The sequence below is a fragment of the Phascolarctos cinereus genome, unplaced genomic scaffold, assembly GCF_003287225.1.
Source record: "Phascolarctos cinereus isolate Bilbo 61053 unplaced genomic scaffold, phaCin_HiC Scaffold_5;HRSCAF=322, whole genome shotgun sequence".
In the NCBI taxonomy this organism is placed as follows: domain Eukaryota; kingdom Metazoa; phylum Chordata; class Mammalia; order Diprotodontia; family Phascolarctidae; genus Phascolarctos; species Phascolarctos cinereus.
This window is the reverse complement of record NW_027555958.1, coordinates 182,061,271-182,133,359: the sequence shown is the minus strand read 5'-3', so window position 1 is coordinate 182,133,359 and position 72,089 is coordinate 182,061,271. Positions and strand designations below refer to the sequence as shown.

General features: G+C 39.5%; 1 protein-coding gene and 1 pseudogene across 1 annotated transcript; one reads left to right on the top strand and one right to left on the bottom strand.

Moving 5' to 3' along the window:
- Positions 1-8,147: 8,147 nt before the first annotated feature.
- On the bottom strand, positions 8,148-8,974 carry LOC110196576 (protein C1orf43 homolog; annotated as a pseudogene).
- Positions 8,975-43,038: 34,064 nt separating this feature from the next.
- On the top strand, positions 43,039-70,607 carry MRAP2 (melanocortin 2 receptor accessory protein 2). Its single transcript, XM_020969924.2, has 3 exons — positions 43,039-43,166; positions 56,604-56,703; positions 70,120-70,607. The coding sequence occupies exons 1-3, from the start codon at positions 43,040-43,042 to the stop codon at positions 70,514-70,516; spliced, it is 624 nt and encodes a 207-aa protein (XP_020825583.1). The 5' UTR covers position 43,039; the 3' UTR covers positions 70,517-70,607.
- The last annotated feature ends 1,482 nt before the right edge of the window (positions 70,608-72,089 follow it).

Here is a 72,089-nt window from a genome sequence, read left to right as displayed (position 1 = left end):
TAAAGATCTCAGGCTCTTTGTTACCTTATGACCCTGTTTCTCTCTCTCTATAGAGTGTGATATAGGGAGGCTATGGTTAGAAAATGGTTTCAATGGTCAATACTATATCATATACAGATTATATCTAAACTTGTCATCGTTTATCACTATGCAAGTATAAGACACTTCATTGACAACCGTGTACCTATGATTCTGTCCTTGTCCAAATAGCCAACCGATTGGTTTGTCACATATGGTAAAAAGATCACAGATCTGGAGCTAAAAGGGACCTTTGAGACTGTCTAGGCCAACCCTTTCATTTTACAGAAGAGGAAACTGAGGTCTGGGGAGGAAAAATGACTTGTTTAAAGTCATACAGGTAGGACGCAACAGAGGCGGTATTTAATTTCTGATCATGTGATTCCAGAGTTAGGCCTCTTTCCCCTGCACCCACATCGAGCTCTCAGCCTCCTGGCTGGTCACTTATGGTCTTGTGGGTCCATTATGGTAGTTTTCAGAGGAGGCAGGGGCAATCATCTGCTGTATACTTGGTCTGGCTTAGTCTTCATCCACGTACAGTCCTTCCTGTGATCCCTGACCCTTCTCTTCCCATTGCACATGGGGTGTCTATCACCTCATCTTCCTGTTTTGTTGTAGATCAGTGTTCTGATGAGACTTTAGGTCAATGTGGGCAGCATCACTGTGGGCAATGGAGATCAAGATTTTGTTGTTGTTTGTATCTTTACGAATACCTCCTCAATGGTCAAAATTGTATGGGATGTGGTTGAAACTAGTCCAAGCGACTATATGGCAAATGAATCTTGGCCTCTGGTGCTATTAACAGTGACTCAGGATCCTGAGGCATGTTTCTTGTTGATAAACGAATGGATATGACTTTTAGCCCAAAACACTACCATTAGGAAGCGACTTGACTGAACAAAGACAGGGAAAGTATCTAGGACTCAGGAAGTGATTGTCTTGTTATATTCATCTCTGATCAGGCCACATCTGGAATTTTGTGTCTAATTATGGGTGACATTTTAAGAAGGCTAATGATAAATTGAAGAGCAGTCAGAAGGGTTTGACTATGGTAGTCTAGCTAGTGTCTGGTTTTGAAGGCTTAGAATCTCTTTTTTGTTTTTGCTTTTATATTTTATTTTTTCAATGAACAAAAATCTATTTTCTCTCCTCTCTATCATCATCTTCCTCCCATTGGAAAAAGAAAGAAGAAAAAGAAATTTATTGTTAGTACATGTGCAGAATCAAGAAAAACAAATTCACTCAGTGGCCAAGTCAAAAAATACATGTAATTATGCACCCTGAGTCTATTGCCTCTCTGTCAAGAGGTGACTAGTACATTTCATTGTCAGTTCTCTGGAATCGTGGTTGGTCATTGAGATGATTTGCATCCTTAAGTCTTCAAATTATTTGTCGTATTATTTCCTTATTATTGTATAAAATTTTCTCCTGGATCTACTCACTTCATTATGCAGCAATTCATTTAAGTTATCTAATTATCTTTGAAACGGTCCCTTTCATCATTTATGATAAGATGTCCCTGCTCTAGATATGGTCCTTTCTCCTGCCTGGCATTCCTTCATATTCTATACCAGACCTATAGTCAGGTCAGTATGGTGGTTCAGGTCGGGATTAGAATGAAATGAGACACTAACTTAACAATAGTGAGGATAAAGCACTGGTTTAGATGAATGCAACTCCCCGCACCCCACATTTGCCATTGTGATATAACCAGGCAGAAGAGTGTGTCAAGCTTGAGGAGCCCTGACTGCCCTGAGTTTTTTTTTTTCACATAGGCAACCAGGAAGCTACATGGACCATTTGAGCCTACCTTAGACCAACAATGTCTTAAAAAAGTTTCATTGGCTTGTTAGGAAAACTAACCATATTTTGCCCGGTATAGATGGTACTCTTGGCATATATCCCTTTTCTGGATCTTCTATGCCTAGAACTTTCCATGTCAGAAACTTCCAGCTTCCTGGATGATCAGGCAAGTGCCTGTCTCTCCCTACAAAACTCATGGCTCTCATCCACACCATTGAGTGTGTACATGGAATGACAAAAGTCCTAGCTGTCAACCATTGACTTGAGCAAAAGCTTGGTATAACAGTGGGCCAAGTCTAGGGATTATTTTGTGGATTTACTCCTTTTTTCATGGTCTGAAGACCAACTTGCCCAGTGCTTTAGTGATATCCCTGGCAGTACCCCTTCCCTGACTTTTTCTGACTCACTTTTGAGCTATCAGCTTGTACTCCTTTTTAGGAGATGATTGTTGTACAAACAAGTAAAATAAGCAAATATACAACAAAGACAGCACTGAAACAAATAAATAGAATACAGCATGCTAGGGTGGAGTGGGAGATTGTAGAAAGAACCTTGAACTTGGAATCAGAGCCCCTGATTTTAAGTTCCAGCTGACACACTCACAAGTTGTATTACTATGCATGTGTAATTTTAACTTCTCTGAGTCTCTGTTTCCTCATTTATTAGTCACTTAAAAGAACTGAAAGGTGTTTAGCTTGGAGAAAAGAGGGCACTAGAGTTGTATTCACATATTTCAGGGACTGTTAAGTGTAATGGTGATTAAATTTCTTCTGCTTGGCCCCAGAGAACAGAACTAGAAAAAATGATGGAAGTTGCAGAGCACTTTGATTTTAGCTTGATAGAAAGGAAAAATTTCCTCACAATTACAATTAGTTAACTTCCTCACTTCCTTACAATTAGCCATGTAAAAGTGAAATGACTGGTCTCAGGAATTAGTAGGTTCTGTTACTCCAGGTGTTCAAGCTAAGGCTTGTTAGAGATGTTATAGAGGAGATTCTCATTTAGGCATTATTTGGACTAGACCATCACTGAGGTGCCTTTCAATTTTGATATTTTGTGTGAATTGCCTGAATTAGATTTAAAGGTCCTTGAGGGCAGGGACTGTCTTTTGCCTCCTTTTGTTTCTCCAGCACACAGTAGGTATTTAATTAATTTTTATTGATTGATTGAAAAGTAGGACTCAAGAAATTTAGCTTATATTTCCAGTCCTTCTATTAAGTTGCTATCCACAAATAGAGTAAAAATAACTACAGATCAATGTGTGGCTGTCATTCACTTTTAAAAATGTAAACTCTGTGAAGACAGGGGATAATGTAATTTATTTTACATAATGTACCTTGGACATTGCAGGTGCATTGTAAGTAACCAATTCACATTGTAATGATGAATTTAACCACAAAGTTGTATTGCTAACCACTATCCTGATCCTATTTCCCAAAAAGAACAGGTTCTGGGAAGTCTCACACTCACACTAGTGTTTGTGAGCCTCACTACAGCTCTCTGTGGATCTCAGGGAGAGGGCAAACTTTACTTCCCAACACTGCCTCTTTCTATGTTACCAAAATTGTCTTGTTAGTTTAAAGAATGTGGTCATTGTGAATTTACCCAATCAAAAATGGATTTTGAACCACCATTTATTGGTAACAATGCTTCCTACATCAATCTGCTATATTATACTGAGTCCTAGTTGTATGATCATGACATAATGGAGTCTGCCACCCAAGCAAACAAATAGAAATGACAGAACACTGTATACAATGTTTTACTTTTTTGTCATGGAATCAATAATAGTAGTACCATGAAAAATAGCAGACCTTTTGTGTGGCTACATACCTGCAGCTACTCCTGTATTTGGTACACTTCCAACCAATAAATAAGCATACCTCAAATTAGGGAGTTTTCAGACACAATTCACAATGATTAGGCTGGATTAAAGGAAAGGGAGCCATGGGCAGTTTGAGGTGGGGTTAAAAGATTTGAAAAGCCTCTGGGGTGAGATAGTAAATCAATTAGGAAGGTATTAAGGGATAGCCTTGCCTTGATGAAGGCTCTATTGAGATTGCGACATAAATTTGCTGTGGTCCCAATCCTAATGGTTTTGTGACTTTCTACAGCTTAGTTAAACATCATGTAAGTAGGAGTGAAGGCAACAGATGGTCAGAGTAATCCAAGGCTAAGACTTGGCAGGGCAAGATGGGCAATGGGATAAGGGGGACAAGGGACTTGAGAGAAGAGGACAGCAAAGAGTTGAACTGATTCACCAAGAGGTCAAGAAGAAGAAGGGAGAATGTAGATAGTGTACAAGGGTGATCACCTGGGAAAGAACTGAGGGGCTAACAGATTAGAAGTCATAGTGAGGACTAAGAACAGGCTTAGTAATTACAAGGCAGAGAAGGAGGTAAAAGGATAACATATTATGATGAGATAAGGGATTTTCGGAGTTCATGAATATGGAAGTACTGCATTTAGATAATGGCAAGCTCAAGGGCGGAATGACCATTTCTTTTTGTACCTGAGGTGGGGTAGAGGAGTAGATCATTGGAAATAAACAACAAACAAGCTGAGGAACTAGGAGGTTAGGGTGTTTGAGGAAACATCAATATTGATATAGAAATATTCCTACTTATTAGATTTATTATAAAAGCAATTTTTATGTTTAAAAATATTTTCTTTAGATACTCATCATATATGCTTAGCAATTGGAACACTAACTCTTAGGTTAGCCTGTCCAGTGAAATCAGAAGGCTCTAATTTATTAGACATGGAATGTCACTGGTATAGCACCAGGTTGAGTAATCAACTCAGCCATTTGACACATTCTCTCTCAAATAGGCTACAATGCCATTTAATTTTATTAAATAATATTGCTCTAGGAAAATGGAACTTTCATGAGTTGGCCCCAGGCAAATATCATTATTCTAATTCCATATCCAGTATGATTAATCTAGTACGCTCTAATTCCGTATCTTATGGTTTGCAACTAGTTGAATTCAAACATAATATAGAACACTTGATAAGTATTTGTACTGTCCTTAGGATTTGTATCTTATATATAGGACAACCTTATAACAAGATCTTGTGAGGCCAGCATTAACTACCCTCCTTTGGGTCATGTCCAAGAGAAATCTGTCTCTCTATTGAATACCAATTTGTAGAGGCTGATTTCCACTTTTTTTTTTTAGCAAGTTCCGCTTCGTTGTTTCTGTACTGGTTACTATAATTTTTTACTAATGTGAGTATAAGAAGAGCTATAAAGATACAGCTTGTTATAAATGTAGCTCTTTGTTACATGCCTATTCTAGGATACAACATGCTCGTATGTATATATAACACTTATTTTAAATAAAAAACACCAGGAATGAAAAACATACAAATAGAAACAAAGTGAAAGGTTCAGTTTAAGCTACTTCCAGAGCATCAGATGTCTTCAGTGTTCGAGTCAACAAAATCTCCCCAAGGCAGAAGATAACAAATTTTCTCCACATATCCAATGGCTCAGTGTTTCCAATTTTTGATGCCTGCTAAGCTCTAGTCCAGGGCATCTGGGAAGTACTGACTTGTTACCTTTCAAAGCCGGTGCTTTTCCATTCAGTGTTGGGAGTCATATCTGGTATGAGAATAATAACAATAATAATAATAATAGCTAGCATTTACATAATGCTTTAAGTTCTGTGAAGCACTTTAAAATATGATCTCATTTGATCCTTGTGCTAGCCCTGGGAAGTATGTAGTATTATTATCCCCATTTTAGAGAAAAGGAAACTGAGGCAGAGTTAAGTGACTTACCTAGGGCCACATGATTGGAAAGTGTCTGGATTTGAAGTCACTGCTTTTACTCTGCAAGTAAGAGAAGTAGAGGAAAAATTGAGAAGAGAAATGAGAATGATGCAAGAAAATAATGAAACATGAGCCGACAGCTTGGTGAAAGAGTCCCAAAAAATACTGAAGAAAATAATATCTTTAAAAATAGACTAGATCAAATGGCAAAAGAAGTCCAAAAAGCCAATGAGGAGAAGAATGCCTTAAAAAGCAGAATTGTCCAAATGGAAAAGGAGGCCCAAAAGCTCACTGAAGAAATAATTCCTTAAAAATTAGAATGGAGTAAATGGAAGCTAATGATTCTATGAGAAATCAAGAAATTATAAAACAAAACCAAAAGAATGAAAAATAGGTGACAATGCAAATTATCTCACTGGGAAAAGCAACTGACCTGTAAAATAGATTCAGGAGAGATAATTTAAACATTACTGGACTACCTGAAAGCCATGATCAAAAAAAGAGCCTAGACATCATCTTTCAAGAAATTTATCAAAGAAAATTGCCCTGATATTCTAGAACCAGACAGTAGAATAGAAATTGAAAGAATTCACTTTTCACCTCCTAAAAGAGATCCCACAATGAAAACTCCCAGGAATATTATAGCCAAATTCAGGTCAAGAAGAAAATATTGCAAGCAGCCAGAACAAAACAATTCAAGTATTGTGGAACCACAATCAGGATAGCACAAGATATAGCAGCTTCTACATTAAAGGGTTGGATATTCCAGAGATCAAAGGAGGTAGAATCACCTACCCAACAAAGCTGAGTTTAATCCATGAGGGGAAAAAAATGGCATTCAGTGAGATAGAGGAATCTGGTTCAAAATACTGAGTGGCGGCATGCATTCTTGAGAAAAGACTAGAGCTAAATAGAAAATTTGACTTTCAAATACAAAACTCAAGAGTAGCAAGAAAAGGTAAATGGGAAACAGAAATCATAAGGGACTTATTAAAGTTAAACTGTTTATATTACTACATGGAAAGATAATATTTGTAACTCATAAGACCCATTCTCATTATTAGGATAGCTAGAAGGAGTATATATAGACAGAGGGCACAGGTGTCAATTGAATATGAAGAGAAAGTATCTAAAAATAAAATTAAGGGGTGATAGAGGAATGTACTGAGAGAAAGAGAAAGGGAGAGGTAGAATGGGGTAAATTGTCTCAAAAAAAGAGGCAAGAAAAAACTTTTACAGTGGAGGGGAAGGGGGGGAGGTGAGAGGGAATGAGTGAACCTTACTCTCATTAGAATTGGCTTTAAGAGGGAATAACATACACACTCAATTGGATATAGAAATCTATCTTATCCTACAGGAAAATAGGGGGGAAGGGGATAAAAGAAAGGGGGGGTGATAGAAGGGAGGGCAGATTGGGGGAGGGGGTAATCAAAAGCAAACACTTTTGAGGAACGACAGGGTAAAAGGAGAGAATAGAATAAATGGGGGGGTGGAATATGATGGAGGGAAACACAGTTAGTCTTTCACAACATGACTATTATGGAAGTGTTTTTCATGATTACACATATATAACCTATATTGAATTGCTTACCTTCTCAATGAAGGGTGATATGGGGAGGGAGGAAGGGAGAGAATTTGGAACTCAAAGTTTTAAAAAATGAATGTTAAAAATTGTTTTTTACATGTAACTGAGAAAAATACCAAATAAAAAAACAAAACAACCCCCCCCCCAGTTTGTTGATATCTTTGGGGTTGGGAAAGTATAGTTACACTCTTCTTGATTCCTGCCAAAACTAACGCCTTCCTTGAGCAGCTTACTCTCCAAGTCTATCTTGGTCACCACTAAGGACATTGCTTATTTTCTGCCTCTCTCCTTTCAGAGGTAAAAATGTGTATATTTAGAAGCTCTAAATATACTTTCTTCAGGTATGAAGTATGAGTTGGTAGTATTTTCTTTTGAACATGTCAAGCACAAATCTCACACTTTTTAGAAAAATTGGCTGCCATATTGGTCAGTAAAATCTTTCTTTTTTTTTTTATTATTTTTACAGCCGTTTTTATTAAATAACCATTTTATTAAGTCAGACCAGTGCAGTGACTTACTGAGGGAATATGGAATTAGTAGCTCTATCACTGACAGTTTCCCTCAGTTACATCTTGATCTATATAGTATGTGAAGAGAAGAGCAAGGCAGTGCACTGAACACAACACAAATCTCAACACCCTATTTCCCTTCTGCCTTTTTTACTCCACGACTTTAAATGACATGTCTGTGGGCTAGATCCTCATCCATGTGGGTAAGATAGAGGCTCTGTAGTGTCCATTTCTAGCATCATAACCCCTCCCCCACTCCTTAATCTGTGTAGGATAAAACTGACTTTGGGAGAGGGCAAAAAATAACCTCAATCAAAAACAAGTTGAGATAAGGACGAAATGACACAGACAGAGTTAAAATATGTGGATTCAACTTCATAAAAAAGTTATTGGAGAGGGAAAGAGGGCCTCATGGAGCACACATTTCAAGAATTCTGGGCATAATGCTATCAATGCTATCCAGTGCCACTGTGTCTGGATTCTCCTATTGGAGCCATGTTGGCTATGGCCATCCCCAAATTCAGTCGGAGGGTGCTCTCTAGTGTGTTGTAGTTACCCTTAAAACTCTTCAGCTCTAGGAAGTACTTGGCTCTTTTCCTCTTCTGGCTGGAGGGTAGATAGGTGTCCTGGATAGTTGTTGGGGAGGAAGCTTCAGGAGACTGTGTTAGATCCTTAGCTGCCGATTGGTGCTGCCACTGGGAGCTCCCACCACGGGCTTTGACAGTGGCAGCCAGTTCACTCAGTGCTTCCTGGTAGTGTAGATATTCAGTCTGGCCAAGGATGCCGGTTCCATATCAAGCTGTCTCAAGCCATCTAGCAGGGTATCAGTGAGAGCTTTGCCCTTCAAGGATGTACTTGTATTTCGAAGCTCCAGCAGATAGGAGCAGAAGTTCTTGCCCATCAGAGAATGAGTATGCCAGCCTTCTGAATGGAATGGGATCTCAGAGGTGCGAATGACATCCAATGCTTTCATCCTGTACAGGTAGTTGTAGCAATGTTGATTTCCTGGTGTCTCCAGCTGCAAAAGTTTGGCATCATCCTCTTCAAGAAGATGGGGTTCATACTTTACATCTTGGACCATCCTTGGGTAGTAGGATGTCAACCTCTTCCTTCAGATCCTTGGGAGCATTGTGTTCCACAGGGGTAATGGCCTCTTCAAGACTATAGCAAAATGCATGATCTGCCTCTTCACAAAAATGAACAGCAGCACAAATACCAAGCTCCCGTAGGCCTTCACCAGCATGACCTTCACCCTGGACAACCAGTTACTGCTGGACTCCATGGCCTCCTTCCAGCTTCATTAGCTCGGACTCTGTAGTAGCGATGGCCCTAGGGGTTCTTGGTGCTCCCTGGCCATTTCCTTATAGGGGAAGTCAAAGCCAGGCCCTGTTGGAAAACATGGTGGCTAGGGGGAGCATGGGAAACTGGGGTAAAGGATGAGAATAAAATCTATTTCTTAGCAGTTCTGGATTTTCCTCTTAACTTTGAAACAATTCTGTAGGCTTCACTGAGTGTTTTGTTTAGCTTCCACTATATCTATCCAACAGTTTCCCGTCCCTGCCATTTTACTTTAGTCACATACATGTATATGAATGTAATGGGGATCTGGTGTATGTCTAAACCATTTAATATGACATCTTTCACATTCATGATGCCATTAGGTGGTCTAGGTATGTGCTGAGTCCCCATTACAGATGACTTAAATGATCCCTTCCCAGAAGAACACAGAGACAGCCCCATCCAATATTCCAAGAAGGCCATTAATTTCATGCAGTAAGTTCCTTGAATTTGCCCTTGCAGACTTAGAGTCTGATCTTCATTCGAAAGACTATGCCAGGTTTTGTCTTCCCTCTTAACATTCATCTCACTTCATCTTCATTCCATCCCTCTCTGCCTAGGAAGTTTTTAAACCATCTTGCTAAGTCTCATTTTCCTTAGAGGCTCTAGCAACCAATTTGCAGACATCCTTTTCAATCCTTACCTCTTTAGGGATGCTGGAGAGTTCTACTGTGCAGGTAATCGACAGTACCAATGCTGTTTTGTCTTCATTGTCTTATACACTCTAGATAACACTGTGCAGTTTCCCAACCTGTAAAATTCCTTCAATAATTTCATTGCAGTATTAAATGCCACTGAAATTAACAGTCCTTGACCAGAAAATCTCACTAGTGCATATCAATTTTCTGAAATAGCATAACTATTTGAGTATAGCCCAGTCCCAATCACAATGTGTCACACAATGTAATAATGATCAATAATAGCTACCATTTATATAGCACTTTAAGATTTGCAAAGCACTTTACAAATTAATCCTCACAACAACCCTAGTATGTAGATGCTGTTATTATCCCCATTTCACAGATGAGGAAACTGAGAAAGCCAGGTTAAATGATTTATCTAGGATCGCACAGTTAATATGCAACTGAGGCTGGATTTGAACTCAGGTCTTCCTGACTCTAGTCCTTTGCTCTATTCACTGCTCTACTTAGCTGCATATATGCATGTGGCATAAAAGACATCATGTACACCACATAAATGCTTGACATTTCATAGGACTCATAGTGAAGCAATAATTGATCTGTTCTGGAAGGGTTCCAATGGGAAATTATGAGAGAGAGAGAGAGAGAGAGAGAGAGAGAGAGAGAGAGAGAGAGAGAGAGAGAGAGAGAGAGAGAGAGAGAGATCTGTCATTTATAACCTATAGAAAATAAACAAAACAACTTTGGGGTACTAACCCAACACTCAAATAGGCTTTCTCTATCTCTGTGTCTCTCACATATAGATCCACGAATAAACAAATCCACAATTTTTTTAAGAAAAGAAAAAAATTCTGAAAATAAACTCCCACAGATTATTGGTTCTTCAGGTTTATGGACTATCTCATTTTTCCTGTTATTTCTGGATTCACAATATTTTTATTGATTCTGCCGCTACCCACAAGAAACCACTGCTTCCTCTTCTACCCAGTTACTGTTAACAAACCACTTAACCATTACATCACAGTAAAGAAAATAAACAGTTTACTTAAGTAGTGAGCATTACGATATCAAGAAAATCCATCAGTGTCCAAACCTTCTCAGCTCTCATGCTATTTAAACAAATAACTTTTTTTCTTATGAGTCCAGCGTAGTCCCAGTCCTGCAACATTTTCTTAATTCCATAAAACTAGGAAAGCTGGAATCTTTGTGGTAACAAGTTTTCCATTACCACAGAAACTTCACTTAGCACAAGAAAGTTTGCCCCCATTGTCAAGTAGGTGGGATATATCCAGAGGCAGCATGGCATAGTAGATAACATGATGGACTTGGAGTCAGGAGAACCTTGGTTTGAATCCTCTCTCAGACACCAGCTGGGTGACCTAGAATAAGTTATTTGACCTCTCTGAGACTCAGTTTCCTCATATGTAAAATGAAGACAATACTGTTCCTGCTGGGTTTTTGGGAGAATAAGATGAAATGATGTATGTAAAGTGCTTTATAGACCTTAAAGTGCTATCAAGGTGAAGACTCTTGCGATTATTCTCAATTGAAATCTTGGGCATACTCATGGGCACCACAGACCCTAGAGACCTGAAGCATTTTGGAGTTGCCCCCAAAATCACTGAATGTGTCATCACCCAGAACTGGAGAGTCAGGGTGAGTAAAGGATACGGAAGAGGTCAATGTAACAATTCTCTCACCTGGGGGTTCTCAAGTAACATTGGCACTTGGTCACATGCATCTACTGTCTTTCCAGAGTCTTTCAAAAATTCCTACACAAGCATATATGCATGCCTCTTGCAAAAGGCAGAAGCTGTGAATGACCTTTTATCTGTGATTCGAAGTTGACATCTACCAAGGTGGAAATTTTCCCCCTCCTGTGTTTTCTTGTACCCTCATCCCTAGCCTCCTGAGCCCTTCCATTTCATTGAATCTGGAACATGCACTCTGTTGTTGACAAACTCTCTTTCATCCTAAATGTCTTCACGCTTTTTCTCTTTTCCATTTCACACCCAAACTCCCAGAGAGTGGTATCCATGGTACTTCCATTTTCTCATCTCCCACTCATTTCTCAACCCTTGCAATCTATTCCACAAGCATTTGCCTCTCCAAGGTTACCAACAATATTCCAACCGCTAAGTGCAATGGCTTTTTCTCTCTCCTCATTCTTCTTGGATTCTTTGCTGTTTCTAACATTGTTAAAAACCAGTTCCTCTTCTTAGATATTCTTTCCTCCTTTGGTTTCTGTTATTCTGTTTTGGGTCTCCTACCTGCTGACTGCTCTTTCTTAGCCTTCTTGTTCTGTGTCCTACACAGGTATCGTGTCTTCCCTTCTTCCCCAACCTTCTGTCCTGAACTCTTTCCACAATCTGTCTCTGATGATTTGGTCAGTTCCCCTGGATTCAATTATCCTCTTTATGCAGATGATTCCCAGATATGTAGATCTAGTCCTGATTTCTCTTTTGAACTCAGCGTTCATTTTCAACTGCCTGCTAGTGTCTCAACATGACCAAAATTAAATTCATTATATTCCCTTCCAAACAATCCCTCCTCTCAAAGTCCCTCATTCTGATGAAGCATCAGCATCTTTCTATTGCTAAAGTTTGCAACCTTGGAGTCATACTTGACTCTTGCACATGCTTTGCCTCTGTGTTCTCCTATATTCTAATCGTTGCCAAGTTTTTTTTTTGTGATACTAGTTGTATTCTACCTCTCCCATCCATCCCCTTCTCTCCATTCAACAGGCACATTACCTCGATGCAAGTCTTTATCACTTCTCACTTGATCTACTGTAATAGCCTCCTAATTGTTCTATTTCCAATTAATTTCAGTATCAGTTCATCCTACACATAACTACCAAATTAATATTTTGAAAAGACAACTCTCAACATGTCACCCCCCCCATACAAAACCTTTCTGTGACTCCCTATTGTTTCTAGGATAAGTGCAAACTGCTTGGCATGCTGTTTGAACCCTTTCCAATCTGATTCCCAGCCATCTTTCCAGACATTCCTTATTATTCCTCTTTACACATTATTTGTTTTAGTCAAACTGTTTGACTAAATATTCCAGGAACTCATCATGCCACCTCCTATCTCCATGCCTTTGTATAGGTGATCACCCTGCTTCCTTCAGTTCTCAGTTTAGATGCCACCTCCTATATGAAGAATTTGCTGTTATTTCCACTCATTAATGTTCTTTCTGGAGCAGCAACATGGTGCAGTGGATAGAACTCCAGGCCTAGAGTCAAGAAGACCTGAGTTCAAATCCAGCCTGACACTTACTAGCTGTGTAGCCCTGGGCAAGTCATTTAACCCTGTTTGCCTCAGTTTCTGATCTGTAAACTGAGCTGGAGAAGGAAATGGCAAATCACTCTACTATTTTAAGAAAACCCCAAATGGGGTCACAAAGAATTGTACATGATGAATCGACTGTTTCTTTCTGCCCTAAAATTACTTTGAATTTACTTATTTGTGTATCTCTCCTTTACTTACCCATTGCATCTCTCCAGTAGAATAAATCACCTGAGGACCAAGACCATCTCATTGTTAGTTTGGTCTCCCTAACATTTAGCATAGTGCCTAGCACAGAGCAGACATTTAAATAATATTTGTTCTGCTGAATTGAAATGTGATCAAGGAAGAAATGACATTGTAATTGTAAGTTCTATACACATACGACTCAATATTTAAAAGGAAAGAGATGGAGATGAGACAATAGGGTGTAAACACATGCTGAAAATGCCATTTATAAAAGCTTTTATCCTAAGTGGGACTTTGAGAACTTCCTCAAGATTAATCTAAAATAGTCTCTTCAAAAATAAATGGTTTGGTAAGACACAGACACGCTCACAAAAGATAAAATAGAATATCAATTGCATGAAATTGAAAAGGCTTTGTACTATCAAAGTTAGTGTAACTAACATTAGAAGGGAATATCTGCTAAGATTCTGATTTCCAAAATAGATGACTGAAAGTCATTCCCTGAGGGATAAACGTCCAAAGGATATATAAATAAACAGTTCTCAAAAGAAGGATTGCAAATTTTTAATAGCAAACTTTTAATTGCAAACATTTAATAATGAAAAGTTTCTCCAGGTCACCACTAATAAGAAAAATGCAAATCAAAACAACTCTAAGATATTTCCCTCATATGAAAAAAATTGGTGAAAATGACTAAAGAGGCAAATATTCATCTATAATATCTTATATAATAAATAGTTGTTATTGGAAGGGTTGTGGAAAGATGGACACATTAATGTACTGTTGGAACTGTGAACTGATTCAAACATTCTAGAAAGCTATTTGGAATTATGGGACAAAAATGACTAAAATGCTTATGCCCTTTGACCAAATGATTTCACTACTAGGCATGTGCTCTAAGGATGTAAAGGATAGAAAGGTCTAATATATACCAAAATATTCATAGTAACACTTTTTATAATAAAAAAGAATTGGAAAAAAAGTAGATGTCCACTGACTGGGGGATGGCTTAAACTGATTGTGGCAAGTGAACATAATGGTATATTACTACACCATAGGAAACAATCAACATGAAGACTGTAGGGAGACATGAGAAGACAGATGAACTGATGCAAAATAAAGAACAATAATATATAGAATGACTACAACCATGTAAATGGAAAGAGCAGCAACAACAAAATTAAAACTGAAAGGCATATAATCATAATGAAGAGATTAGAGGCTATACTTCCCTCTCTTATTTGCAGAGGTGGTGGACTGTGGATATATGAAGGTCATTGGCCATCCCTGACATTCCCATAAAGTACTACACATACTTTTGGGCATATTTGGTGAATTGGCAAGTTTTGCCTAACTGTCTTCTTTTTCTTTTTTATTCTTTATTTTAAGGGATTGTTTTCTGTATGGGGGTGGGATATGTTGGGAAACAAAGGTGGTATAAATTTGAAAGATACCAATACAAATTTAAAGAAAAAAGAAAATGAATATTTTGAGGAGTTGTCTAGTATTGGGTTATTGATTGAAGGAACTGAGAGTGTAAGACCAGAGCTGCACAATCTATTCTAATCAAACAGGAATATAAAAAAGAAGTCATTGGTATATAATGTCCACAATTTATATCAAGGAAAGACAGAGTATGCTTCTTTGACTTCCTGCAAATCACATTGCAATGCTGGGAGTAGAAAGAGAAAGATGAAAGTGAAGGACAGAATAGGCTACATTGTTTTATGGAGAAGGAACTATGGCAGAGTGGAAAGGACATTGGGTTTGGACTAGGAAGACTTTGCTACTGATCAGCTTTGTGACCTTGGGTGAGTCATTTAAATTTCTTTGAGTTCCTTAATCTGTAAAATGGGATTGATAGTGTTTGTACTACCCATCTAGGTGTGCAAGGCATATTTGATTAGAATGTGCACCCAGGGAACTTTATTTATTTTTGTTTTTTAAAAGGTGAATGTTTATTAAATATTCAATTATAAAACTTTTTTATTCATTAAACAAGATTAAAGAAAGCAGAGATTAACCAAGTCAAATTTTTAAAAATTAACTGAGATTTACTTAAACAAAAATAACACAAAAATATCCATTGAGGGAAGGCATTTAAGTGTGCCTTGCCACCCTGTGTACAGGGCTGCGTGTGAGACTAACTACTCACAAGGTTCCTATGAACACACACACACACACACACATACACACACACACACACATTTACATAAATGCCAGCTTGTTTGTTTTTTTTCCTAGCAGGAATGTCCCATTTTTCCATCACTAATTGTCTATCTACCTTGTCTCTTCTATGGGTTGGAGGTGGGGGTGCTGTTGTAGCCTCATCTGACTACCTATTAGTATTTCTGCCTGTAAGGGGGTGTGGGAGAAATAATAGGAGATAAAATGTTAACCCTTAGGTTTTGATGATTTGTTGACAGCTCTGATGAGGCTGACTTGGGAAAGAGGCTAAGCCTAGTGACTAAAATGGGGATTTGGGTCTCTGTTTATCTATGAATTTCAATTTTCTACATAGTTGGCTTTCATGCCCCTCCTTTTAGATTAGATCTAAAGTTGGCCAACCAGGCACACTGCAGAGCTGGGGAAGACAGAAAAAGGGAGACAATAAGGCAGGTTGTTGCTTTGAAAGTGAGTCAGTCCATTACTAAAAAAAATTTAATTTCTTTTCTTTTCTTTTCTTTTCTTTTCTTTTCTTTTCTTTTCTTTTCTTTTCTTTTCTTTTCTTTTCTTTTCTTTTCTTTTCTTTTCTTTTCTTTTCTTTTTTTCTTCCCTCCTTCGGCTCCTATCTTTGACTGAATAGAAGAGACACCTCTGCAAAAGGGGTGAGTGGACAAGCTTTGCACATGTACGCTGCTGGTTGCTCAGCGCAGGAGATGGGGCTTCCCTTCCCTCTCCTGCCTTTCCTACCCCAGGGAATCCGAGTGGTTCTCAAGGTTCAGCAGCTTGGGATTATAGTCTTCCCAGGAAAGATGTCCCCTTCCAACCTTACCTCCTACATCACCGCAGGCGGCAATCTGGCGCTCTGGGGGTTAGAGGTGACCGCTGACCTCCCAATACAAGCTCCTTTCTTGTCTCTGCTCTATCTCTCCATCCCTCCACCTCCAGCCATCCCCCGCCCTCCGCCCTCCATCCTCCCCTCCCTCCACTGCGGCTCGGAAGCGCGCACCTCCCCTGGCCAGGAACAACTTGCTCGCAGCCTGGCAGAGCAGCGGAGGCAGCTGCAGCGGGCGGCCACATCTGGAGAGAGCCAGGCAGGCGAGCAGGTAGGTAGCCAAACGGCTGCCCAGCTTTGACAGCTCCTACCTGCTGCAGGTAGCAAGTGGGCGCGAGGGACCTGCCACCTAGGGGTGGGGGCAGAAATGTCAGGGCACTGGGAGCTCGTGCAGGCGTTTCCGGCTTTGGTAATAGTAGGTTGGCTTTTGTAATGTAATGATGGTTTTTTGACGGGAGCAGAGTGGGCTAGAGTGGAAGGGAGACCAAGTAGACAACCATTCCCCCAGCCCGTGGTTTGCTTTTGTACACGTCAGGCCTTCGGGAAATAGACTGAAGAAGAAACCCTGGGGCTCCTAAGTCCAGGGCGTCGAGTGTCCATGGTTCCCCCACCCACGGAAAGAACTTTTCTTGCCTTCTTCGGCCTTGGCTCCCCAGTAATTGGACTCAGCGGTTCCATAGGACCCCTTGCGTGGCGACCTCTACCCTCAGAAAGTGGAATGGCCCAGGTGGAAAGGCGGGCGCGGGTTCCTCGCCCTCTGCTGCAGGTTCTGGCCAGTGCCCTTCAGGCCAGCGGCTGCAGCTCTTTCAGGACGCCTGCTCGGTGGGAGAGCAAACTTTGGAACTCCCTGGGATTTCCTTGACCTATCGGTGCATGTCTGCTTATTTCATTTTGGGGGGGCTTTGGGAGGGGGCGGAGGTGCTGTCTGCTAGTCATTCCCAAAGATTTTTTTTTAAAACAGGGAGTTGTCATTGCTATTATTATTATTATTTATTCATTTTTTTTTCCTTTTTGTGGAGGGAGGTAAAGAGAGCAGTCTCTGAAGGCTCAATTAGGGAACTTAGCATTCAGTCATCGAGTCCAACCCCTGATTTTTTTTACGGATGAGGAAGCCGAAGCTTCCTCGAGGGGGGCGCGGTGTGTGTGTATGTGATGGTAATGATGGTGGTGGTGGTTGTAGTGACTAGCACAAGCTAATGGAATATGAGCAGCACGGCTGGATCTGAAATCCAGGACTCTTTCCACTACCCTGCAGGGGCAATGTGACTACTTCCTGGAATAAGGAGGAAATCCGTTGAATTTGGGGTTTTCTCCTTGGAGGCATCTTTTCCATTTCTTTTTAGTCTTCTTGGGGTGTGGGGGTGGGGGACGGACAATACTATGGATGAAATTTTAAAAAACTAAACAGAGCAAAATAAAACAACAAGGCAGCCTGTGATACAAGTATGAGTATTTTTGAAATTGTAGAGCTTCTTATTTTTCCAAATCTATGATGGCAGCTAATCAATGGGCATATATTAGGCATCTACTGTGTACCAGGCACTGTGCTAAGCACTTTACAAAAATTTCATTTTATACTCACAACAACCCTGGGAGGTAGTTATTATTAGTCCCACTTTACAGATGAGGAAACTGAGGCAGACTTGCCCTAAGTTAAGTGACTTGCCACTAGTATGAGGTCATTTTTGAATTCAGATCGTTCTGACTCCAAGTCCAAGGCTCTAGCCACTGAAGCCACTTACTTCTATTTTTCCAAAACTTTTTTGGTGGCTCCCTTTTGCCAGATGTGGTCATAGAGAGTCAGACAGGACTGAAACCATTCAACAACAAAAACAAATTGCCTTGAACAAAAATACAAATATGATATTTAATGCCTCCTGGAAGGGAGCAAAGGACCCAGGTTTGATTACTGGTTCCTTCTCTTACTACCCTCATGACTGTGTAAATCACTTCACTTCTCTGGCTTTTACTTTACTTACCTGTAAAATGGGTGAGGATTTGACTATGACCTCTAAAATCCCTTTCAGCTCTAAGTCCATGATATTTATTTTACTTCAAGAAACATATCGGCCGTATGACCTTAAACAAATGGTTTACCTATTAACGTGTACTAGACTACTCTCTAAGACTATGAATTACAGAAAAGGTACTGATCTGCAATTAGTAGTGGAAATTCTTCACCAGAACCTCCACACACAGTTGAAATCCTAGGTCAAGTCAAAAGAAAAAACAAAACAAAACAAAACAAAAAAATATGAAGGTGGGAGTTTCAGATTTGGGAAAAGCACCAAAGACCTCCTGACTACCAGGCCAATGCTATCTCCACTAAACTATTTCTCTCAATATGATTAATCTTATATTATTATTATGTCCTATGTAATAATATGTAATATGGTATGCTAATCTAATATAGCACACAATATATATTATATTAGTACATAATAATGTGGTATGCTAATATTATGTTATATACTAGCTTATAAATTAGTATATCCCCTAGCTTGAAATTTGGGGATGGAAAACAAATTTTCTTTTCCTCTTCTTTTCAATCACACTTGAAGTGTCACTTTATCTAAAAAGCTGTACACTTTTTTTTGGTGAGTGATACAGCTAGATCTTTGAAAACTAGTAGTTTATTCACAATGTTTCTAAAATGAATTATTAGGGAAGAAGCATTCCTCAGGTGAAAGAAATAATCAGTAAGTCAGAAAAAAAATTCTGAAGAAGCAGAGGGGAATCAAAATCAAGTCAAGAAGTTGGAAGAACTTAACACAAAAGATCCCAGATTTAAAGCTGGAAGGAATGTTGTAGATCACCTAATTCAACCCCCTTATATTATTGAGGAATCTGAGGCTCTGAGAAGTGAGTTGTGACTTGTCCAAAGTCACAGAGTTGCCATTTGAACTGGAGTCTTCTTATTCTAGTGTCCATGGTCTGTCCACTGTATTATTCATCAAAAGAAGAAGAAGAAGAAGAACAAGAAGAACAAGAAGAAGAAGAAGAAGGAGAACAAGAAGAAGAAGAAGAAGAAGAAGGAGAAGAAGAAGGAGGAGGAGGAGGAGGAGGAGAAGAAGAAGGAGGAGAAGAAGAAGAACAAGAAGAAGAAGGAGGAGAAGGAGAAGAACAAGAAGAAGAAGGAGGAGGAGGAGGAAAAGAAGAAGAAGAAGAAGAAGAAGAAGAAGAAGAAAAGAAGAAGAAGAAGAAGAAGAAGAAGAAGAAGAAGAAGAAGAAGAAGAAGAAGAAGAAGAAGAAGAAACTCTTTCCAGTGTCATCCAAACGGAACCAGACTCTAACTTGGGGGTGGCAGAAGCCGAAGAAAGCAGGCGAAGAAACTCTTTCCAGTGTCATCCAAACGGAACCAGACTCTAACTTGGGGGTGGCAGAAGCCGAAGAAAGCAGGCGAAGAAACTCTTTCCAGTGTCATCCAAACGGAACCAGACTCTAACTTGGGGGTGGCAGAAGCCGAAGAGAGCAGGCTGGAGACAGAAGAGTCAGGAATCAAACAGAAGTTTAATTTTGAAGTGAGGAAAAAGGATTGCAAGCAAAGACCCTGGTGCTGGAGCCCTGCCCCTAGTGGGGGGCACCTGCTTTCCTGTGACAATATCTCAGTACTTATACCAAGGGCCCATGAAGTGAGCTGTAGCCCTGACCATGAGGGGTAATAGCAACAATGTGACAAGTTTGATTCACAGCAGGAGTTCATGACCAGAACATGGACACAAGAGGTGCTTGTCCAAGCTCAGACAACATCTGGGGCTGGTCAAAGCAATACTCTATATTATTTTGGCAGAAGGTGAGATCATCCAGTGGGTGAGTGCAAAGGATTGTTGTTATGCCAAGCTCAGGGCACAGCTTGCTAGCTGGGCCTTATCCCTGGAAAACAGGGTGTCTCCTAATATCTTGATATTTATCTCTTTCGGCCAAAGAGAGGTATTCTGAAAGAACCCCTACCCTTCTGCCCAATAAAGGAGAGGCAGGTGTAAACCAAGATACGCAAAGCCAGTTGGGTCAGAATGAGCATTTTTATATCAGGACAGTTCTTTGAGGTGACCTACTGGGGAAGTGTGACCCAGGTATCATTGCTAGCCATTGTTTGCCTGAAAGCAGAAATGAGAGGGCGGCCAAGGATGTAGAGGGAGAAAATGCCAACACACTCTTGAATCACGGCTTTGGTGGTTGGGAACACAACAAAAGGGAAGAGGGAAAAAAAACAACCTAGCACAGTATATACAGCCCTCATCCAAAATCTTGGGATAGCTATCTCATCTGGATGTCAGCTGCTTCTGGGTCTGTACTAGATGAACCTTGAGGTCCCTGGAGGGTTCTGCCATCCACTTAAGAGCAAGGACTTTCTTCAGATGATCCCAGAGTCCACACACACAAATTTGACAGCTAGGGGAGTAGTCAGAAGAACCTGATAGGGGCACCTAGAAACAATGACTAATTGCCAGTTGTCAGATAAGACACATGGCTTTCTTGAGCTGTACAATTGTGAGAAAACTCCTTGCATCAATCTTTGGATCTGAGTTTCTGGTTAGCATAACATAGGTCCTTCGTTAAGGATCTCTAAAGAGTACATAGAGAAGGTCCAGTTTCCCAACCGTGCAGATAAATGCAATAAAGTTTTTCATAAATTCATTATCATAATTACATTAAGTCAGGTTACATTAAATACTTGGAGGGCTCACAATGGACTAGGTCTGATAAGGGAAATTTACATGTCACCAAGGTAACCAAGAAAACTTACACATAAACCATGCAAAGCAATACAATAATTATCACGAATGTTAACTGACATCGAGCCTCCTTGTATCCTAGTAACCCATTCTCAATACCCGTTTAATCAGCACATTTTGAGTCCCAGGTGTCTCATGTAGTTATCTGGTCCCTAGATATCTTTTCTTGGACAATAGGCTTATTCTCAGGATGGCTCTAAAGGGGCTCTGCTTCTCTGGTTCCAAAACTGTAGTTTCCTAGATAATTCTGCTGGTAAAAAGACAATACAACTTAGTAAATTTGGTTCTCTAATCTTAAAACTTCAGAGAATTTCAGTCCATATACCATTTGCTGTTTCTATCCTTAGCCTGAATTTCCATGATAAATAAATTTGGAAGCTAATCATATACACATATATATAGCTCTTAGAGAAAACAGTCTAATCCTGTTGCTTTCTCAAAATTTACTATTCCATTTATTTAGAAAACTTTTTATATCACATCTTTGTCTTATAACTTTGTCTAATCATTAGAAGGTTATTATCCCTATTTTATAATTTGACCACAAATACAGGTCAAAATTGTAAGATGTTTGTATTTGCATCCTATTATAGTAACTCAGAGATGTTCCAGCATCAATCTATTGTTTAATAGATTTAATGTTGTACTTACAAAAGGTCTTGATGATAGAAATTTGCTATAAAAGGAAAAGGAGGGATATAGTTATAAAAATGTCATATATCATAACAGAGGGAAAAAACCCTGCCTTATCTCTGTTTGATTCCAGGCATGAGTCATATCTGACAGTCAATCATGTAGTCACTGGGTGTTAAAAGCAAGGCTCAGGATTAATCAGGTGGGGAAATTTCCTTTTCAGAAAGGAAAAGTACAATGGGGACATAGAGTCAGAAGGCTCCTACCTGAACTGTGCCAGTCATCCCCAAGACTTTTCCCAGGTACAGACATCCATCTTTACCAGTTTCCAGACTTCAGGAATTGCTATTTTCTACTATTGGCTTCATGACAAATCAGAAGACTATCCCTATAATCAAAAGTCAAGCAACAGAAAATTATAGTGCCAGGAGTTTTTACCTTAAATAGCAAAATTTCACTAAACACAACTTAGGGCTTCAATAGCTTTCCTGATGTTTCCCTAACAGTTAACATTTCATTTATTCTTTCCTTATAAATCAAAACTACCCATATTCCGGGGTTTCAGACATACAGCAAATACCTGATAGTTGACTCATCATATCTTTAAACCATCATATACATTTTCATAGTAGTCAAGAATTTGAAATGAAAATTTGCTATTATGTATCACTATTATCTGCTTCATAACAAAATACACTGTATCAAATATTTAACAATTTTCAAATATCTATTTTTATTGCATCCTTTTAAAAGCCCACTTTGTGTGTAATATCATCCGGATTAAAAAGTTGTTTTGTCTAACAGTATTTCTATTACAGTGGTTTTGCAACTGTCAGAGTATAAGAGAATTTAGAAATACAATAATGCAAACAACATCATGTAACTTCAGATGACATCAATTGCATTTCCAAATTATCCCTTGTAAAAATCACTGATCTTATTAACTTTGGCATTTTAAACCCATTTTAGAGTTATCAGGCATAGAAAAATTGCACTCAATTAAAGAAATAAAAATAATAATAATAATAATAATAATAATAATATAGTGCTCTGCATATGCCAGTCACTGTGTTAAACACTTTACAATCATTATATCATTTGATCCTCACAACAACCCTGGAGGGTGGGTACCATTATTATGTTTCTCTTTACAGATCAATAAATTGGGGCAAACAGAGATAATATAACTTGTCTAAGATTACACAGCTAATAAATTTTTGCAACTGGAACATAATTCAAGTTTCCTTACATTTTTCCAACACTTTTTTCAACACCTTTATTTGGGAATCTGATCTGAGATGAGATGGAATAATAGGGAGAGAGGTCTCTGAACTTAGATGATCACAGGAGATCTTTGGTTTAAACAATCTTTTCTCTTTTCAGGGTCGGAAATGTCAAGGAAGGGTTAATGAGAGGTTGCTATAAGGTGCAAACTATTTACCTATTTTTTTTTCTTTCTTCACTCTGGGATTACTTCCAAACTAGCTGCCTTCCTGCATTTCCCTAGAACAATGAAGCTATTAATCTTGCCATTTACTTTTGAAACTTTTAGAATTTAATTCTTATTTTTGCTTAAATCAAATTCTATAGAATGATACCCCAAAACTTATTAAGATATTTCAGAAGGGAGTGAGTTCTTGGAATTATCTGAAGTCTCAGGAGTTCTCTCCTGCAATCTTAAAATGATTAATTTTCAAACTCCTTAATCTGCTAAAATGTTTTTAGTAGACTTTACTTCTGTAATTCTAACATAGCCAAAGCAGAAATCACAGGAAAAAATATCTTGCGGGTTTTTGTCCCCCTTATAACCTAATCTCCTGAGGAAAGCCTAAAGTGGGAGTTAGTCCTGCTTACTGGGACAATTGTGTCAAGTATGGAAGCTCGTTAATCTTTCCCAGTGTTCTAAACTGTCTGGCTACAGCCATTAGAAGTTTGTTTGTTTTTTTTTCTGGCTGTCTGCATTTTGAATCTTTCAAGGTAACAGGATCTACACAGACATTTTACATTTTACAAAGATACACAGACAAAATGACAAGACAGATACAAATAGAACAAAGTATGTAGTTACAGTTTATAGCTGGGCATGCGTTAACCAGTTTAACAGAGGCACAGAGTTAACCAAACACTCTCTTAACCTGTGGAGTGGGAGGAGAGGGAGCAAAGCCAGAACAAAGCAGATAAGAGTCTCCTGGCCTGTGGAGGCCAGAGCCCAAGTAAGGCAGGAGCAGTTGGTTAGGGGAACAGAACATGCAGAAAGGATATTCCTGCTAGAGAGACCTGAGATGAAGTGGGTCACCAGAGAGCCTCCAAGTTTAGCTCACAAAGAATGGTGAGCCTGACCAAGATGGACACTTGGATGATTGGAGCAGGGACAAAGACAGAGTGTTCACTACACAAGGGGGACATTGGACTCCAGAGAAATAAATCTCTGGTGGTGCTTAGTGTGTTCTGGCCTGGTTCCATGTCCAATCCCACCTCTAACTCTAATTAGTGTCAACTGATGTGAACCAGCCTCTAACTTGTGAGTGGCCTAGCCGAACAGAACAGGCCAGAGACAGGAGAGTCAGGAATCAAACAGAAGTTTAATTTCAAAGTGAGGGAAATGGCTTGTAAGCAAGGACACATGTGCTGGAGCCCCTGCCCCTAGCTGGGGGGGACCCACTTCAGTATGATCAAATCTTAACACTTATTCCACTGGCTAGGCAGTGAGCTGTAGTCCTGATAATAAGGGGTAACAGCAACAATGTAATAAGTTTGATTCATAGCAGGGCTTCATGACCAGAACATGGATACAGCAGGTGCTTATCTGAGCTCAGAGAACACCTGGTGCTGGTCAAAGCAATGCAATAATCATATGAAACAATTTTGGGATTTTACTGTGGCTGAGATCATCCAGAGGGTGAGCGCAAAGGATTGTTGTGAGGCCAAGCTCAGGGCACAGCTTGCTTGCTGGGCCTTAGCTCTGGAAGACAGGGTGTCTTCTAGTATCTTGACATCAATTAGAACTATGCAACAAACGTAATGGCCTTTCCAGAGACAGTAAGAATGAACCTTCTGAAGCAGTGAGAAGGTGTGCCACAGTGGGATCAACATGGAATCTGGGGCCAGACCTCGTAAATTCAAATCCCAAGTCTGCTACTTACCACATTTATGACTTTGGACAAGTTACCTAATTAGTTGAGGCCTCCATGTACTCATCTATAACTACAGGGGAGTGGATGAGATGAAACCTACGGCACTTTCCTAGATCCTGTGGTAAGCATCAGCTCTGGTTCTAGGGAACAATAATAATTACAATCAGTAAACATTTATTGAGTATCTGCTATATGTCAGGCATTGTGCTACATGCTGGGGATATAAAAGGAGGCAAAAGAATAAGGATTCACAGATCGGAAGCCCGCTATTGATGACAGGTGGGGGAGGGGAAAGCCCAATGGTAGTTGGTGGCTCCTACACAAATTATGAAAGTGTTTGTGTGTAGCTTTCTGGGATATGTACTCCACAGGGGAGAAAGATTCATCAAACTCAGTGGCTGCCGCTCATTGTGTTTCATTTGATTCCCCTGGAAATGAATGACATCACCAACAGAAACTTGAGATGTATCTCCAGTTACTTTGAAGTTCTAGGTGGGAAATTAAAGGTTTGGGGCATAGTAATAGGTATTCTTGTTGAAACTGATGAATTTGGTTAGTAAAAAGATAATAAAAATGGATATCTGACTGTCTAGATGTGTTGAAGAATAGATTTTTGTTTTTACTGACCATGATTAATGATGGACGCCTGGAAAAAAACACAGTGCTCATATGACTGCCTGAAAGAACATGTTTGGGGGGCACCTAGGTGGTGCAGTGGATAGAGCACTGGCCCTGAAGTCAGGAGGACCTGAGTTCAAATCCAGCCTCAGACCAAAACACTTGACACATACTAGCTGTGTGACCCTGGGCAAATCATTTAACCCCAATTGCCTAAAAATAAAACATCTTAAAGAAGGAATTAAAAAAAAGAACGTTTGGCAGGAAGTGTTTAAGTTAATCAATTAAGTTAATAGCTAGAAATTGAATTTGAAAGCATTTAACCCTGGTAAATCTAGAATCCGGTATACATAAAATCATAAAAAAATTATAGTATTGCCATCTTGAAGAGCCCCCATCCCTGAAGCCCTCATCTCTTGATTGGGAATTCCCTCCCTGGGTCCAGCATTTAGGAAGGATTCCAGATATGTTTCACTTAACTCATACATGGATTCTCTCTCCACATTTCTTATTCCTCTCCTCCCTTGCCTAATTACATTTTCTGACCTCCCTCCTCCCCAGCTCCTTTTCATATATTGTCTTCTCCCTTTAGAATGTAAGTTCCTTGAGGGCAGGGACTGACTTACTGTATTCAGATCTCTAGCACTTAGCAAAGTGCCTGACATATAGTAAGTTCTTAATAAGTACTCTATGTATGTATGCATACTTCTATATATGTATGTATCTTTTTATCTATCTATTTACAGATTATAGGAATATGGGAATAAAAGGGTATGCCTTATTCAAAAGAAGCAGATCCAAGGAACATGGTGGGAAAGTAGCACTACATATTGAGAGAAACAGTTATTTCTCTCATGTATTAATAACTAATTATTGAGTTAGGACAAAGGTTTTTCCCCTTTTCTACTTCTTTATTCAGGCATTAGCCCCTGTAGGTTACTCAGGCAGCCTTTGAAGTGGAGGACTGATACTGAGAAGGAGAGCTCACATCTATTCAAAAGGTAAAGTTGGTGAATTCATGGATTCCAGCCCATTGTGTTTTACTTAGTTAGGTCTGGGAAAACATGGATTCTTCCTTCAGTCAGGTAGATGATATGAATATAGATAAGTCTCTCTGACCAAGACTGAGTGATCAGAGTCACATACCCCAGATCTTCATTAGAATAGGTCCACCTCTCATTATAATATTCATTCTCTTGTTAATTAATAACTAACCAGAGTTGATTTCCACCCACTCTTCCAAGGGCATATAGGTGTTGAATGGGTTCCATGAGGGGTCTTTGGCATTTGAGAGTGCCACTGACCCCCTTTATTAATTATACACTAGCATGATTCATAAAATGATTAATTACCCAGAAATTATGTCTCAAACTTTTTGTTATGTCACAATATTAAGAAAAGCTATAACTGTTTGGAAATCATGAGTTTGAGGATACGCATATTAGAGCATTTGGATGAAGATAAATGAAGAGACAGAAATGATGTTGTTACGCAGAAATAGAAGTATACTACAGGCCATTCATCTGGAGAATGTGGATTAGCCCTCCTGATTACAGATTATTGCAATGGCATAGTGGAAAGATAATAGGCAAAATAGAGGACTTCATAGAACATCTGATACTTCCCTTACTTGCCTTATTTCATCTCTCAAAAGACATTGGGAGCAACCAGGAAAACTATTACGCTAGACTTAATCTTTACCATTAAGAAAGTTTTTGGTAACATATAATAGCACCTTTCAATTTATTCACTCACTGAGCGTTTATTAAGTGCCTATCATATATGAAGGGGTGACTAGTTGACACAGGGGCTGGAGTGCCAAGCCTGGTGACAGGAAGACTCATCTTCCTGAGTTCAAATCTGGCCTCAGACATTTACTAGTTGTGTGATCCTGGGCAAGTGACTTAACCCTGTGTGCCTCAGTTCTTAATCTGTAAAATGAGCTGGAGAAGGAAATAGTAAACCACTCCGGTACCTTTGCCAAGAAAACCCCAAAATGGAGTCACAAAGAGTTGTATAGGACTGAAACAACTCAACAACAACAAATCATATGTGAGGCACATAGTAGGCATTTCATTAAGTGCCCCCTGATGAATGCCTATTCCTTTATTGACTAATTGATCCACATTCCATTTGTAATCATGAATAATTTGTTTAAGTAGGGTAACCATATTTAGTTTTTTAATCATATGCAATATCATTTTTGTTTTTATTTTCTTCTAGGCTTGTACTAGTTTTGATCATGGTCTCATTGTACACAGACAACTGATTCAGCTCCTGTCTGTTAAAATATAATCAATTTCATTTTTGTGATATTATTCAATGCTTGCCATGCCCAGCATCTGCCAATTTTCTTCTGAAAAGAAAATTATTCATGATAATAGGCATGAGGCCTATGTAGTTTGTAAGTCTTCAGATTTTTTTTTTACTTATTTCTTTTTCCTAATCCATGTATACTAAAATTGAACAGGTATAAATGTTTAACTTAAATGATATAAGTAAGGTTTGGAGGAGGCCCAGATTGAGAGCCATTCATGGAAAAAAAAAAGTCCTGGGGTCTTTAGTTGTTGATAAGCTCAAAATGAAAAAAAAAGTGTTGTAGAACAGCTAACGTGTATTTATAGAAATATAGTATTCAGCTTAAAGGGCAGAATTGTTTCACTCTTCTCTCTGTGTGGATAGGATACCACTTGCAGAATTTTATTAATTTTGAGCACAGCCCTTTAGGAAGGATGTTGGCAAACAAAAGGAATTAGACAAATGCAAACAAGATGGTGGAAAATCTGGAAACCATGCTATATGTATTTTTTTTTTAGGCAATTGGGGTTAAGTGACTTGCCCAGGGTCACACAGCTAGTAAGTGTCAAGTGTTTGGTCTGAGGCCAGATTTGAACCAGTCCTCCTGACTTCAGCGCCAGTGTTCTATCCACTGCGCCACCTAGCTGCCCCTAAACCATGCTATATGAAAGGGAAGACAGGACAGAGTATCTAGTATTCATATAACACTTTAAGATTTGCAAAGCTCTGCATGTTTTCTCATTTGACATGATGGCTGTCTTCAAATATTTGAAGGAATGTCATGAAAAGATGGAATAGATGTGTTCTTTGTTGCTTTAGTGGGCAGAACTAGGGTCAATAACTAAAAATTATAGACTGGAAAGCAGATTTTGTCTCTCTGTGGGAGAATTTTTCAACTTTTAGAACTAATATTTAGAATGTGCTGCTTCCAAAAGAGTAAGTGTTATCTTTCTGGAAATCTACAATTGCCTGGCAGATTGATGACAACTAAGGTAATATCTTAGGTCTCTTCCAGTTCTGATATCTCATTTTATCATTCTTAATGAAAAATGTGAGAAAAAAATTGGGGGGGTCTTGATGGTTTTCTCCAAGTACAGAAAATTTTGCACTTTAATGGCAGAATGTACTAACATCCTCACATGATATAACATTTACTCTATTGTAGACAGAAGGCAATTGTGTGCATCTTAGTATAGCTGGAAAGTATGTAAAGGAGCAGCTGGGTATCATCTTATGTTAGATTTAAATCTCTTTGGAACAAAAATTGTTTGATGGGTTGAATTAGGTATGCCTACAGACATTCTATCATTTAATTGGTGTCGAGATTTATGTTGTCACAATCTATACAATTTTTGCTTCTCTAAATATTTGTTAAAATCAAAAGAAACCTCCATGTTCAGAAAATTTTTCTGCTTCAAATTTTATTTCTTTCTGAAGATAAGAGAGGCAGCATGTTGTAGTGATCTCAGAACCGGGAAGATATGGATTCAAACCCTGCCTATGATACATACTGCCTGTGTGACCTTGGGTAAGTTACCTAACATCTTAGGCCTCTGGGCATATTTCTATGAATTACGGAGAAGGTGCTGACTTCCTTATCTGGAAGTTCTCTATATCAATAAAGTAACAGTTCCAGTCTTTGTTCATATCTGAAAAGCAATTTTGCTGTCTTTTAGCATTTCCTTGGCAACAGCTAGCTACCACCTCAAACCACAACAAACAAACAAACAAACAAACAAAAAATATCTGGAAAAGCACATGAAGGGATAGTGATTCTTTCAACTAGTTAATTGGACTGTGGTGCTTTTGGTTGCAAAGAGGAAGAGCAGGAGTTGAGAAAGAGGACATATGTAGCTAGCTGGAAGGTTAGTGGTAATTTTACTACAAGGTTGGCATTTGCTTGCAAATCTTGTGCCAGGAAATAGTTTTGTCTTCTACGAAAGATTGAAAGGAAGCTATGGAGAGAGAATCAAGTAATGGCATAAAGTAATAGAGGCTATGCAGTGTAAATGACTAAGAGGATAGAATGACAATATAGACACTTGGTTTTTAAGGGTTATTTTTAACCTCTGTTGTCTGTTATGAAAATGGCAGCTCGCAGCAATAAGGAAACTGAAATATCAATCTATTTTTAAGTTGAAAATCAAGGCTAGCCCATTTCAGTATTGAAGACATCATTTGCTGGTGTACGTGCCTTGTTTTATGCAGCCATGTATTTCTTATGTACACATTCACTCAGCAAGCATTTATTAAATACTTACTATATGCCAGGCACTGTGCTAAATGACGGGGATGCAAAGAAAGACAAAAGCGGTTCCTGCTCTTAAAGAGCTTACATTCTAATGGGGGAGACAATATGCAAATAACTGTGTATAAACAAGATAAATACCTACTGGTGTCCAATAGGTAGTTGTAGGTGGGAGATTTGAGGTCAGGAGAGAGATTGGGACTGGATAAATAATAAATATTGGAGACAATCTTGGGGAAGATTAAGATTCAGACTAAGACTAAGGAGGGCTTCTTGAAGAAAGTGAGACTTTATTTTTGGAGTCATGCAAAACGTATTCCTACATTAACCACCTTCCTCTCACTCCCCTCAAAACAGCAAGAAAAATAAAGGAAAAAGAAAAACATGCTTCAATCTGAATTCTGAGTTCGTCAGTGCTCTCTCTGGAGGTGGATAGCATTTTATATTGTGAGTCAATTGGATTGTGGTGGATCATTGTAATGATGAGAGTTGCTAAGTCTTTCAAAGTTGATTATCCTCACAATTTTGCTGTCACTGTATGTAGATTGTTCTCCTGGTTCTGTTTGCTTTACTTTGCATCATTTCATATAAGTCTTCCCAGGTTTCTCTAGAACCATTCCCAAAAGGTGAGGCTTTAGCTGAGGCTTGAAGGAACCCAGGAGGCAGAGAAGAGGAGGGAAAGTATGCCAGGCATGTGAAAATGCCTCAACTCAGGGGATAGAGTGTCTTTTCCAAAAAAAAAAAAACAAGGAGGCCAATGTCACTAGGTCTCATGGAGGGGACTAAGGTATAAGAATATTGGCAGAGGTAGCTAGGTGGAGCATTAGGTAGAGCACTGGTACTGGAGTCAGAACTGAGTTCAAATCCAGCCCTAGACACTTGTGTGACCCTGGGCAAGTCACTTAACCCTGATTGCCTCAAAAAAGATAATATTGGTAAGGTAAGAAAGTACTAGATTAAGAAGTACTTTAGAAGGGAAACAGAGGATTTTATATTTGATCCTAGAGGTAATAAGGACCCACTAGAGTTTATTGAATAGGGGAGTGACATGATCAGACTTGCTTTAGCTTTTTGATAGCTGAGTAGGAGATGGACTGGACTGGGGAGGGACTTGAAGAAGATTGAACAATCTAAAGACTATTGCAGTAGTATAGGCATGCGGTTTTAAGGACCTGTACAAAGGCGATGGCAGTGTCAGAGGAGAGAAGGAATTGTATGTAAGAAATGTTATGATGGTAGAATCCATAAGACTGGACCACAAATTGGATATGAGGATTGACAGAGAGTGAGGTATTGAGTTTGAGCCTGGGTGACTGGGACAATGGTGGTGCCTTCAACAGTAATATAGAAGTTAGGGAGAGGGGAGGGCTTTAGGGGAAAGTTAATGAGTTCAATTTTGCAATAAAATGAGTTTAAGATAGCAGTGGAACATATAGCTCTCTTGATGTCCAATAGGTAGCTGTAGATAGGAGATTTGAGGTCAGGAAAAAGGTTGGGGCTGGATAAATAATAAATAGATCAGAGAATTATTAGTATAGAAATTATAATTGACTCTATGGTTCTCATGAGATCACCAAATAAAACAGAACATAGGGAGAAGAGAAGGTCCAAGACAGAGCTTCAGGGGACACCTATGGTTAGTGGGTTTTCCTTAAAAGGGAAGTACTGAGAGGAACGAGCCAGTCAAAAGAAGGGGGTATGGTGTGAAAAGTACTTCCAGTGTGAAAAGTCCAGGGGAGAGGCATGGTAGAGAAGGTCCAGAGTAATGGAGCCTAGAGAGGAATGAAGACATGACTGGTCAGATTAGGAAGTGTAAGGACTAAGAAAAGGCCATTAGATTTGTCAATTAAGCAATTATTGTTATCTTTGGAGAGAGCAGTTTCAGCAGAGTAATGAGATGGGAAAGCAGAATGCAGAGGACTCAGATGTAAGTGAGGGGAAAGGATGTTCAGGACATCATATTTTAAAGAACAAAGAAAATATAGATTTTGGTTCAATATAAGAAAAAGAATTCTGACAATTGAAACTGACCCACACTGGAATGAAGTGCCTTGGCAAGTTCTTTCTCTCTAGGTATCTTCAGGATGACCACTGGTCAGTGATGATGGTTCATGCTAAGTATGGGTTGGAGTGGTTAATATATCCAATGATCCTTCTCACTCTGAGATTTCTCTGGAGTCTTTTGAAAAACATCCTGAAGGCAGTTTGTTTTCAGACCTGCATTCTCCTTGATTGCATTGCAACAAGTGTCTTTTAAAAATCCTTAATTATGCTGAATGCATAACAATAAAAATATGTAAGTCTAAAGTATTCTATTGCATTATCAGCACATTTTTACAATATCAGATATATAGGAAGGCTGTATTCAGGCATAGCAAAGTCTAGGAGTTAAGGACTCATTACTTTGGCTAGACAGATTTCATTGTCTGACACATTTATTTACTCATTCAACAAAAATTTAATCTAAAACTTATACAAGGTACCCTGCTAGTCACTGTGGCTGAGGGACAAACAAATAGTTTACAATCTCTGTCATGGAAAAAAATATAAACACACAATAGCAGAGAGGTTCAATACAAGTCTTTGTAAGTCTGCAATCAGAAAGTACAAGCAAAGTGTTAGAGGAGCTCAGGGGAGGCAGAGATAATGTCTGGCTGACAGTTCAGAGAAAGCTCCATGGAGGAGACATCATTTGAACTGGTAATGTTTAAATAGGAAAAGACAGTAAGAGAGAGAGTGTTCCAGATGCAGGGTACACTGTGAGGAAAGGTACGCCATTTACTTGTGGGATGGAAGCAGAGAAACATATGGAATCAGAGGACAATGAATAGTCCATTTTCCTGGATCATAGGGTATGTGGAAAGAAGTAGTTCGAAATAAGGTTGCAGAAGGTAAGATTATAGACTCAAAGCTTTGAGGGACCCCTGAGGTCATCTAGTTCAGCTCCCCTATTTTACAGATGAAGAAACTGACAAGCAAAGAGATTAAGTGATTTGTTCAAGGTCATACAAGTAGAGAGTGGTACAGCCAGGATTTTAATGTAAGTCTAGAGCAACAACAACAAACAACAGCAACAGTCCTTCCCCAGAACCACTGCTCTTTTCATTGAGCCATAGTTCTGAAATAATAGAATTTTGGCAAGGTAAGTGATCTGAGAAATGGCCCTAATCCAACCTTTTCCTTTTTATGAAGGAGAAAACTGAAACCTAGAGAGGTTAGGAGATTTGTTCAACATCATACAGTTCCATTGAAGCATGTTGTCTTTCTCCTAAGAGCCCAGTTCTACTGATAATGGGATGACATAACTGGTGGCCTGCATGTACCAGGATATTGCCCCCTTTGGTACTTGGTACAGCTTGAGAGGGGCCTGGACAGTTGAACCCTGAAGAGAATTTCATACTGAACATGAAGACCCTACCTCTTCCTATCCATGTGATAGGGTAACAATCACACAGAGTGACTTGTTGAAACTTTCTGGGCCTCAGTTTCCTCAAATGTAAAATGAGGGACTTGGATTTAGATGATCTCTGGCATGTTTCATCTTGAATGGCAGGCTGGGGAGTTTGTATTTTTTAGGTAGTTCCTAAGGAACCATTGAATATATTGGAGCAGGTTAGTGACTTGATTAGAACCACATACATTGTTTACTCTTGTCTCTAAGCCTTGGCTCATTCCCCCAAGCCAGAGTTTCATATTCTTCTCACTTTTTTTTCTTTCTCATACTACCCATCCTTGAGAGTCTAGGCTAAAAACCATTTCCTCCTTGAAGTTTCTCCGTATTATTTCAGTCCACATTGATCTCTTCCTTATGCAACCTCCTATAAAAAATTATTACATGTATCTCTTTTGAGGGGGTATTTAAGTATTACTGACTTTGTTGTTAAGTGTTTCATACGTGCGCAGGTTGGCTTTCAGTAAAATAATAAACCTTTTGAGGCTGGGAATGTTGTCTCTCATATCTTCCCTATGAAACCCAGCACAGAATGAACTCATGGTAAATGGGGGCAGGGCAGGACAGGGGGCATGGGAGAGGGTAGGGGGCCTTGGGTAAAAGGCACATCAAAAGGCCAGAGAAGTAACATCAAGAGTCAGGTTGGGGCCTCCTACCCACAGAGCTTGGGAAAGCTCCTGATCCCTGAGTTCTTGGCCTTAGCTTTGGAGAAGTGATGGCATATAGCTGCTCAGCCTCAGGGATGACAGCTGTGGAAAAGGGAACCAGCCAGTAGTCTATACCCACCAATTTCTGAACTCTAGCTTTGAATGGAGATGTATCCTGAGTTGCCAAAGCCTGTCTCTAGAATGGAGGAGAAGGAATTTTCCTGGATAATGTCAAGTTTCTGGAGGAAAGGACATGATGTTCTAAACAGAGAAGGGTGAGTTGCTGGACAATACCAGCCTCTGGGGAAAACAGGATCCTGCACATGACCTCATGGGTGACAAGCATCAAAGGTTTCATCCACATGTGGGCAAGCCAAAGACCTATACTTTGCCCTCTGCAGCTACCATGAATTATTCAGACTGCGGGTCTGATGATTAAGGGATTACTTCTTTAGTATCCTCAAAATCTTTTGTTTTTTTCCTGGGGAGATTCCAACCACATACGGCTGTACTATAAAGCTGCATTTCTTTACAAAGCAATAGCAAGGCACCCCAAGACAGAAACAGAAGGAGGCATTCAGAAGGAGCATGAAATCACCACCATCACCCAACAGTGCTGTGAGTAGCAGTGCCTCCAAGGACACTGGCCCAGCCTTCACTCTACCCTCTCCCATGCTCCCTGTCCTGCCCTGCCCCCATTTATCATCTGGGGACAAACTCAGTGGAGACATAGCCTGAAAGCTTCCTCTCCTGCTGCTGTACCCTCTTCCTTTTAGCATCTATCACTACTGAAAACCTGGGAAAGAAAGTCTTCATCACCAAAGTCATTTTAGTGATTCAACATCAGAAACAGGGTTTTAGCAATTGAAATGATAATAATGAAGTGTTTGTACATCAGCCTTATTTCTTCCTCTCCACAGCAGCCAAACCAGATAACTTGCCATCTAGACCAGAGGACTTTACCATGCCAGGTCTGTGAAGACCTGAGTTGAAATCCAGCCTCAGACACTTATTAACTGTGTAACCTTGGTCAATTCACTTAACCTCTGATAATTTCCTCATTTTTAAAATAGGGATAATAACAGCACCTATCTCCCAGGGTTGTTGTGAGGATCAGTTGAGATACTATTTGTAAAGTACTTAGCTTAGTGCCTGGCACATAGTAGGTACTATAAAATGTTAGTTATCATCATCATAATAATTACTATTATTATCTACCCCAAAGCTGAATCCTCCTACATGGTTTGCCTTTGCCTGTTAGAATGTGATCTATCTCCTTAAAGACAGAGACTATCTCACTTTTGTATTTGTAGCCCTAAAATGTGCACAGGACTTTACACAAAGTAAACACTTAATAAATGTTTTCTCATTCATTCATTCATTTGTTGCTAGAGTGTCAGGGAGTTGTTTTTCTAGCAACTCTAAACTGACATTATGGGAAATAAAAATGGGAATAGTTAATGTTGGAGGAGCTGTGGGAGACGGACATACATATACTGTTGGATGAATTGTGAAGTTGTTCAATGGTTCTGGTTATCAGTTCAGAAAAAAAGTGGCCGCACTATTCATCTGTGATCCAGAGATTCTATTACAGGGCATTTACTCCAGAAAATAAGGTTCAAAATAGATCTAAATATTCATGGTAGCCCTCTTTGTGGTAGCAAAGAACGGGAAACAATGGATGCTTATCAATCAGGAAATGGATGAAAAAATTACAGTATATGAATGGAATAGAATATCATTATGCATTAAGAAATCACAATTATGAGGAATTCCGAGAAACAAGAGAGGACCTATGTGAACTCAGGCAGAATGAAATAACCAGAACCAAGAAGACAATATACATAGTGACTTTTTTTTTCTTTCTGGACTACACCTGTGATTTCATTGGTATAAGGAACTTCTGGTGAGAAAATGCCCTATACTTAGGCAGATTGATACGCACTCTGAAGTTTATCATCTTCCAGAGTGGCAGAAGCACTGAGAAATTAAGTGTTTTGACTAACTGCTCAGTCTCAAATATAAGACCTAAATCCAGGTCTTCCTGACTCCAAATATGGCTTTTTATCCATTCTGCCATATTACCTTTCAAAATATGGAATGACTAAGACAATGTAAATGATAAGATCACTAAAAGGAAGTCAAGTTGTGAGTAATTTTAAAAATATAGGTATATACACATGTCTTCTATTATAGACATGCATACATAAAAATATATACATATGTGTATATGTACAGACACAATACAACATGTGTATACATACATGCATATATACATATACACATATGTGTGAATATATTTTATATGTGTATATGTGTATATATACATGTGTACATACATATCCAGAAGCCCATTTACTGAAATGGACCTCCCTCCTCCTGGCAGAGAGGTGAGAGACTAGGACAGAATATTGTACCCATTGTCAGACATGGTCTCTGTATCAGATTTTTTTTTCATAATTATTTTCTTTTGTCACAAGGAAAGGTTCAATTGGTTGAGGTTGGTGGTGCTTTGAAATGACCAAATGTGCCAGTTTTTAAGAGCAGATGCTTTGAGAGGGAAGTCTCATATTTCATCCTTCTTTGACCCTATGCTTTTCTTCCATTCTTTTCTCTTGGCATGTATTAGGGCATCCCTCTGTGGTGACTTTTTGCCAGGGCCACACTATATCCTCTTTCATGAGCTTTCCCTTCATCTATTCATTTTGTCATTGTTGCTCAGTTATCTCAGTTGTGTCTGACTCTTTGCGACCTCATTTTGTGTTTTCTTGGCAAAGATACTGGAGTAGTCTGCCATTTCCTTGCGTCTGAGGCCAGATTTGAACTGAGGAAGATGAGTCTTCCTGACTCCTGGCCCGGCATTCTATCCACTGAGCCAGCCAGGTGCCCTATTTGTTTCATTAGCCTTGGTCTTTACCTATTCTTACTGGCATCATTTACGCTAAACTAAACAGTGGAAAGGCATGAAAGAGAACAATAAAAAGTCACTTGTTTCTTTGATTGTAGAGTATTTTGATGGTGTCTGATATTGGCTTGATGTCCTTTTTCATCCTTCAGTTCGGGCCCACCCTGTGGGCAAAATTGACATTATTTCTATCATGTCTTCAATGGACTATGTGATTTGGTAGGATAGTGTTTGTATACTGTGTGGGAAGTTCAGACCCTTCAGGTTGTTAATCCATAGTCAGATAAAATATGAATCATAGCCATTTCCGAATAGGAAAAGCAAAAACAATATATAGAATCAGAGAATGTTAGATTGGAAGAAACCTTAGTTCTAGCATGGTCTTCTTATTCTACAAATGAAGAAGCTAAATCCTGAGGTGAGGCAGGTAGAAAAAGGATTTGCTCAAGGTTACACAGCAAATTATGTAGTGTCTTTATGTAGTGAGTGGGCATCTGGGTGGCACAGTGGATAGCACACTGCGCTTGGAATTAGCAAGACTCATCTTCATGAGTTCAAATCTGGACTGAGACACATACTAGCTGTGTAACTCTGGGCAAGTCACTTAACCCTGTTTGCCTCAGTTTCCTCATCTGTAAAATGAGCTGGAGAAAAAAATGGCAAACCACTTCAGTATCTTTGCTGAGAAAACTCCAAAATGAGGCCATGAAGAGTTGTGGACAATGACTGAATGAGAAAATTCTGTGGTGAGCAGAACAGTGTAAGCCGGGGTGGGACATCTGCAGCCTCAAGGCCACATGTGGCCTTCTAGGTCTTCAAGTGCAGCCCTTTGACTGAATTCAAATGTCACAGAGCAAATCCCCTTAATAAAAAGATTTGTTCTGTAAAACTTGGACTCAGTCAAAAGGCCACACCCAAGCACCTAGAAGGCCATATGTGGCCTTGAGGCTGAAGGTTCCCCACCCATAGTCTAGGGGGGAGAGAGGACGCTGGAGCTGTCCCTATGTCCTTAGGGTACTGCTTAGAGCACAACAATACTAATATGTCTTTATCTTCCCCATGGTGCTATATTTACATCTTTTTCTTCTTGTCATTTCTATTTGGAATGATCACTAGATGAAGACCTGGGCCTTGCTTTGCACCATTTATTGCATTAGCCACATTGGTGATGCTGCATGTATGACCATAGTATTATATCAGGCTTTAGTTCATTTTACCTTTTCAAAATATGAAATCATTAGAACATTTTGATCATTATGATTTACAAATCAGCCTGAATCATAAGGCATAGGTTCTAGCAACCAGGGTTTTTTAAAAGAGAAAAATTTTATCTTTTAAAATTAGGCATTATTATTTTTCTGACTTGTTGAAAGGACATAAGAGTTCTGTTTTCTGTGAAGACTAATCCACATCACAATTTGATCGGGGGTGAGGGGGTATTGTTAGATGAATGAGGAAGTGGGTGTGAGCAGAAGGACAAATTTAGGCCTTATTGTCTTGCTTTTCCTTGAATTGCATGTCCAAATTAATGCTTTGCCCACGCTGGTTCATAAAACCACAGAATGAAAGAATTGCAAGGCAGCTTAGTAGTCAATACAATGAAAAGAGCACTACCTCTGTAGTCAGAGGTTATTGTTGTTTTCCATCAGGTCTGACTCTTTGTGACCCCATTTGGGGTTTTCTTGGCAAAGATAGTGGAGCAGTTTGACATTTCCTTCTCCAGTTCATTTAACAGATGAGGAAACTGGGGAAAACAGAATTAAGTGACTTGCCCAGGGGCACACAGCTAGTAAATGTCTGAGCCTAGATCTGAAATCAGGAAGATGAGTCTTGTTAATTCCAAGCCCAGCACTCTATCCGTTGTACCACTGTCCCTGGAGTCAGAAGACCCATGTTCAAATGCTTTTTCTGATTTTCTCTCATATCATGTGGTTTCTCGTTCTGATGACGATACAGTGACTTTGGAAAAGTCACTCAGCCTCCTTGAGCCTTAGTATCTTTGCCTACAAAATGAGAAGACTGGATAAGGCAGGGGTAGGGAACATGTGGCCTCCAGGCCACATGTGGCCTTCTAGTTCCTTGGATGTGGCCTTTTGACTGAGTCTAAGTTTTACTTATTAAGGGGATTTGTTCTATCAAGTTTGGATTCAGTCAGAGGGCCACACTTGAGGACCTAAAAAGGCCTCAAGGACACAGGTTCTCCACTACTGGAATAGAGTGTCTCTGAGGTCCCTGACAGTTCTAAATCTCTGACATTGATCCTGTAACTACCCATTCCACTCTCCATGCCTCAGGTCGAATAATAGAGCAATGCCCACTCTAACCTTCCCAGCCTCGGCTTAAACTTTTCCAAGGTTAGCTCATGAGACAGCTCATTCATGGTGAATTTTTCAAAGTCCTAACAGCTTTTCTGGATTCCCTTAAGTTGTGCTCCAGTCCTAAGTGGAAATAAATTCTCCATCTTTGTTTCAGTTCTATTACTGGAACTGAGTACTTACTTTTTTCTCTCTAAAGTTCTTTTCCTTCTGGGAGAAAAGAGTTCAGAAGAGAGGATAAATCCCCATAATACTTGGGCTCTCCATTTTTCACTTCTCTAAGTGGGGGAGAGCTTCTCTTTTGAAAGATAAAAACACCTGTGGTAGTGCTGTCATAACAACTGCATGGTTGGAGGTTTTGAATATAGAAAGAATGACCGAAGATAGATAACACAAAGCAAAGAGAAGCTTTTCTTACCAATTCTTGAGGCTCCTATTTCCCACACCTTATGAATCAGTAAATTTGCTTATCCTCCCAGAGGAGGTTGTTTTCCTCCTAAATGCCCAGCTTGACACTCTGGCATTTTCTACATTGCCTTAGCTTTTTCAACCAGGGCTCAAAATCTACAGAGAAGTTCGAAGGCAAGTTGGAGACACATGTTCTTCTCTCATTCTGGGTAGACAGAGTGGGCAGTGTGCAGTGACTCTCACACAGGATGAGGTGGCAGGATATGGTGCATTTTGTAAGTGACAGGCAAGGGGCCGTGGCAGCAATGATTATTCTCTGTGCCAATGGAAACTGGTCCAGGTTAGCATCTTTGACTATAGATTCTTGACTCCTGCTCTTAAAAACAAAGTTATAATATTGTGGTATAAAAGGAATAACAGTTACCAGAGGAAGTATCTGGAAAACTTTCAAAATATGAAAAAGTTGAGTAGTGTCTCTGATGCAGAGCAAGGTAAGCACTTTCAAGAGATGGGTTCTTTCAATATAAATAGCTAGAATTTATACAGTACTTTAAGGTTCACAAAGTATTTTACAGATGATATCTCCTTTTACCCTCACAGCAACCCTAGGAGGAAGGTACTATTATTACCCCCATTTTATAGATCAGAAAACTGAGACAGAAGTTAGACTGGCCCCGGGTCATGTAATGAATAAGTGTTCGAGGCTAAATTTGAACGGTTGTCTTCCTGTCTCCAGGTCAAAGTGCTCTATCCATTACCTGGATATCTATCACACCTTGCTATCTCTAATAGTAGCTGGCATTTATTTGGCATTTTAATATTTGCAAAGTGTTGTACATATGTTATTTCATGTGGTCCTCACAACAACCCTGTGAGATAGATGCTATTATTATTCCCATTTTAGAGATGAGGATACTGAGCCTGAGACAGGTCAAGTGACTTTCCCGGGTCATGCAGTTAATGAGTTAATAATCCTGGGGCAAGATTTGAACTCAGATCTTATTCCCAGTCCAATACTTTACTGCTCTAGTTCCTTTTGCCATGGAATTTAAAGTGTCTATTCACTTTCTTTCTTAATTTTTATTGATGTCTTTTGTTTTTAAACCTACACATTTTCTCATATCTGCCCCTGTCCCTTGGCACAAAGAAAACAGTGATGCAAAATCGACTGATACAATAATAATTAACATTTATATAGTGCCTACTATGTTCCTGGAACTGTGCTGAATGATTTACAAGTATTACCTCATTTGATCTTGACAACAACCCTGCGAGGTAGGGTTGCTATTATTACCATCCTCCCATTTTACAGATGAGGAAACTGAGGCAAATAGAAGGTAAGTGACTTACCCAAGGCCATAGAACTTGTAAGTTCCTGAAGCCATATTTGAGCTCTTCTGCATTCTAGGCCCTGTGCTCTATCTGTGGGCTACCTGTAATGACCATGTCTTACAGTGGAGGCATCTTTAACACCTTTAGTCCCCCACTTCTCTGCCATGATGAGGGTGGTACATTTTATCACTTGTCCTCTGAAATCCACCTCAATCATTGCCTTTAACTATCTTTGAGCAGTCTTTTAGTGTTTTCACTACATTATATTATTGTAGCTATTATGTATGTCATCCTCCAGATTTTACATTTTTTGGTTTATGTCAGGTCATACAAACCTTCCTGTGTCTCTTTGACCTCCCCATATTTGTCATTTCCTATAGCACAATAATATCTTAGTACATTCACATACCACAATTTATTCAGCCATTCCCCAACTGATAAAAACTGACTTTGATTTCCAATTTTTTGCTACCACAAAAATGGCTTCTATTAGTATTTTTGGTATATATGGTAACTTTTTCTCTGTCTTTGATCTAGAAGTTTGGCATTGCTGCAAAGGGCTATGGGTAAATTAGATATTGGTATCCTAGGGCTATGTAAATAGACTTTACCATGGAAAAGCTGGTTGTTGTTTTTTTTTTTTTAACAGAATAATAGAAGCACTTGTACTACTTGGTAGAATTAGCCTTTTTGTCAGAACATCTCAACAATTTATCCTCTCCTATTGAAGCTATTGAAACTCAGTGATTCTGTTTTGCTTATCTCCATTATTCTGTCTACTTTTCTTCACTCATTAATCTCCTGACTCTGTACCCTTATTAATCTGGTCTAACACCTTTGTTTGATTCTTTTTTTCCTTTCAAAAGTATAAAAATATTTAGTCTTGTGCTAAAAGAAAAATTTCATCAGTATATTCTCTGTGCTTATGTGTTCTCTCCCTTTTGGCCAGAAGTAATAAAGCTATGCTTTGAGGGGAGTCTTTTTTTTTTTTTGACTAGGCAGTGGGGTTAAGTGACTTGCCCTGGCTCACACAGCTAGTAAATGTCAAGTGTCTGAGGCCCGATTTGAACTCAAGTCCTCCTGACTCCTGGGCCCATGCATCACCTAGCTGCCCCCAAAACTATGCTTTGATTAAGCTAAACATCAGCTACTTTGAGTTAATTATTCATCAACTGCTTAATTTTGAATTTTACTTGCAAGATACCACCTTTTATGCTCCTCTAATTTTTTTTAGATATGACCTTTTTATTTAAATCACTTATTTGTTTGGTGCTCATTGTAATTTAATGGCATAATATTCTGGTATAAACATATTTTCCTTTAAACTCCTTTCCACTTTCACCAAATCTTGCTGAATAGGGGAATCTTCCCCCAACAGTTTGTGTTAATGGATTTATCTAATGTCTGTGTGTGTGTGTGTGTGTGTGTGTGTGTGTGTGTGTGTGTGTGTGTGTGTGTTTTCACTTATTTCTTGGTCTTGCTTTTCTGGTCTTATAAGTAGAAGTTGGCTCCTTGGCAATGGGACTATTCTTGGTTTAATATGTGTATCCCAAGATTTTGTACATAGTAGATGATAAATATTTGTTGGATTGGATTGTTCTGCTCATCTTTTTATATTTAGTTAAGTATCTAATCATTTTAATAATCATTACTTTATGATCAAGTTTGACATTTGGTTATACTAGGCCACTTTAATTTTTACCTTTTTCCCCCATTATTTCCTTTGAAATCCTTGACTTTTAATTCCCAATAGCTACCTATCCCATCCTCCCTACAAAACACATTTTGTTTGTCTTGTGTAAAATACAAATATGCTTGCCTTATTTATATTATTTATACTTTACTATTCATTTATACATGCAGTTACTATTATTGGTTTTAATTATTGTTCTTTTTTCTACATGCCCTTGACATGTTGGTTTGTTGAAGATTTTTTTGGCTCTCAGAGAGCAGGGGCATTGTGTAACTCCCTGTGTAGAGTACCTAATACGGTATCATTGAATTACCTCACCAGTGATTCAAGGATGGCCTTTTTGAATTAAGTAAGAAATAGAAAGAGTTTATTGGAATAGCTTTGCTACTGTCTTACTGACAGTAATAGATTACTGACTTACTGACTTAATAGATTCTGTATTTACATTTATTCATTTGCACAGATTAGAGATGTCTGCACAGAGGTTAATTTCCAACAGAACATCCCAGCCATCTTCATCCAGTTCTGATTATACTTGGGAATACGAATATTATGAAATTGGACCAGTTTCATTTGAAGGCCTGAAAGCCCATAAATGTAAGTCTTGCTTGAGGTCTCTACATTGTAAATTCCATCAACGCATTTTTCATGCCTTTTCTTCCTCTTCCCCACTCTATGAAATAGCTTATGTTCTTTTCTATTTGTTATGACTGCTTTTTTCATTTCTAATTTGGGGGGATGTGTTTTCTTTCTCCATTTTTGATTGAATGTTACTAGTATTTGGAAATCTATTAAAGTGTAAATAATTGCAAGGGTGTATTTAATTGGTTTTGTTGTTGTTTAAAGTTAAATGCATGAACAATTCTTTAAATGAAATAGCTCAATAATGAATTCTCTCATATAATGCGTTTTCTCTTTCCTTCATCTCCAACCCCTAAACAAATTTTTTTTAAAAAACTGACTAAGAAATAAAACCCTAAACCTGTAATTTGGCCCTTTAAAAATATTTTTGCAATAAGATACAAAACACTGTGTTCTGGAACAGCATGGGAACCCTACTATACTCTGAGCAATGGAGGTGTCAAGCCAGTCCAAGCTTTTTTGTAAGCATTCTGTAGTGCGTAGGCTTCTTGGGGGAAGGGATTTTTTTTGGTCTTTACATCTTGAGAGTCTAGAACATTAGAGACACTTAATAAGCATTTATTGGTTGAATGATCTTTTAAATGGGGAACTTACTAATGGCAATTCATATTTGTATGGTGCTTTAAGGTTTGCAAAATCCTTTCTCCACAACAAGCCTGTGAGATCTGTTGGCAGTGCAAAGATTTTTTATCTCCGTTTTACAGATGAAGAAACTGAAGTTCAGAAAGCTTGAATGACTAGCTCATGACCACACAACTATTAAACATTGGAGACAGGAGGATAGGAACTCAGGTCTAGCGCTGCCACCATGCATGTAAAACCTGTTGAAGTAATGCTATCCCCTAAAATATAGGAGATTTAGAACTGGAAAGGCATCAGGGGCCATCTATTGCAACACTATCTTTTTGTTTGTTTTTTTGTGAGACAACTGGGGTTAAGTGACATACCTAGGGTCACACAGCTAGCTAGTGTCAAATGTCTGAGGTCAGTCATATTTGAACTCAGGTCCTTCTGACTCCAGGACCACTGCTCTATCCACTGCACCACCTAGCTGCCCTAAGACCACCATTTTTTGATGAAGAAAATGAGGCCTAAAGTCACAGAGACAGTGTCAGTGATGACATCTGAACCAAGGCCTCTGACTAGAACCATTGTTCTTTCCACTGTACTGATATCCTAGGGCATAAAAGGAAGACATACCCGTGGGACAGAGAGCAAAAGTAGTCTTTTAGTGCTTCTTGTCAAACCTTAAGCCAAGAGCAAAACCTTGTATTTGGCAGCTTGCCTGATTCAGATCTTTTTGTCAGCTGACAGCCAGCCCACAACTATGTGAAGGCTGGGCAGCAAAATCCACACAGAAAATGACTCTAGCTCCATGGTTTGAAGGGATTTTTGCTTCTTGTGTATAATGCATGACCTTTCTATAATACCACCTCTCAGCCCAGGTGTCTGGTTCTGCTTGCAGAGAGAAGAGCCTGGGAGTGAGGGAGTGAGTGAGGAGTGAGCGTGTGTGTAAGAGATAGTTAGAATGGCTAGCTGAGATTTCTTTCTCTGTGCTACAACCAAGAACTGAGATATTGGTACAATTAATGATCCAACACACAGCATGGAAATGCCATCCAATGAAAACACAACCACTCCACCGTCTGTTCCTAAATGAGCCCTGGCTGCCAAGAGGAAACATTATCCTTGTTTCATTAAGCAAAATTGTGGCAGCAGAGGAGGAGCCCCAACCTACAGCTTTTGCCCCCAGGCTGCAGAGAGAAATAATTACCATCTCATGCCCTTCCTGGTTTCTTCAATGAGAACTACTCAGATATTTGAGGTAATGCTTGCAACTGGCTGCAGCTGAAATTCACATTCATACTGTGCTATAAAGGTTTACAAAGTCATTCCCCAAGAGCACTCCTGTGGGACAGATAGACACCATCATAGTCCGCCTGGCTCACACAGCCCCTGGAGATGTGGGTAATGGCATATCCTGGGAAATGTGAAGGAAATGCAAAGGGCAGATGGAAAGACAGAAATACTGTCCTTCAGTAATTCCTAAAGTTATCTTCCTGACCCAGTGGAGCTATTTAACAGCTAATGCTTGGGTTGTGACTACTTAGGGGGCAGATTTCTGATTTGAATTTCCTAAGTGCAGACTATTTCCTCAATAACAAAGCATTCATCCCTAAAGCTAGTGGTACTGCTGGCAAAATAAGGCAGTGTGGGATGGTGGAAGTGGGGCTTGCATTGAAATGCTTTCTTCACCACTAATTATCTTGGGTAAGTCACAATTAACCAAAGGAAATGACAACAATTTAAAAAAAAACTTTTAAAGAAAGACCTCAGAACCCTAACTAAAGCAGTGAGTAATAGTGACTTCAAAAAACTGGTCCTCATTTTTCTCATTTGTACATTAGGGCAATTATCCTAGGTAACCTCAAAGGTTGTTTGCATCTCTGAATCTATAATTATGCATACCTCACCGGCTCTAAAATGAAGAATTCAGAATTCTCTATTTGACTAAGAAGAGATACAAGGATAAAACCTAAGCCAGCTGTTTTTGACAGTCATTATACACACATATGTATATATGTATATGTACATATGTGTTTATATACATATACACATATATATGTGTAGATATAGGTGTGTGTATATATGTATATCTCTATCATCTCTCTCTCTCTCTCTCTCTCTTCTATCTATCTGTCTGTCTCAGAGAGGACTCTGGTGAGCTGCTTACCCACCTTTGGTGTCTACTAGTCACCCAACTCTCACCAGTGGCTCCAAGAAACTGTGGCCACACCCCAGTAAACTGTCTCTGCAGACAGGCTAAACCAAGTTGAGACTAACCAACAAGCCTTAAGCCTTGGTGAATTAGGGTTATATCTACCCCAAGTATATGAAGACTTCTGGCAGAATGGGTGGATGACAACAATTTTATTCCAACAGCCATGCAAGTGGCTGAACTGAGCTCTGGGAAGTGCTTGGAGCTTGGTAAGACATCGGAGAAGCCAAAGTCATGTACTGCATCCTGGTCTATCACCAGTCATCCTGACTTTTGTCTTGCCACTGGACTTCTATGACTCTGGAAGAGGGAGTGAAGTTGATGACTTTGCATAATTCCGCCTCACTTAAATCCAACTCACGTGCAAGTCAAGACAGCATTGTTAGGATGTACCTTGTTGCATCAGAATTGAAAGACCTGAGAGTCCAAATCCTGGTTCTGAACACATATTGACCATGTGCCCAGGGAAAGTCACTTCATCTCTAATAGTTCCCAGCCAACTTTCTAAGACTATAAGCTTTAAAGGAATTTCTTATCTGTACTCGTTAAAGGAGTTTCCTCAATGGGAAACTCCCTGCACTAATGAAATCTTCCTTTCAAAAAAATAGGGAGATGAAAAAGAGATGGTCACTGCTCTTAAGGAACTTCCAGGCTAATTGGGGGGGGGGAAGGATATAGCATGATCACAGGTATGAAAGTATAAGTTAAAATGTGAATTTAAAATGTAAATTTAGAGGAAAAAGATCACTTTCAGTAAGAGTATGTGTGCGTGTGGGGTAGGGGTGGGGTATCATAGAAGGCTTCATGGAAGAGATGACACCTGAGCTGGGTTTTGAAGGAAGAGAAGGGTTTCAATAGCCAGAGATGAGGAGGGAGTGAGATGAGACCAGGGGGTTAGAGTTAGGTTGGAATGTGCAAGATTGTCAAGGAAAGGAATGCAAAATAATTCTATAAAGGCAATTTGGAGCTAGATAGTGGAGGGGCTTGAGTATTTTATCCTGTGGGCAATGAGGAGCTGTAAAGGGCTTCTGTTTTTTTATTTTGCTTTTAGGCAATTGGGGTTAAGTGGCTTGCCCAGGGTCACACAGCCAGTAAGTGCCTGAGGCCACATTTGAACTCAGGTCCTCCTGACTGCAGGACCAGCACTCTATCCACTGTGCCACCTAGCTGCCCCTGTAAAGGGCTTCTGAGTGAGAGAGTACCATGATCTGATCTGTGCACAGGAATACTGATTTTGGCAGCTATGTGAAGGATGAATTAGACAGGGAAGAGTCTCTGAGTAGGGAGACCAACTAGAAGACTGTTCCAATGGTCTAGATGAGAGGTGACTAATTTTGAACTAGGGTTTTGGTAGTATAAACAGAGAGAAGGGAACAGAACTGATTGTCCTTGGGAATTGATTGTATGTGGGTGATGGAGAGAGGTAAGAATCAAAAAAAGGTTTTAAAGTTTGATTCTCATCTCTATCTTGTATGTAGATTACTCCATGTCCAGGCTAAATGTTTATGCCCTTTCCAGTTGCCTGCTAGAAATGTATACCTGAATATTTGGAAAGCACCTCAAACTCCATGTCCCAAACTGAACCCACCATCTTAACACCTAAACCTGTCCCAGCTTCCAAACTTCCCTATTTCTTTGGATACCACCACTATTTTCTTAGCCACTCAAGCTTATAACTTGGTCCAGGAAAAGTGTTGGTCTTATGATCCTTTCCCTTGTTTTGAAAATTTTTTAAAAAAATGTAAAAACCAAAGGTAAAGCTTATGATTAAATTCTGGGTCTGGTCTGGGGCTTATGAGAGGAAGGAGGGGAATCCAAAGGAATACTAAAATCCAGTAGAGGAGAAATTAATAAGTAATAAAGAGAGAAGAAAACCCAGAACGAGTGGGCCTTTGAAACTGTGGAGCTGTCATTTTTTCATTTATGTCTCTTTTCATTGCCCTCAGTTGAAGGTTAGAGTCGAGGAAAATGATTTTCTCATGATCCATTCTTCTTGGAATTCTTCAGGGCCATTCTTCCCATTCTCCCCAGTTATGCCTAAATATTTCATTTTTAAAGCTGATTAGAAGGTGAACCGATTTGGATCTCATATCAGCAACATTGTGAGTCCTTTATTTGCTTCCTTAGAATCAAAATACGTAAATTGTTAGAGCTGGAAAAAGCCTTGGGGATTCTTTAGTCCAATTCCCTTATGATCCTTGACCTTTCTGGCTTCACCTGAGTTCCATGGCGTAGGACATTATATAATGATTTCACATGAGACATTATAGTCAGCCAATCATCAAGCCTTTTTAAAGCGCCAATTATGTCCCAGACACAGAGCAGAAAGCTTATTTAACTAGGAGTCAGGAGGCTTGTTTTCTATCCCCAGGTCTGCCACCGACTATCTGTGTGACCTTGAAAAAGTCATTTGACCTCGCTAGGCTATAGTTTATTTATAAAAGGAAGGGGTTTTACTAAATGATCTCTAATGTCTCTCCTGGTTCCCACATTCTGCGGAGAGGAATTGTTAATTGGGAGTCCAGTGGCCTTGGCTTTTGCTTCTTCTTGTAGTATCTGTGCCTGTGATTCATTTTATGAGTGAGAATGCCATGTGGTATGGCTATCCTGTGGGTGATAAACTCTCTTGTTTGGCTTTACAAACCCTTTACAATCTTTCTGTAGCATACTTTTCCGGGCTTGTTACACATCACTATCTATCCTTTATACACTCTGGTTTTCTTGTTGTTTCCCCCCACAGCACTCCCATCTTCCATCTTTGCATAGTTGTTTCCCTGAGCCTGGAGTACACTCCCTCCTTACCTCTACCTCTTAATCTCCTTTTTTGTAGTTGTTGCTGCTCAGTCATTTCAGACTCTTCATGACCCCATTGGAGTTTTCTTTTTCCTTTTTTTTTTTTTTAGGCAATTGGGGTTAAGTGACTTGCCCAGGGTCACACAGCTAAGCGTCAAGTGTTTGGTTTGAGGCCGAATTTGAACTCAGGTCCTCCTGACTTCAGGGCTAGTGCTCTATCCACTGCACCACCTAGCTGCCCCCTGACCCCATTTGGAGTTTTCTTGGCAAAGCTACTGAAGTGGTCTGCCATTTTCTTCTCCAGCTTATTTTATAGATGAGGAAACTCAGGTGCGTCTGATAAAATGTTTTATCTGATAAAAACAGATATAAAGAAAGCAACTGAACAATTGTGAAATGATGTAGGAACATTAAGCAAACAGGGTCAACTGACTCGCCCAGGGCCTTACAGCTATTAAGTGTTGGAGGCCAGATTTGGACTCAGGAAGCTAAGTCTTCTTGAATCCAAGCCCACCATTCTCTACACTGCCCTCTTAAGCTCCTTACCTCCCTTCAAAGCTCACATCCAATGCCACCTACTACATAAGGATTTTCCTGATCTCTCCAAAGGCTAGTGATTCCCTGAAGTTACTTCTTATACAGGTTTGTATTTGCTTATAAGTGTGTATGTTGTCTCTCAAATAGCTGTATGTCCCTTGAGGGTGGAACAACTTCTTTAGTACCTTTGTATTCCTGTTATCTAAAAGTGTCTAGCAATCAGTAGATGCTTAATAAATGCTTGTTGGTTTATTTGACTGGTTTTCATGAGCTTCATAGGAGCTGAAAGATGGTAAATGGTGAACTAAGGCTTTGGGATGGAAGAGAGGACCAAAAGGGAATAAATACAGATATTTTGTGGCCACAGATTTTTTATTTTTTCATTTTATATTTTTGAGGACAAAGTCAAGAAAGAGAATGGAAGGACTTAGTGACAGTGCAGGTAAGGACAAATTGGTTGCTTTGGTGGTAGAGGAGGCTCGGCCTGTGTTTTCAGTTGTATAGGAAATGCCTGATTAACTAACACCGTCTATCAGTGCTTAGTAGTAGCTTCTCTGCAACTCGTAGGCTTAGAGTTTCATAGTGTATCAAGAGGTTAAGTGACTTGTCCAAGGTCACAGAGCTGGAGTATGTTGAAAGTAGGGCTTGAACCAAGTCTTCCTGACTGTGAAGTCAGCTGTTTCCCTCTATGCCACACTGCCTCTGCTATATTAAATAATGATGGCAAACAGAAAAATTGAAATTGACTGCCAATGAAGTAATATCGTTGCATAACATTGAATCTCAAACATGAATCTCAAATCTTGAGATTTCCCCAGAGCACTTGTAGTATATCTCTGTGCAACACTCTGTTGCAATTATCAGCTCATTGTAAGCCTAGGGAGCAATATAATGATCACTCAGGTCCACATGGTCTGTCTTTTGTCACTTTAGGGAGTTTATAGTAAATGGAGAGTTAGGAATACCCAGGCACCATTCCTGGGAGGGTGATTATTCTAAGATTTCCCATTACTCTAAGGGCATATTTTCTTAGACACAACACCTGTGTATTGGAGTAGGAACATAAACTAGGGTGAACTAGGGTACCCAGGAAACAGTTGTGCTTAGCACTCTATGCCACTGGGCACAGAGCATAATCCAAAACTCCTCTTCTCTCCTCCAACAAAAAATCCTATGGTAACCGTGGATTGGCAGGGATAAGGCCCATCCCTTACTATGACCAGGGTAAAGAGCTCTGATAAAAACAGATATAAAGAAAGCATCTGAATAGTTGTGAAATAGTGCAGGAGCTTTAAGCGACGTACTGCAGACTTAAGTCTAGTTCTGACGTATCATTTCAGAATGTTCTTCATGATCTAGTTAATTAACACTTTTCCCTCAATACCCACTGGGTACAGAGCCCTCATTTGTCTATGTGACATTTCTTTGCCATCTGTGTTCCCTTTAATGACTGCTCATTTGTCTTCCCTAAGAAAACCTTATTTCCTTCTGCCCTGCTAAACCTCTCAGGGCTTTTAAAATTGTGGGTGGAGGCCCCATATGGGGTTGCAACACACAGTTCAATAAGTGCTAAAGGGATGGCAAGTGGAAAAAGTTTAAGAAGCCTTGCAATATGTCATAGAATTTGAGGGATGAATTTTGTTGTTCAGTCTTTTTTTCAGTCACGTCTAACTCTTTGTCACCCCCTTTGTGGTGTTTTTTTTAAATTTTTTTGGCAAAGATACTGGAGTGGTTTGCCATTTTCTTCTCCAGCTCATTTTATAGATGAGGAAACTGAGGCAAACAAGGTTAAGTGATTTGCCCAGGGTCACAATAGCTAATAAGTAAGTGGGGCTAGATTTGAACTCAGGAAGACGGGCCTTCCTTACTCCAGCCCCGGTTCTCTACCCACTGAGCCACCCAGCTGCTGACTTTTAAAGATCGCCTAATATGACCTCCCCCCGCCCCATTATTTTGTGGTTGGTGTACTGAGGGCCATAGAAGTGAAATGATTGGCCCAGATAACCAAGGCAGCCAGTGGGAGAGTTAAGATGCATATTCAGCTCTCTTTCGGTCCAAAGTTCTTTTCACTATGCTATTTTGCCTTCAAATCCTTGTAGCACCCCCCCTCTCCTCTTTTGGACCTGATAAAAGCTACCTTAGGTTTGAGGTAATCTGTGGATTGGGTTAGCATCCTCTCCAACATATAGTTCTTCCAACCAGTTCTTCCATAGTTCTTCCAAGAGTTTCCAACCTCCCCATCTAATATACTTACTTATACCAGCCAACAAGAGGATGCATTTATTCAAAGCCCAACACATTTAATCACAGTATGGCAAATAAAGGGCAAAGAAATTTTCCCCCCTCCCCACTCTTCTCCCACCATGCACTCAGGAAACATTCTCACCCAAGTTGCTCCACCAACAGTGGGGGAAGGCACACATGAAGAGAATATGTATGGCCAGGGAACATACATGAAGCATACACACAGGAAACATGCGACCAAGGGATATGCATAAAGAACCTGTCAAGAACACATATGAGCAGGACACATGCATGAGGAGCACATATATTGAGAAGTCTGTGTCCAGGGCACATATGTGAAAAATATAGAACAAATATATTGAAAAGTCTGTGGCTGAGGCACATTAGTGGCTAAGACAGTTCCTCCTCTAAGAGTAAAGAGCTGACTACATACTCTGATGATGTCTTTATAATGCTTTACAGATTTTTGAGCAGGGAGTGACATAGCCAGAATTGGCATCTGGGAAAATTGTTTTGGCAGTTTCACAAAAGATAAAAGAGATCACTTGGATTACATGAAATAGAAAAGCTTTGGCCCAAACCAAGTCAACCCAAGTAGGATAAGAACTCTGGCACAGCTGTCAATGGGGGAGGGGGAGAATCTTGGCATTAAATCCCTCTCATAAGTGTCTGATAGGGATAGGGATAGGATTTGTGATTTCATTGGTGTGGGGAGATCCTAGTAGGGACTCCCTCTGCCCATGTAGATTGGCATTTACTCTGAAGCTTATGGTCTTAAGAGGCTGCCCTGAGCACAGTTAGATTCAGAACTTGAACTCAGGTCTTCCTAGCTTCAAGGCTATCTCCTATTAACTATCCCACCTTTTTTTGCCAAATATCCAAAATATTTAGAAAAATAAAACAAATATTTAAGATGAATAGTTATTCCCCAATGGTTGAGTAGTCAAAGGATATGAACAAATAATTCTTAAAAGATGAATTATTAATTACATGATTATTAATTATAATATTGACAACCATATGAAAGATTGATTCAAGTGACTAGAAATAAAAGAAATCAAGATCAAAATAAATCTGAATCTTTACTTCATACCCCACAAATTGGGAACAATAAGAGAAGATGAAGATAGCCATATTTGGAGATGTAAATGGAAAGCCAAGCATACTAACAATACTGCCGGTGAAACTGTGAATTGGGCCTACCATTCTGGATAACAATTTGGAATTATGCTAAGGAAATGACAACAATTTCCATATTCTTTCACCCAACTATCTCACGACTGGGCATATGCTCCAAAGAGGTCAAAGACAGAAAGAAATGTTCCATATATGCCCAAATATTTACAGTGCCTTTTTTTGTAGTGGTAATTAAATGGAAACAAAGTAGATGTCCATCAGTTGGGAATGAATACACAAATTGTGGTATTTAATGTAATGAAATATTACCATGCTCTAGGAAATGATGCATATGAAGAATATAGAAAAGCATGGAAACGTTTATATCAACTCATATAAAATGCAGTAAGTAGAACCAAGAAAACAACATACATAATGACTACAACAATGGAAATGGAAAATGAAAATTAAGACAAAACAACAAAAAAATGGAACAAAAGAAAATAAAACAAAATGCTGTGTAATTGTTAAGATGAGGCCTGACTGAGGAGGGCAGCTAGGTGACATAGTGGATAGAATGGTGACTCTGAGGTCAGGAGGACCTGAGTTAACGTCCAGCCTCAGACACTTACTAGCTATGTGACCCTGGACAAATCACTTACCCTCTTTGCCTCGGTGCCTCATCTGTAAAATGAGCCAGAGAAGGAAATGGCAAACCACTCTGGTATCTTTGCCAAGAAAATCCCAAATGACGGAGTCACGGAGAGTTGCACACAACTGAAATGATTCAAAACAACAAATGACTGAAGAAGAGATAAGAAAATGAACTTCTCATCTTTCTTTCCAGAGTTATGAGACTATGGATGTAGAACAATGAATGTACTATCAAACTCAATTGATATGTTGGTTAGTTTCACTTAATTGCTTAAAAAAAACTTTTAAAAAATTCTTTGTTACAAGAGATGGTTCTCTAGGGAGGAGAAGAATACATTTGGAAGTGAAGCTAATGTTAAAAAAAATATATTCCTCCCCTCCTCGAAAAAAACAGCAAAAGGTTATTCAGCCCTGAAGGTGGTGGTCATAAAGTTCCAGAGAAAGGGACAGATGTAAGATATGCTATGGAGATAGAACTCAGTACTTAGCTACTAATTGGCTGTAGGAGAGGGACAGCTCCCATTTTAAAGAAATTCTTCCTTCTATTGAACTGAACCTGTAATTTCCACTTATTGGTCCTTGCTCTGCCATACAGGGCAGAATAGAACAAATGTAATCCTTCTTCCACATTAAATCTGTTTGCTCCACATCCTTTCAGGCACTCGTATGCACAGTTTTAGGAGCAATAAAACCTGGCTTATTTAGAAACCAACTAACCGGAACTCTCTGATTCACTGGATCTTTTTTCTACATTGGACTTTGGAGAGAGGTTAACCCAAACATCAAGACAAACTGATTTGAGGGATTCATTCAAATGAAACGAACAAACAAAACCAGAACTTCCTAGGGTTAGCTGTACATCTACAAGGAGAATTGATTTTCATAACTGTGTCCTAAAGCATCATAGTCATTGGAGAAGGACTTTGTCCAATATGGTAGCATTGTGTAATTGTTGAGTAACAGAGGTTGAAACAAAACAAAACAAAACAAAACAAAAAAGGATTTTGAGGGCAGCTCTCAGTGAAACAGAGCATCCTGCCATTGAACATTCCACTTAATCGATGTCTTCTTCTATTTTAACATTTGTACTTATTGATATAAGCTCTTTATAATCTAGCTCCCTCTTACCTTTCCACTCACCTTAACACTTCACTCCTCAACACATTCTCCTCTATGTGGTATTTAAGTCCTTTATAATCTGGTCTTATTACACATTACACCTCTTCACACATTCTTATGTCTAGTCCAATTGACTTTTTTACTGTTTGTCAGATACTACATTCATCTTCTGTCTTCTTGGTTTTGCAAGGGCTTCCTCCCATGTCTGGAATCTACTTTTTCCTCACTACCACCTCTTAGAATCCCTAGATAGATAGATAGATAGATAGATAGATAGATAGATAGACAGACAGACAGATAATTAGATTGATAAATAGGTAGATAGATAAATAGGTAGATAAATAGGGAGATAGACAGACAGACAGACAGGTAGGTAGGTAGGTAGGTAGGTAGGTAGAAGATACAACATTTTTTAGCACTGTGTGAGGCACAGTGTTAAGTGCTGGGGATACAAATACATGAAAACTTCTATTTTCAAGATTACATCCTAAAAAGCAAAGAGAAAACACAAAGAAGAGCTGGGAAAGAGGGGTAGGAAGGTACCTGTTGAGGGCAAAAGGTCAAGGCTATAGGTAAGGAGGTACATCAAACAACTCCAGAGAGTTGAGTTGGGCTCAGAATGAAGAGAAAGACAACTACAGGTAGCTCCTCAGAGGTTCCTTAGCTGATTTTCATTTTCTCACCCTTTCATTTCAGAAGGTTTAAGGAGGAGACTAAGCTGGTAATTAGGAAAGAAGAGTCCAATGCTAAAATGAGGAGTTGAAAATTAAGTCCAGTTGCCACCTTTTTACCTCAAGGCATATTGCCAGACATGCTTTTATTTTAAAAACCAAACTTTATTTACTCATTTTATCAGAATTGCTGCCCAGCTCAAAATGTTGTTTTCTGAATTGTAGGATTCCATAGTATTGTACCGACTGTAACAGGGCATAGTATTTTGAGTTCAGAGTCTGGAGACCTGACATGAAGGGGAAACACAAAACAAAAAATAACTTCTATAACAATTAGAACTGTTCAAAAGTGGAATGTAGAAGATGGAGTATGAGGAGGTGGTGGGCTCCGTCTCTAGAGTTGGATGACCATTGCTGGGAATGTTATCAGGCTATTTTAGAAGTAGCTAGATAGTGCAGTGGAGTTCATGGTGGACCTAGAATCAGGAATACCCAAGTTCAAATATGGCCTTAGACCTTAGCTGTGTGACCCTAAGCACATCATTTAACCTCATTTTCCTCATTTGTAATCTGGGGATAATAATACCTCCCAGGGTTGTTTTGGGGATAAAATGAGATAATATTTATCAAATGAGATAATATTTTTAAAGCATTTTGCAAACCTTATATGTTTTGCAAACATATAAATGTCAACTATTATTGTGTTATCTAAGCCAACCCAATGCATATGAGTTGGATTAGATGACTCCTAAGATCTCTTCTGTCTCTCAAATTCTGTGATTCTGTTGTTCCTAAGGCTGTCATTTGATGACAGCAGATAAGTGTCAAATATAATTATAACTTGGGTTTCAAGAGTCTGTGACCTCCAAGAATATCATAGTAAGTCAGGGATGAGGTTGGAAATAAAATAGTTATTGATTCCTTATTAGGCAAGTATGCCATGCTACTGGTAAATCATGAAAATAGGTATTAAGGGCTAAGGCCAAAGACATTTAATGGTGGTTACTGAGGATTTAATGGCCTCATATGCAGCCAGCTCGTACAAGCAACACATTTAATTCCAAGGAAATGACCTGTGGGAAGGCGAAGAGTTTGGGTAATGTTTTTTTAAAATTTCATTAAAAGTTTTCACTTTCCATGCTTTGGGCATAGCCAGATGATACTTGGATCGGTCCATCAAAGCACCTTTAATAGTTGAGCTTAGGTTTGCAGAACATTTTGCTAAAGTTATCTCATTGTGTTTTCACAATAACCCTTGGGAGGAAGGCAGGTTAAGCTATTTTTTTATTCCCATATCACACATGAGGAAATTGAAACTCAGAGAGTTTGAGAGACTTATCCTGAGTTACACAGTTAGTCAGTGGCAGAGTCAGGATCAGAATCAAGGTGTTCCTAGGCTTTTTCTGTTGCCTTTAATGATACTTTCCTCCATTAAAAAGATGAGGTAAAATATTAATTCATTTATTAACTGTTTTGCAGATTCCATTGTCATTGGATTTTGGGTTGGCCTTGCTGTCTTTGTGATTTTCATGTTTTTCGTACTGACCTTGCTGACCAAAACAGGAGCACCGCACCAAGAGTGAGTTGAATATTACCATATGGAATAAATCACATGCCACAGGCTGCAATCTGCCTTATTGGAGGGGGTTCCCACATAAGGAGTTGCCTATGAAATCCTTTCTTCAAAAATCTTTAATAATGCCTCTTTTGTTGTATTTGTATCCCTAGCACTTAGCACAGTGACTGGTACATAATAAACGCTTACTTATGAACTCTTATCAACTCAACTTATGAACTTACCAACTTTTATCAAACTCTTATCAAATTTCTGTTTAGTTTCTTTTTTCCTGGTATCTAAAGTCTTTAATGTGCAGCTAGGTGGCACAGAGGCCTCAGACACTTACTAGCTGTATAACCTTGGGCAAGTCGCTTAACCCTTTACTTTAGTTTCCTCATCTGTAAAATGGGCTAGAGAAGGAAATGGCAAACCACTCCAGTATCTTTGCCAAGAAGACCCCAGATGGGGGCATGAAGAGTTCAACATGACTGAAAAAAAATTAAACAACGAAAGAGTCTTTATTAATTTGGAACCATCTTGTCTTTCCAGCACTATCTCATATTATTCCCTTGTAGGTACTCTGTGCCTCAGTTGAACTACACTACACTTTGACCCCAACCACACTTCTGAACATACCCTCTACCTTCTTTTTTCTTTTTTTAAATATAAATTTATTTATTTTTAGTTTTCAACATTCACTTCCACAAGTTTTTGAGTTCTAAATTTCTCACCCCTCCCCCCACCCCAAGATGGCATGCATTCTGAATATCCCTTCCCCTAGTCTGTCCTCTCTTCTATCTCTCTCCGCCCTTCTCTTATCCCCTTCCCCTTCTATTTTCCTGTAGAGCAGGATAGACTTCTGTACCCCATTTCCTGTATTTCTCATTTCCCAGTTGCATGTGAAAACTTTTTTTTAAAACTGTTTTAAAACTTTGAGTTCCAAATTTTCTCTCTTCCTCCCTCCCCACCCACCCTCACTGAAAAGGCAAGCAACTCAATATAGGTTGTACATGTGCAGTTATGCAAAACACTTCCATAGTAGACATGTTGTGAAAAACTAACTCTATTTCCCTTAATCCTATCCTGCCCTCCCATTTATTCTATTCTTTCTTTTGACCCTGTCCCTCCTCAGAAGTATTTGCTTCTGATTACTCTCTTTCCCAATCTGCCCTCCTCTCTATCATCCCCCTGCTCTCTTGTCCCCTTCTCCCCCTATTTTCCTGTAGGGTAAGACAGATTTCCATACCCAATTGAATGTGTATGTTATTTCCTCCTTAAGCAAAATCCTATGAGAATAAGATTCCCTCATTCCCTCTCACCTTCCCCTGTTTCCCCTCCACTGTGAGAGACTTTTCTGTTTTTTTTGTGAGATAATTTACCCCATTCTACCTCTCCCTTTCTTCTCCGAGTATCATCCTCTCTCATCCCTTAATTTTATTCTCCAGATATGACCCCTTAATCTTCAACTCACCCTGTGCCCTCTATCTATCTATCTATCTATCTATCTACATATACATGCATATAATTTTTTTCCTTCAACTACTCTAATATTGACAAAGTTCTCATGAGTTACAAATATCATCTTTCCATGCAGGAATGTAAACAGTTCAATCTTAATAAGTCTCTTATGATTTCTCTTTCCTGTTTACCTCTTCATGTTCCACTTGAGTCCTGTATTTGAAAGTCAAATTTTCTATTTAGCTCTGGTCTTTTCATCAGGAATGCTTGAAAGTCCTCTATTTCACTGAATGACCTTTTTCCCCTGAAGGATTATACTCAGTTTTGCTGGTAGGTGATTCTTGGTTGTAATCCTATCTCCTTTGCCCTCCGGAATATTATATTCCATGCCCTGCGGTCCTTTAATGTAGAAGCTGCTAAATCTTGTGTTATCCTGATTGTGTTTCCACAGTACTTGAATTGTTTCCTTCTGGCAGCTTGTAATATTTTCTCCTTGACCTGGGAACTCTGGAATTTGGCTACAATATTCCTAGGAGTTTTCCTTTGGGATCTCTTTCAGGAGGAGATCTGTGGATTCTTTCAATTTCTATTTTGCCCTCTGGTTCTATATATCAGGGCAGTTTTCCTTGATAATTTCTTGAAAGATGATGTCTAGGCTCTTTTTTTGATCATGGCTTTCAGATAGTCCAATAATTTTTAAATTCTCTCTCCTGGATCTTTTCCAGGTCAGTTGTTTTTCCAATGAGATATTTCACATTGTTTTCTAATTTTTCATTCTTTTGGATTTGTTTTACAGTGTCTTGATTTCTCATAAAGTCACTGTCTTCCAATTGCTCTATTCTAATTTTTAAGGAAGTATTTTCTTCAGTAATCTTTTGGACTTCCTTTTCCATTTGGCCAATTTTTCTTTTTAGGGCATTTTTCTCCTCATTGGCTTTTTGGACCTCTTTTGCCATTTGGGTTAGGCTTTTTTAAGGTGTTATTTTCTTCAGTATTTTTTGGTTTGGCTCTTTAGCAAGCTGTTGACTTGTTTTTCATGATTTTCTTGCATCACTCTCATTTCTCTTCCCAGTTTTTCCTCTACTTCCCTTACTTGCTTCTCAAAATCCCTTTTGAGCTCTTCCAAGGCCTGGGACTGATTCATATTTTTCTTGGAGGCTTTGGATGTAGGAGCTTTGATTTTGTTGTCTTCTTCTGGTTGTATATTTTGATCTTCTTTTTCACCAAAGTAAGATAATATAGTCTGACTCTTTTTGCACTGCTTGCTCATGATCCCAGCCAATTACTTGAGTTTTAAACTCTTTGTTAAGGTAAGAGTCTTCTTCCAATGTGGAGAGTGTACTGTCCCAAGCTTCAGGGGTTTGTGTAGCTGTTTTCAGAGATACTTGTAAGGACCTGTAAATTTTCAGTTCTTCCAAGGTGGTATGATAAGGGTTGAGGTGTTTACTCCTTTCCTGGCCTGTGACGACAAGTATTCCTTTCTGTCCTGTAACTGTGAGGAGGGGTTCCTCTCTACAGCCACTACAAGCTCCACCACGCCAGCGTTCCTCCTCACCCCAGTACTGCCACCCAGAACTGTGACCCAGATCCACACATGGGCAAAGCAAGAGATTCCTGCCTCAGCACTGGCAAAGAGATCCCTGCAATCCCTCTCTGATCAGCCACTGGATTCCCCCTCAGTCTGTGGGCCAGAAGCTCGAGAAGCAGTTGCCCCCCCAGGTCCACGCTCTTGGGGAATGGAGCTGAAACCCTGCCTTCCTCTCTGAGCACCTTCAGAAACAGACTTTTCCCACTGACCTTCTAAGTTGTCTTTGGCATTTGTGGATTGAGGAGTCTGGAAACCTCCACAGCTGCCCACAATTCAGTCCTCTGAGGCCTGCTCCAGGTTTGTTGTGGCCTGCGCGCCCACGCTGCGCTCCCACCCCGGTGTGATACACCTTTCTGATTAATCATCCAGGTTGTCTTGGGCTGGAAATTTGTTTCACTCTGTCTTTTTGTGGGTTCTGCTGCTTCAGAATTTGTTTAGAGCCATTTTTTATGAGTATCTGGAGGGGTTTTGGGGAGAGCTCAAGCAAGTCACTGCTTTCACTCCGCCATCTTGGCTCCGCCCTACCCTTTACTTTCAGAAGTATCTCCGTACATTGCCCCTAGGCCTGGAATGCCCTCCTTCTCCTTTTTCACATGGTGAATTGTTACTGGTTCCTTAAACTCCAACTCAAATGCCACCCCCTCTGTAATGCTTTCCCCACTTCCCATGTCAATAATGACCTTCATTCTCAGACCTCGCATAGAGTCTGAGGGGCCACTAGGTGGTGCAGCAGATAGAGCACCAGGCCTGGAGTCAGGAAGACCTTGGTTCACTACATTCTGGCTGGTGACCCTGACCAAGTTGCTTCTTCCTCAGTGCCCTAGGCAGCTCTTTGAGACTATAAATTGCAGAGAAAGTGCCAAAATGGTACAGGGCATTTTCACACTGGAAATTTTTTACACAGATGAAATCACAGATCTGGGTATCTCTCCCTTCTGCTTCTCCTCTTCCCCAGTAACCCATCCAATAAAATTATTTGCTCAGATACTCAAGTAGATCAGTGATTTCATTAATGGAACATTCCCTGGAATGATTCAAATTATCACCTAACCATGCCTGCCCATGTCCTCCTATAACTGCCACAAGGGATCTATCCAAACTGCTGGAGACCTCCCTCATTATCTCCAAGGATACCAACGGAAGTTAGAGGCCTTCAACTCAGAAATTGTTCTTCCTTGCTGAATAATTAATACAGTCACATGCTGCCTGTCAGTAGGCTTATGTAAGGCCACACTTGAGTAGTATGGCCCAGGTACACAATGGAAGGGGGTCTCCAGAGTCACAGGTGTCAACTCCTCATTTTATAACTGATGAGCTTGAAGTCTTAGAGACATTAAATGACTCACCCAAGTCACCCTACTAGTTGGTGGTAAAGCTAGGATTTGGGTCCAGGTTTTCTTGGTTCTAAGTCTAAGCTTATTCCATTCCACCATGCTATAGCCTTCTAATTCTAAAGCTATTGGAGTTTCCTTTTACTGTGATGTGCAGCCAATGAAATGTCCTTCCATTCCAAGGTCAAGTGAGTTAATAGCATACCAAGCACTGGTGGGCTCTGAAAATCTTTCAGCTCATCTCCTTAATCCCCAGTACTGGCAATTTCAGGAATGACACAATCACTGAAGACTCAATGATCCTTTGCAAGGCAGGAGAGAGAGGAAGACTGCTATTGTAAAGTTAATGTTGCCTTTCTATGAAAGCCATTAAGCAAAGGAAACTGTAGTTATGGCAGTTTTCGCCGTGGCATGGGAAAATGCTTTTCTGGGGCATTTTATGGAAGATGAAGAGCTGGCAATTTTTTTCTCCCGACTTTCATAACTAAAAATTCATTACTGCTTATCAAAGCAGTATCTCTTTTTCATCAAGAATTCTCATGATGGATTTAGAGAAAAGGACTGGAACAATTTTGTTTGTTCTTTGGACTTCATATCTGAAAAGGAAAACCAGCCTCCTCCCTATCGTGACCCTTTCATTTTACAGATGAGAAAACTTAGGCCCAGGAAGGCCAAATGATTCATCAAACATTTATCACATCCTCTCTCAGTTTTGCCTACTGGCATCTTGTCCACAATAAAATTAATATTATTTAATAGCACCTCATCTTTGATTTGGAATATTGGACTCGGCTTCTTAGGAGCACTGGTAGAAATGCAACCAAACTCTTTATCTCTCCATAAGCTGTCATTAAGCTGAACATCTCTAATGCTAACCCTCACCCCAAAATCCAAGGAGGCCCATCCCAGGAACCCAAGATGAGGAGGGAGTGCATTGCAGCTATGAGAAACAAAAGAAATGCCTGGAGTCAGGATATGGAATGTCTGGTTTAAGGAACAGCAAGAAGGCCAGTGTCAATGAATCATACAGTATAGGTGTGTGTATGTATGTGTATGTATGTATTTATGTATATGTATGTATGTGTGTATGTCTGTGTGTGTGTGTATGTGTGTGTGTGTTTGGGGGAGATTTAAGGTGTTAGGTGACTGAAAGTGTATTTGGGGTGGAGGGGGGCAGGTTATGAGGAGTTTCAAATACCAAACAGAGGATTTTATTTTTGATCTTAGAAATTATGGGGAACCAGGCAGAGTGTGCATAGAGAGCAGTGCTGGGAAAATGCTTGTTATTTCTACTATTTCCCTTCTCAAGTTCTGAAACCATATTCAAACCAACTATGCTATTTTTGCTATAAGACATCTGTCAATCTATTCCCCTACAGCTCCACTCACTCTCCTTGTGACTTTTAGGACCAAAGTGCTCTGTTGTGGCCACCATTTCCCTACAGTGGTTGTCTCCCCCAATTAGAATATAAGTTCATTGAGGGTAGGGACTATCTTTACTTTTTTATTTATATTCAGTTACTATGTGCTAGCATATAGTAAGTGCTTCAGAAATGCTTTTTCATTTATTAATTTTCATTCATTCAAAGGCTCCCACCCAAGTGCTTTGGTAAAGCAGTTATTGAAATGAACTCCCTGGTGAATAAAAATGCCCCTCAGTGGAAAGGGAACAGTTCCTTGAGAAGACTTTGCTATGCCACAGTGCACAACCACACCATTAGGTCCAATGTATAAACTAGGCAGCTAGGTGGTGCAGTAGATAAGAGTTCTGGGTTTGGAGTCAGGAAGACCTGAGTTCAAATCCAGCCTCAGACACTTACTAGCTGTGTGACCCTGGGCAAGTCACTTAATTCTGTTTGCCTCAGTTTCCTCATCTGTAAAATGAGCTGGAGAAGGAAATGGCAAACCACTTTGCCCAAGAAAACCCCAAATGGGGTCATAAAGAGTTTGATACGACTAAAACAACTGAACAACAAGGTGAGCTTGTGTGCCCACTTGTGTGCCCATTTCTGATTTAGTTCACAAGCTCTCTGTGCAAGGGCTATTTTCAACTCATTTCTTCAAACAGTGGGGCTGTCAGGTGGCACAGTGGATAGAGTACTGGGCCCAGGTTCGGGAAGACCTGAGTTCATATCCAGTCTTGACACTTACCAGCCCTGAGATCCTGTTTGCCTCAGTTTCCTATAAAATGTATAAAATGAGCTAGAGAAGGAAATGGCAAACCACTCCAGTATCTTTGCCAGAAAACCCTAAAAAAGGAGTCATTAAAAGTCAGACACAACTAAAAACAACCTAACAACAACAACTTGTAAACAATAAGTATTCATCAAAAATAATATATGTCTAGCACCATGCTTTAAACATAAGACATGGTCTTGACCTCAAGGGGATTATAACCTTGTTGAGGAGAGACTAAATATGACTAAATATTCAAAATGAGAGAATCATGTACCTGCTTGTGTTTGGTATATTATTAGCCTTTGTTAATATTTGTCATCAGTTGTCAAAATATCAGAACTTTCATGGAAAAAGTTTTGTTTTTATTTTCTACATGCTTTTGAATTTTCATGGAACCAAAGAATCTCCATAGGAAGGCAGAAGTCCCGGGAGCCAACGGTTTAGGGAGCTCAGGTTCTGTTCAGTCTCCATCCATTTTATGTTGGTTGCAAGCCCAGGAATTAATTAATGGTCAGTATGATGAGACTTTCCTCTGCCAAAATCCTCCTCTGATATCTCCATGTTGTGGAGGTAACCTTTGGGGCCTCAAAGACTATGCCAACAAATCACAAGCTCTGGTAGGACCCACTAAACAGGAAAGCCTTCATGGATGGGCCTATCAATGGATTGTCTGTCTAACATCTTACAAGCTCAAAAAGCTTGTAACAAGAAGGTTTGCCAAAAGATGATTTATTATTATTATTATTATTATTATATTATTATTATTATGGTCACACCAAATCATACATATGATATACCATTTTACAAGGATTGCACTTTGCCCTATCAGTGTAAGTACTAGCACTGATGAAATTGTGCTCCTTGAATTACTAAAACATAGGAAATATAATAATATTTGGGAGGGAGGAAAGGGACTGGTGATTTTATCAGTGAATTGAACTCCTGACATGGAAAGTCTCTTCATCAATGGGACTCAAACAACTCACCTATGACTTAGAGTTTTAAAGAGTTGCCTAGGGGAAATGAAAAATTGAATGATTTGCTCATGGTCAATCAATAATCATGTAATCAACAAGCATTTATTTACCATATGCTAGTCATTATGCTAGGCCCTGGGGAATACAAAGACAAAAACAATTTCCCTCAAGAAACCAATTTCTACTGGGTCGAATGTATACACATAAGCACATACAAAATAATGAAAGGTAATTTTTTAGGAGGTGGGGAGGTTAGGCACTAGAAGCTTGTGGGAATCAGGAAAGGCCTCATGTAGAAAGTGGTCCTTGAGCTGAGCTTTGAAGGAAATTAGAAATTCTAAGAGGAGCAGATTTCAGTAAGGGGCTTAGCAGCCTTTGTGCAGGCACAGCGTGCAAGAAGAGACTGATTATCATTTTCCAGGAACAGTACAAAGACCAGTTTGCCAGGGTTGTAGAGTGTGTGAATTAGCCATATGGTAGGTCAGCTCATTCACATGGGATTATATTTAGTTTTATTTTTTTAAATAGTATTTCATTTCCCCCCCAATTACATGCCTGTTCTTTAGTTGTAAAGCTTCTAACTAGCAAAGTTGTAACTAAAAAAACTGGAAACTATGGGAAGATTGAAAAAGGAGAGTTGACTTAATCATAATAAAAATGAGGTGGGGTTTATGGTTTGTTTTGCTTTGAGATCTGACCAGATCTCAAGATTGTTAGGTATTATGGTGCCTCATTGAAAATGAATTAAAGTATGAAGTCTAACCAGGAACAGTTTTGGCCTTGTCATTTAGACCTTAGCTGGTGGCTATATCAAGCCAATGACTTTAGTCTCTGGAAGTCTTTGTATTTTCTCTTTATTTAGAGATCTCACATTCTGAATATAATCAAGCCTAACAAAGTGGCCCTTGATACAAAATTGGATCAGATCTGGTGGTTTTGTTTTGTTTTTGAACAGGTTCACTTCTTTGGGGTTATTTGGGGAAGGCCTTTTGTCTAGAGTCCCAGTGAAGTGCCAGATATTATTTATATAATGAAAGAATTCTCCATCTCCCCCTTTTTTTAACAGAAAAAAAATCACAAATTTCATGGTTTTTTTTTCTAACTACTTTGTAACTGTATGACTTAACAGGTTGATAAAAGCAGTTATTAAAAGTTCATCTTTTTCAAAAAAAAAGAAAAAGGAGAGTTGAGTTCATAATTGCAGTAAACATAGATTTCTTATTTTTTTCTCATAAAGAAATATGTATCACTGACTATCAATAAGCTCTCCTATGAGACATTGATGGAGTGGAAAAGTCAACTGTGAAGAAGCTGAGTGTAAATAAACAGGAGTGTAAACTAGCAGGAAGCATTCAGCTGCTGACTAGAAGAGGGACTTGGCTTTAGACAAGCTTGTCTTGCAAGAGGGTTGAATTCTGGGGCTGTTTGAATCTATCGCTTGCAGCATTCTCTAAAGCTTGGCAGAGGTGCCTCGTTGTTTCTGCTGTCTCTTATGGTTTGAGAGGGAGGAATAGAAGGGGGAAATACAGATTTTGAATGATTTTACAGTCAGCTCTGTTGCAAGAGGCTCGGAGCTGATTGGACCAAGTCAAATCCCATTGGGAGAGTTGTCTGGACTTGTCAGCAATACCTGAGGAGCCAACTCAAGGAGTTTTGCTGTGAGATCTGCTTTCCTTTAAAGAGAACTGAGTGGATAAGAATTGATTAGACCAAGAAGAATCCTGATGTGTGAGGAGCTAGATGGATAGCCAATCTGAGAAGGTTGGCAGTTTCCATGACTTAAAGGCCACTGCTTGTTACTACAATAGCATAACAATTTCTCAGCACCTCCTTAAAGGTGACTGTTAGGAAAATAGGGAGTAAGGGGACAAGAGAGCAAGGGGATGATAGAGGGGAGGGCAGATGGGGGAGGGGGTAATCAGAAGCATATACTTCTAAGGAGGGACAGGGTCAAAAGGGAGAATAGAATAAACAGGAAGCAGCATAGGATTAAGGGAAATATACTTAGTTTTTCACAACATGACTACCATGGAAGTGTTTTGCATGAGTACACATGGATAACCTGTATTGAGTTGCTTGCCTTCTCAATGAGGACGGGTAGGGAAGGAGGAAGGGAGAAAATTGGGAACCCAAAGTTTTAAAAACAAATGTTAAAAATTGTTTCCACATGCAACTGGGAAATAAGATATACAGGCAATGGGGTATAGAAATTTATCCTGCCCTACAGGAAAACTGAAGGGGAAGGGGACAAGAAAAGGGGGGGAGAGATAGAAGGGAGAACAGATTAGGGGAAGAGGTATTCAGAATGCACGCCATCTTGAGGTGGGGGGAGGGATGATATGGGGAGAAAATTTGGAACTCAAAATCTTCTGGAAGTGAATGTTGAAAATTAAAAATAAATAAATTAATAAAATTTGGGGAAAAAAGGTGACTTAATTAAAAGAACTTGTCCCTGCCCCATCCACCGATAAACAGCAAAAGAGAAATGGATTTTCCTACTACAAGAGACCAGAAAAGAGCTAGCAGAGGAGTGGTTTTGTGGTGTGCAGATTATTCCTGAAAGCCTTGATATCACAGGGTTGTGAGTCGCCCCAAGCACATGGGGTTTCCCATTCATGTAGCTCTCTTCTAGGTTTCCCATGGACGTTGTGTACACTGGTAGGAGAGTGTGACCCAGATTTATAGATATCCTTATTTATGCCTTAAGTAGTCATGATATGATTGTAATAACTTTTGTTTTAACATTAAGGAAATATTTTATTTGAGTTAATGGTGTTATGGTGGCTGATTCTGTGTAGATAAGAAGCTCGCTTGTGGTAGCTCAGGAACATAGTAATAGTATATCTCTCCCCTTCTCCCCCCACTCCCAGGGTTGCCCCTAGGACCCTGAAAGACTACTGAGTAGTAGCTGATCCTTCTCTGGTAAGCCTCGACCTACAAGTGTGAGGGTAGGATGAAGTGAGCCAGCCAATCCAGAGCACAAGAGTCAGGACTACTATATTGTAATGTTGTAGAAAAGCAGGTAGGTGACACACTGGAGTTGGATAGACCTGAATTCAAATTCTACCTCAGACACTCACTAGCTATGTGGCCCTGGGCAAGTTATTTAACCGTGTTTGCCTCAGTCTCCTCATCTGTAAAAAGAGCTGGAGAAGGAATTGGTAAACCACTCCAGTATCTTTGTCAAGAAAACACCAAATGGGGTCATGAAGTCAGACATGACTGAATGACTTGCATTTGCATTTTCAGGACATTAGTAATCAATGTTTCAACCTGGTCCCAAACAGGAGAGGGAAAAAAATAGGTCCATCTTCCATACTATTGAATTGATGCTTATTTCTAAGGGACTTCGACAGAAGCATTTCATAATTCTCAGTGAAATACAGTCAGAGCTATACCTGAGAAGCAAGAACAATTGAATATCTGGTCTTTTTGCACTCATGTGACTCCATCAGCTAGACTGGAAAATGTCAGGCCAGAGGAAGATCCTTTATTGAAAGGAGTGATACAGGCTGACACAAGGCTCTAACAGTGAGGAATTATGTGGACCTAATTATTGTAAATATGCCTTCCATCAAGGCTTTCAAGGCTCACTTTTTCCTAGGTGCCATCTTATCTCATTAGCTCATGGGGAGACTAGATACTCAGTCCCTTCAAGTGACTTTTAAACCACTAGGAGAGGATATGAGTAGGAAAATTCATTTTAGCAGGGACAAAAAAACCTATTTAGGTTTGCCTGAAAGCACATAACCTATTGGCATCTCCCCTCAATGATTATCTTCATACTTTTAGAGCTGATTCACCAATGTATACTCAGTGCCCATGAAAACACTCAGTGACAGAGGTGGAGAACACTTTGATGTATGGCAAAACTAAGGCTTCTGGGAAAAAAGTGCTTATTCATACTTACCTAGCTGGTCATCATGGTGTAGTGGACCAATCTGACTCATCCTTCAAGACCGAACTCAAATGCCATCTCTTCCATGAAGCTTTCTATGATTCTCTCCCCTACTCCCAGTCAGCATCAACAATGATCTCTCTCTCTCTCTCTCTCTCTCTCACTCTCTCTCTTTGGAAATTTCACTGCACTTTGTGGCTTTCTTATGTCCTTGTCAGATTCAATTTTTCTTGCAGTTATTCACAGTCACCTTTCTATTAGTTTACATACTACTTGAGAGGAGACAGTCGTATTTCATTCATTGCTGTTGGTAACCAGCAAGTAAAGAGTTTTGCACATAGTAAGTGTTTATACAATGTGAAATTTATTGGATTTGTTCCACATCATGGCAGGTGGCATGGTTTAATGAGCAGAGAACGGCACTAGGATGCAGAGAACCTGCCAAAGTGTAACCTTGTCACTAACTAACCTGAGATTCTGAACAAGTCAATTTAATTTTTTTTAAACAAGCATTTATTATCTCTCCTCACTTCCCCCACCCCCACTGAAGATATATTTAAAACATTTTTATTTTCAGTTCCAGATTCTCTCCCTCCCTCACTCTCTTCCCTACCCACTAAGAAGGCAAGAGATACAATACAATGCATATCCCATTGAACATTAAAAAAGAAAAAAAACCCTCTTATAATAAAGAAAATAAATATTGTCCAGCAAGACAAATTCCTGCATTAGTTTCACCCCCAAAATCTATGTCTTATTTTATATTTCCAGACCATCACCTCTCTGGAAGGAGTAGTGTTTTTTACTTCAGTTCTCTGAAATTCCTTGATCAGAATTCTGATGTCTTTCAAAGTTGTTTTTCTGCATAATGAATGCTGTTGTCATTGTCTAAATTGTTTTTCTACTTCTGTTCACTTTGCATGAGTTCAAAGAGGTCTTCCTAGTTTCCTCTGAAACTATTTCATCATTTCTTATGGCATAATAATATCTCATTATATTCATAAACTATAATTTGTTCCAAGTCCTTTTAAAGAAATGAAAACCTTCTCTGCTTCAATTTCCACATATGGGAGCTAATGATATCTTTAACCTACATCACAGAGTTATTGGGAGAATCAAATGAGATAAAGATATGAAGATGCTTGAGAAAGCACAAAACATGAAGCATAAAAAGTGCAAGGTATATCAGGGCACCAGACATGTGGGGCATCTAGATGGCTCAGGGATAGAGCACTGGGCCTGGAGTCAGGAAGACGTGAGTTCAAATCTGGTCTCAGATACTCACCAGGCATGTTGCCCTGGGAAAGTCACTTAGCCTCTGTTAGTCTTAATCCACTGGAGAAGGAAATGGCAAACCACTCCAGCGTCTTTGCCAAGAAAACCCCATGGACCGTACAGGCGTGCTATGGTCACAAAGCATCCAACATGACTGAACAACACCTGATACGTAGTACATTATAGTATACTAGTTAGCCAGGTATTTGTCTTTGTATTTCTACAGTGATCCAGGAGGGCCTCCTTTTCACATAATATTACTAATAGCTAACTACATATAGCACTTACTACGTGCTGGGCATTGTGCTAAATGCTTTAAAATTATTATCTCATTTTATGCTTACAACTCTGTGAGGCAGGTTACTTTTAAGCTATTATTATCCCCATTTTACAGACTAAATTCTCCCCTGTCTTGAGAAGAGTAACTTGCATGGACTTTAGCTATCATTTCTTTTGCATTTCAACCAATCAATTAGTCAAAAAGCATTTATCAAGCACCTATTGTGAGCCACATGAGCTCTAAGGATGCAAGGAAGGTAAAAGTATGGTCCCTGCCCTCAAGGAACTCATCTTTTAATGTGGGAGACAATATAAAAAAAATCATACATTCAAGATCTATGCTGTGTAAATGAAAGTTAATCTCAAATCTCAAAATCACTGTGCTAGGCACAGAGGTTACAAATTTTGGAAATGAATGATGTATAATGTACATAATTTTCCTTTTCCTTTTAGAAATGCAGAACCTTCTGAAAAGCATTTTCCAATGAATAGCTTTGTTACAGACTTTGGAAGGCCTCGGGAGCCGGATAAGGTATTTTCTCGCCCAGCAACCGCTGAGTCCAGATTCCTATTCCACTGCTACATCAATGAAGTAGACCAGTTGGATAAGCCAAAGACAAGTCACAAAGCGACAGCAGTGGATGCTGATGAGCTCTTCCAGGAGGGATCCAGAAGCAGTGGGAGACCAGAAGAGGAGGACCTAGCCCAGATGAGCAAATTCAACATCCCCAACTTCGTGAACACTGACCCAAACTCCTCCTTCGGGGAGGATGATCTCCTGATTTCTGAGCCACCAATTGTTCTAGAAAACAAGCCAATAGCCCAGACCTCCCATGAAGTCCTAGATTAAGAAATATTCGCTAAAGGATGGAGTCTTTGGAATGTCATGGGTCCAAGTATTGCTTCACAAGGGATTTTCTTCGTGGGCAGCTTCAGATTTGTTTCAGTGTGTGTGTGTGTGTGTGTGTGTGTGTGTGTGTGTGTGTGTGTGTGTGTGTGAAAGAGAGAGAGAGACAGAGAGACAGAGTGGGTGTGAATGTGTGTGTACTTGTAGGTACACCTATGACTTAAGCAGAAGGCAATGCAACAGTGAATTAGTACTTACGAGACCTCGAGGTTTGGTGTTTTGGATTTTTTTGTGGAAAAGAATTTAGACTATCACACTTTTGGTGGGTTGGAAATGGTTTAATCCCTTATAAATTGGGAGGCAGTCTGCATAGTGGATAGAGAACTGGAGGTAGAGTCAGGAAGACCCACATTCAAGTCCTCCCTCTGACATACACCGGCTGTGTGATCCCAGTCAAGTCACTTAACTTCTCATTATTCTAGGCAACTCTAGAAGACTGTGAGCCTTAGAAAGTACCAGCATGCTTTGGTAGAGGGTATTTCTCAACCAGGAGTTCATCCCCTTCGTCGAAGAAATCACAGGCCTAGTTCCTATCCCATATATTATACTAGTTGGTTTAAGTCTTTATAGGAGAGGCTGTGTTAAGCCAGTGTGAATGAATGAATACCCTGTCCTCTCCTATTTTGGGAGTCTACAAAAAGGGCCTTACCACTGGTGGACCCTTTGCCCAATTATTGAACATAGCTCTTTGTGTAGAGGTATAGCAGGAGGCAGTAGGGGTGTGCCTGAGGGGTAAGAATCCATCTCCTAAGAGCATCACAGTTAGCCATTAACCAAAGTGTCAACTGCTTTGTCCTACACCAGGTGTTCTTACTCTACTGGATACACCTGCTGTAATTTCCCCAAAGAGTAAGTGGTGGGAGTGGCTGGTGTGGGACTTTGTGACAGTGATACAGACCTGAATTCAAATCCTGTCTCAAACACTCGTTAGTTGTATGAAACTGACAATTCATTGAACTCAGTACCTCACTTTGCTCATCTATAAAAGGGGATGATGATGATGATGATGATAATAGGATCCACTTCACAGGGCTGTTGTGAGAATCTATTGAGATAATATATGTAAAATGCTTTGCATACCTTAAAGTGCTTTATAAATGTTAGCTATTATTATTACTACTATTGCTTTTGTTATTTTTAAATTGCCTTCTGACCAGCACTCCTCCTCACAAGAAGGTGCTCAAGCTTAGTTTGGTTTTTAATGGGCTGTTTTCTGCTGTTAACCCTAGCTAGTCACACTGTCTTCTCATCACGGTTGCCATTTTCTATAAATTGATGGAAGGCATTCTTCCTGGGCCAGTTCTCCTTAACTGGCCAAAGCAGGAAGTTGGGTATTCTTGCCAGGACAGGAATTTTGGACCCAGAATACACAGATGCTCTACAAAACACCAATGGCAATTCATTCGCATCTCAAAATATCCTGCATGTATAAAGCAAACCTGAAGCCTGGGACAGAACGCAATTCAGCTTTGCTCAGATAGAATGGCCAGGGAGGCTGGCTGCTAATTGGTAAGGA

What these genes read in the sequence shown, in the direction of transcription:
- MRAP2 (XM_020969924.2), top strand. Translation starts at nt 43,040, where the DNA reads ATGTCTGCACAGAGGTTAATTTCCAACAGAACATCCCAGCCATCTTCA. An exon ending in AGGCCTGAAAGCCCATAAAT is followed by an intron (nt 43,167 to 56,603) that starts GTAAGTCTTGCT and finishes ACTGTTTTGCAG; the next exon opens with ATTCCATTGTCATTGGATTT. An exon ending in ACAGGAGCACCGCACCAAGA is followed by an intron (nt 56,704 to 70,119) that starts GTGAGTTGAATA and finishes TTTTCCTTTTAG; the next exon opens with AAATGCAGAACCTTCTGAAA.